The following is a 71,773-nucleotide window of genomic DNA, read 5'->3' as shown; positions in this document are numbered from 1 at the left end:
ACTGGACCAGATGACTGTGAGGACTGGCAGCAACAACCAACCTCCAATCCGAGCGCTGTGGCCCATCACTTGCTCAGGGGTCCATCCCTCAAGGCTGGACTTACTTCAGTGTGACTCTGGTTACCACTGAGGCTGCTTCTTCAGTTTGTTTCTTGTGGATGTTGTTGGGTGTTACTTTGACATGAAATGATCCTCATGCCAGATGTCCTAGCTATGTGATCTTTACCTGTCCTGCCACTTCTGCCCTGCCAGGTGACTTGCTATAACATACAAAAAGGCCTTCAGGTAGATGCCACTTTAGATTGTCTTAGAGGTGCCCAGGAGAAGTCAAGCTGTGAAAAATGGCTGCTGGTGATGGCATCAGGCCAAAGGCCACATAGCAGGTGTTACAGAATATGCAAAAGTCACATGGCATATTTGATAGATATTAGGAAAGTCTGAAGCAGGATCCGATACAGGTCAGATATGTGGAAAAGCTACTGGAAAGAGATTGGGTGGGCCTGTGGTTTTGGTGGGGCAAATGTCAGGGAATCAGCAGAGCAGAGCTAAGAGCTGTAGCCAGGTGGTAGGGGACTCAGGTGTGGTGGCTATCCTACTGAGTCTTGTGGAGGTGGTGGGTGATCTTGAGGAAAAGAAACAATTACCTGTCACAGCACATCTGTCTGAGAAAGTATCCCCTCCAGCTCCCACCATCATGCCAGACCATTCATTTCCTCTCTGCATCTCCAATTGCTGCCACAATGCCGAAGCTGAGAATGACTGAGTCCATCTAAATCTGTTCTCAGGCCCTTTAATGGGAACACATGGGACTCCCAGTACCTGCTGTGTACCTGCACCAAACCCTCGCTTGTTTCTACAGCCAGAGTTTATGGGTACTTATCTTCCACCAGTGCATGTGGGGCAGGAGGTTCTGGTGTCACGCTGGGATCCCTCACACTTTATCGGGAACTTCTGCAGCCAAGTTACGTCTCCCAGTTTTTAACCACCACACAAAATTGGGCATGTGGGACCAACACTTTTCCTATCCTTCCACCCATTTCTATGTGCCTTTTTGTATGCTTATTTGTTTGCAATATAGGCATACACTTTATTATTTTCAATATATCTTAGGTTTCCTGTTTTAATGAATAAAATTTAACCATGACTTATAATGCTGCATGGATAATGTTCACTCTACCAAGACAGTTTCTATTACATTTTTATTAATTTTTATTGATTGATTGGTTTTTATAGAAGAGGAAGGGACAGAGATAGAAAGATACAATGCTTTGGCATTTCAATTATTATTTTGGGGGTAGTTTCAGGTTTTATTCTTTTTTAAAAAATTTTCTTATTCAATTACAGTTGTACACCTCAATATTTCATTATTGTTCTATTACACTTTTCCCGTGTTTCACACATTTCTATACTCCATTGTTCCCCGTCCGAACTCCACAGTCAATCCCCACCTTATTCCATGTCCTTGGGTCTCTCATACATGATCCTTCACCAGTTATTTCCCCTTATTTTCACCCTTAATGCCCTCCCCTTCTCCATTGGTTGCTCTCAGTCTTTTCCTTCTTCCCATGCCTCTGGCTCTGTTTTCCTCTTTTGTCTGTTTTCTTCCTTAGGTTCCTCTTATAGGTGAGTTCATATGGTATTTGTGCTTCACTACCTGGCTTATTTCACTTAGAATAACAGAAATAATAAAACACTTGTTCTGAGCTTGGAGAACTCAAGAAAATTACTTTGGCGACCAATACACAATGGGAGCGTATTTTTCTGTTTAGTAAAGTAGAAATTTCATACATTCCCACCTAAAACTTTTTAGTATTAATTTCCACTTGTAGTCACCATAGTGGAAGAAATGGTAAAACATCCAGTGCTTGGTGTGCGCACTGAAACTGAGGAGCCCATACACTAGAGGGTTAAGATACTACCTTTAAAAAATGAGGCCACTGTGGAAAATAGTATGGAATTTCCTCAGAAAACTGAAAATGGAACTGCCCTTTGACCCAGCAATTCCTCTGCTGGGATTATACCCTAAGAACCCTGAAACACCAATCCAAAAGAACCTATGCACCCCAATGTTCCTAAATTTTAAAAAAACCTTTAAGGGAGAACAGGCTGCACATCCATTGATAGTCAAATACATGGCTTCTGAGAATAGAGTATGATGAGAGTTTAGAGGTGTAAAGATTTGTCCAGGGTGGGCCTGGGGTGCTGTGACCTGCTGAAGGTATGACGCTTCAGCTGGTGTCAGACTATGAAACCCAGGAACTGCATTTCCAGTTTCTCTCCATGGTCAGAAGAGGTTGTAGATGTAGCAGGACTTTAAAGGTACGAACGGTCAGGCGTTCACAAATGGACTCAGAGGTTTTCCTAAGACTCTGATGAATGTTTACTCTTGAAACTGCTGGTTTCTTGGATAGAAAGACCCTGATTTTCATCCTTCAGATACTTCATTTCAGTATCTTTTTTGTGGGGGATGCCCATATGGGTTCCACTGTAGGACATAGTTGTTGAAAATGTTAGTAAAATATGTGTATAAATTGCATAGTGTAATTTTCCACCACTCGAAGGAAAAATAATGCTCTGTCATGTTTCTTAGGCTAGAAACATAAGGCACAATTTTACTCAATGAGAAAATTGCCAAGGAAGGAAAGATGTTGATTTCAAGCTTAGATAGGCCCTGGCTGGTGTACTTCAGGAGATTGAGTACTGGCCCGCAAACCAGAGGGTCACAACTTTCACTCTGAGTCAGGGCACATGTGTGGGCTGCAGGCCCAATCCCCTGCCGGGGAGGCTGGAGACACAACTAGACATTGAAGTTTCAATCCCTGTCTTTCTTCCATGAATTCCCCTCTAATGATAAATAAAATCTTTTCAAAAAATATATTAAAGATAATTTGGATAGGAAGCAATATGTGTCATGGTTCATGTAGAACTATTAAAATATTTTTTATTTAATGCATTTTTATAGCATTTTGTCCTTGGAACTGGAAAGGTACATACAACAAAGAGACAAAGTAAGTGCTCTATAGATAAGAAGAAAAAGAGTTGCTGTAGGACCGGGTTTACTGAAAGAAGTGGAATGACACAGGTTCTCAAAGGAAGACTATTTGTGTGTCACTTGAGTATGCTCAGGTGCTACAGAATCAAGTATGTGGGGATCAAGCAGCACACAGTAAAGTAAAAGTAAATAGAGTGATGAAGAAAACCTAACTATGATATGTTTACACAATGGAATTCTATGCAGCAGAAAGAAGGAGCTTATACCGTTTGCAACAGCATGGATGGAACTGGAGAGCATTATGTTAAGTGAAATAAGCCAGACGGTGAGGGACAAATACCATATGATCTCACCTTTAACTGGAACATAAGCAATAGAAGAAAAAAGCAAACAAAATATAACCAGAGACATTAATGTTAAGAACAATCTAACAATGGGCAGGAGGGAGTGGGGAGGGCACACTGAGGAGAGGGGATTACAGGAAATACTATAAAGGACACATGGACCAAATCAAGGGAGAGGGTGGAAGTGGGGGAGGGAGGGGGGTTCGGCTGGGGTGGGGTGGAAGGATGGGGTGAAAAGGCACACAACTGTAATTGAATAACAATAAAAAATTAAATTATAAAAAACATATCTCAGGATTTCGGGTGTGTTTCTAAAGAAGGAGACAATCTCCACTGCAAAATGTCGGTGGCTATTGGGCCATTTCTTCCTGACTGGTATGCATATTCAGAGCCAGCATATTTACCAGAAAAAGTGAGGTTTGCAGGGCTGTTACCATGGCTACTGACACCTGATGTCCTCCACCTATAATTTGTTCCCATCAGCTCCCCAAAATCGTTTTGTCTTATAGGTGATTTTAACTTTTCCATTGCATTGAACACCATATTTCAATAGTCCTCACTTCAAAAATGAAGGAACTGATTTGCAGGCAGGACTTCAAGAGTGGAACTGTGACTCATCCCTGAGTCCTAAACTGAACATTAAGGAATAATTTGAGAGTCCACCTGAAGTTAAAACAGAAATCCCTGGCACACTCTAAATGAAGGACATGGCCCTCAGGCCCTTTGAAATAAGAGTCCATTTAATCTCAATGCCTCCAGTGAAATTCCATATTATAAATACAATGTACTAGTGATGGAAAACTATACTTGTTCTTCCAGGGAGAACTGAGAGGCAATACGACCCTGGAATAAACCTAAAAATCCATTCAGGAATTGCTAAAAATGGTGAGTGTAGGTAAAAGAAAAAAAGGGAGCACTCTTGTTCCACACAAAGTGCTGTTTTGTAACATATATACTGTGTGTTGTTTACAGTTGCACAAAGTTGTATCAGAACATTCACTATAACCTCAAAAACTTACAATACCCATTGAAAGTATAAATATTTATTAGTAGAAAGGAGCTGGACAAAGCTGCTTACTTCAGGACGAAGGCATAGTTTGTCGTACTAGTAATTAGGTTCAATCAGAAACAAGGAAACAGAAGGGCTATTTATTCTCAGCACAACTGAAGTCAAAAAAAGGATCATTCCTTCCTCTGGCCCCCAGAAATAGGTCCCGGAACTACATTCTGCCCAGAAAAACTGCACATTTGTTGTAGACCAGAGTACTACGGGTACCAACTTTTTCTACTGAGTGGGAACAATATTGAGGTATTATTGTTGTGTTTGCGCACAACGTGTTATGTGAGGAGGATCCTACAAAGGGTTTTGAACCAGAGTAATCTCACTGAAGGTTTCTATACATTTGTGAGAGTAGTCATACATAGGAAGAACTTTCAAAAAAAACTTTTGTATCATTGGATTCATGTAAAATTTATCAAGAATTGCTGGGGTCGCAGACAGTGTTTGGTCTTGCTATAGCACTATGTGCATATTTAGAGGATGTGTATTTTTCTTTTGATAAGCAGAGTGTTCTCTGGAGAAAAAACGCAGTTTTCCTCTGCTGTTGTGGAGAAGCGTTCCTAGTGTGTTTTTTCTCCTCTATGATCCATTTAGACAGACAAATATTATCCCAGCCACCATCACAGTAAAATCTGACACTCTTGGGTCACCAAATTGTGGGATATCCCACCACACCCATCAATTCCCTCTGACACCAGCTGGGAATCAATGTATACGGTAACATATTGAACTAAGACTCATAAAGTACTAAACTACAGTGAATATAAATGTAAAAGAAAAGTTACAAATATAACGTGTCAAACAAGCACTTGAAATTTTACTATAGAAGTATCATAATAATTTTTGACAGAAATTCATAAAGTTTCTAATTATGTTAAAGCCGTACAAAATGGTTCCTAAGTCAAATGGGGTGATCAAGTGAAGAATATCACCAAGGAGAAATATGCAGAAAGGAGACCTGGCCTCAACCCGAAGACCTCTTCACGGCTCAGCTCGGCACCTCTTCCCCACCACCTGGCGTGAGTTCAGACCCCGCCCATCGCCGGAAGTGCTCTGCTCAGACTCCGACCCCTGCCTGCTTGGAGAAAGTGCGCATGTGCACTTCGTGAGACTCCCGGAAGTAGTGGTAGAGCCATGATCTGCGTGCAAATCTTCCTCATTTGGGTGTTTCCGGTTTGCTACTAATTATCTGAGTTCCATTCCTGTGAAGTATAAACCGCACCGTCGCTACTATAGTTGAAATAGTCGTGAGTCCAGAGTACAGGTGAGACGCCCCCACACCCTGATCATTTCGCTGGTGCGCGGAGGGGCATGTTCGCGGAAACTCTGAGGCCCTTCCACCCGAGGTTTGTCCACCTTTCTTTTGTGGATTTTCTCCCAAGAGACGTGACCTGGGCAGCCGGGCCAGCCTTCACCATTTCAAGTCATAAGTCAGGTAGAGCAAACAATCCGTGTGCCTGATTGTTCGTGGCCCACGTTTGGAAGCCCCCTTTGATATCCTCCCTGTTGAATAAGATGCACTTCAGACAGAGAGAGTGCTTGTGAGGAGAGCAGTTGTGGCAGTGAGTGCAGGGGCAGCAAGCAGATTACAGATGTAAGTAGGGCTTTCAACCCAACGGATTCTGCATGGTTTTTAGGGCTAAACTATACCCCTTCGGGATGTTATTAGATCAGGTGAGGAGATCGAAGAAGTGGCATCACCTGTGTGCTCCCCCACAGAGTTAGTCAACTTCTCCAGTGGGGCATCATTGTTGAATGAGGTACCCGGGTGATACTCAGGTGGACCCACTGATTAGTAGGAGGGCTCTAGAATGCATGTGTGAGAGTGGGGAGCAAGCTTTGTTCAGGGGACATAAAGGAATACTCTGTTGGATGTGGGGTTCAGGAGAGCAGCCCACGTTCTTATTGCTGTAGCAGTTTGTGATCATCTGTGGTAGGAGAGAGCACATGAAGACAGAAAACAATCTCAGTGACGTGTCCATGTAGCAGCTTTTTGTGCCGCCTAGGGACTAAGGAGAGGAAAGGGTGGGGTATTCACTGTTTCCAGCTCGGTCTGCCAGTGATTGTGGTGGGAGTAGAGAAAAGCGCTGTGCCTTTGAAGACACATTCTCAGAGTGCAAACTTGACTCCTCAGCATATGGTCGCCTGAGAAAAGAATCCAGAGGAGGAGCAGGACCAGGACCAGGAGGACATGGCAGCTTCTCAGGTAAAAGATGTGTCCTGGGTCAGAAGCTGTGCTTGCTTATCCTCCTGATATGATTGGCTTAAGAACCAGCAACCTTTATTCTTCTCTCTGATGTTCTTGGATAGTGAGGTTGTTTTAATCTGCTTATTTCCTTTTGTGTTTATGATTGTCAAAGGCAGAAGTTTATGTACAGTACTTCTCTCCTTTTTCCCAGGGCCTTCTCTGCATTATCTTTATCTTGGCTGCCCGAGGTCTGGAACTACTGCCTTTACGTATTAACCTTCAAACACTGTATATAACCTCTGTGACAGATCAAGCTTGGAAGGCACCCATGTGCAACATATTTGTTGGGATGGGGTCAGAGGCTCGACTATTTGTGGAGAAGGCAAATATATGTTTAAGTTGATGTGGCTGCAGCATCACCTCTGTATATCAGAGTTAAGGAAATGCAGATTTTTCAGTGAGAATCGCTCTGAATGTTCTGAAAAAGAAGAGTCAGTAGAATAGACTTTGTCCCTCAATTGGTAAGAAAGTCTTGCTATTTAAATACATGATTACTGTACTGAATATGAGAGGTACCTGTGGGGTGACATTGAAAAAAATAAATGTTTACTAATGATTATTTTCACATAATGACTTTCTTGTTTATGTATTTCAACAGTAGTGTCACACTGATAAGGACTTGTGTTCTGTGTGCATCAGTCAGCATATAGCCATTGTTCCAATCCACCTGATAGTCACTTGGCTGAGGTGCTTTTTTCAGTGTAGAGTAAATAGTTTTCCTTTATCACTAACAAGAGTATAGCAGGGAATTATTGAGGGATGTGAAAAAACTATCACATTGCATCTGGACACTTTTGTTGTCTTTTTAAGTTCTGTTTGCTTAGGAAAATGAAGGCCGTACATTTATTTCATAGATAACATTGGCTTTTGAAATGAAGGATTTCATCAGTGAGGCCTTGTTCCTGTGCAATTTTGTTATACTGCACACTCATGTCACAGACATACTCTACATGATCATTTTGCATATTTTCAGGCAATTTTACAAGAATCATAAATGCAGGTTTAATTCAGTTCAGTTGGTAAGATCTAGCTCTCTAATGATATAGAAACATTTTCAAAGAAATAAAACACTTGAGAAACAATAGGTGTAATTGCTTCTCTATCATTATGTGTGTATTTCTCTTTGTTGTGTTTATAAAACACAAAGGGCATGTTTCACAGAGAGATTCACCAGATTTACGGAATCACAAAATAACATTGATTACATTGCTGTAGACATTCTATGCTCGCTTATTTTTCATTTGCACCTACTTTTCATATGTACGAGTATGTCTGACTGTGTGCTTATAATGTTAACAATTGAGTTAGTTTGTCTTTTCACTCTTAAGATGTTTTCATTCTTGTCAGTTACAAACAGAGCAGTGAACATCCATGAGGTCTCTACGTGTATATTTGTCTGTGTTTTATTGAAACTTGTAGCTCAAGTTTGGAGTGAACCTCAAGGTCTACCTTCTACTGTATGTTTCAGAAAATATGCTGATATCAAGAATAATCCTGTTCTGAAAGTAACTGCTAAATTTTAAAATAAAATCGTGGCTGCTATTTTCTTACAGCTTTAGAATTGTGAATGTTATAAAATACATTTAACTCAAACTTCCATTGAGTTATTTTCTGTGTATTCCTTTTTGTGCTACTCAGGAGTATGCTAAGTGGTCCAGAGACCATGGCTTCATTAGTAAAAAGTGAGCTTCTCAGTGCCAGCCAAGATGGAGGCATAGGTAGACATGCTTTGCTTCCTACCTATGGAAATAGATTTCAGTTGTTTCACAGAACATGTGTAGGGACAGGAATAGAAAAAAGGGGAGACAAAGAAAAGTGCAGAGGGGCAGGGAAGAGACAAACAGATCCATACACAGAAATACATGGTAACAGGGAAGAAGAGGAACCCTGATATAGAGAAGTGGTGAGCTGATGGGATGTGGATTTAAGTTGTGAGATACCGACTTGTGGCTTTATATATTTAATTTAACACTTGCCGAATTGTTTCCCTTAAATAGATTTGAAATGAGAATTACGAATCTTCAGTTTATAAGGCTTGTGAATTATATAATAATTTGTTTTCAATTGAAAACCCTTATTCACTCAGAGGGCAGAGACTTCTCTGTCCGTCATGGGTCCCTTCTTATTTCCTGGGATGGCAAGAGGGACCTGACCTGGGACATGAAGTGACTAAGTCTGTTACCAAATGACGCTTTTTCAAGGAATATTAAAAATATCGGGTCTTATTTTTTTCCTGCCTTATGGATTTACATGTACATCTCACACTGAATTTATTTTTTAAAAAAATTTGAGATAAATCTTACTCTGTTGAATACCTACATTTCTGTAACTAGTCATTAACTTTCGAAATAAGCATTGGGAATGTTTCTTAACCAACACTTAACATTCTTTTCTAACTATGAGATAATTTTAACTTTTTTAAAACTATGACCATAGAAGTCATTATATTAAAAAAAAAAAAATCCCACCGAGAACCAAGATGGCGGCGTAGGTAGACACACTGCGCCTCCTCGCACAACCAAAACTGACAGAAAATCGAACGACAAGGAAGTCCGACACCAAGGAAATAAAAAATAAACATTCATCCAGACTGGTAGGAGGGGCGGAGACAGGCAGCCGGGGCGGAGAGGACTCGCGTGGCCGAGGTGGGACCAAGACTGGCGGAGTGTGGGATGAACGGGGCAGGCAGTCTGACCACTAGCAGACCCTGCGGCCCCACATTTGCACAGATAAACCCAGAGGGCCGGACTCAGAGTGGCGGAGAACAGGGCAGGCACAGCGGCGGGTAGCACCCCGCAGGCCCGCAGTCGCCCACAGTTAAACCGGATAAACAGCGGGGAGCGAAGCAGACCGTGCAACCCAGGGCTCCAGAGCGGGGAAATAAAGCCTCAAACCTCTGATTGAAAACACCCGTGGGGGTTGGGGCGGCAGCAGGAGAGACTCCCAGACTCACGGGAGAGGTCGTTGGAGAGACCTACAGGGGCCTAGAGTGTGCACAAGCCCACCCACTCGGGAACCAGCATCAGAGGGGCCCAGTTTGAATGTGGGTAGCGGAATGAAATGTTGAAATCTGGTGGAGAGTGGAGCGGGCGCCATTGCTCCCTCTCAGCCCCTCCCCCACATACAGCATCACAGCACAGCGACCAGCATCACCCCGCCCCACCCCAGGGAACACCTAAGGCTCCACCCCTTTAAGTAACAGACTCGCCAAGACAAAAAAAAAAAAAAATGGCCCAAATGACAGAACATTTCAAAGCTCCAGAAAAAATACAACTAAGCGAGGAAGAGATAGCCAACCTATCAGATGCACAGTTCAAAACACTGGTTATCAAGATGCTCACAGAATTGGTTGAATCTGTTCAAAAACCAGATGAAAAAATGAAGCTTATGCTAAGAGAAACAAAGGAAAATGTACAGGGAACCAATAGTGATGCGAAGGAAACTGGGACTCAAATCAACGGTGTGGACCAGAAGGAAGAAAGAAACATCCAACCAGAAAAGAATGAAGAAACAAGAACTCAGAAAAATGAGGAGAGGCTTAGGAACCTCCAGGACATCTTGAAACGTTCCAACATCTGAATTATAGGGGTGCCAGAAGGAGAAGAAGAAGAACAAAAAATTGAAAACTTATTTGAACAAATAATGAAGGAGAACTTCCCCAGTCTGGCAAAGGAAATAGACTTCCGGGAAGTCCAGGAAGCTCAGAGAGTCCCAAAGAAGCTGGACCCAAGGAGGAACACACCAAGGCACATCATAATTACATTAGCCAAGATGAAATAGAAGGAGAGAATCTTAGAAGCAGCAAGAGAAAAGGACACAGTTACTTACAAAGGACTTCCCATAAGACTGTCAGCTGATTTCTCCAAAGAGACCTTACAGTCAAGAAGGGGCTGGCAAGAAGTATTCCAAGTCATGAAAGGTAAGGACCTACATCCAGGATTACTGTATCCAGCAAAGCTATCATTTAGAATGGAAGGGAAGATAAAGTGCTTCTCAGATAAGGTCAAGTTAAAGAAGTTCATCATCACCAAGCCCTTATTATATGAAATGTTAAAGGGACTTACCTAAGAAAGGGAAGATAAAAAATAGAAACAGTAAAAATGACAGCAAACTCAGTTATTAACGACCACACCCAAAACAAAAACAAGAGCAAACTAGGCAAACAACTAGAACAGGAACAGAACCATAGAGATGGAGATCACATGGAGGGTTGTCAATAGGGGAGTGGGAGGGGGAGAGGGGGGGAAAGGTAGAGAGAATAAGTAGCATAGGTGATAGATGGAAAAGAGACAGGGGGAGGGTAAGAATAATGTAGGAAATGTAGAAGCCAAAGAACTTATAAGTATGACCCATGGACATGGACTATAGGGGGGGAATGTGGGAGGTAGGGGGTGGGCATGATGGAGTGGAGTGAGGGGGTGGGAATGGGACAACTGTAATAGCATAATCAATAAATATATATTTTTTAAAAAAGGTCATACAATAACTGGAGATAAAGTCCCACCTATAACCTTTAATTTCGGAGGTTTAGGTAGTAAAGGAAAAAAAAGGGGTGGGAAGAGCATTTAAAGAAAAAAAAACATGAAAAACAATGTACGAAATTAAAGTCTGTTAAAGAAAAACCAGTCAACTCTCTGAAAGCTTTGCTGTTGTAACACAAATTCCTAAATTTTCTTTGGCTTACCACAACAAACAACCCTTTATTTCCTCCTCATTTTATGTCTATGTATCTAGTAACTTATACCTAAGGCCATCTTCATATCAATGGGAAGAGATATATAATCTACAGGATGGTGGCAATCAGAAATAATAGCACAATATATAATGGTTCTGCTTCCATTCCAACTTATTTGTCCCTCCTTTGTTCACACAAAATACAATTACTTCTGTCCCAAAAGAAATTTTAAAAATTCCTACCTACACATGACATCAATCACAGGTGATTATTGATTTTAGAAAGAGAGGAAGGGGGAGAAAGAGAAACATTTATTTGTTGTTCTACTCATTTATCCATTCATTGGTTGATTCTTCTATGTGCCCTGATCTGGGATAAAACCTGCAACCCTGGCATGTCGGGATGCTACTCTAACAGACTGAGCTACTCAGCCAGGACTTTATTGTAATATAGTGTCATATGCAGCTGAAATCAACATGGCATAAAAGTAGTATCTTTTGCTATCCTGATGTCTACATCAATGTATGTGATATCCAGGAGTGATCACCCACTTCCTAGGAAACATTTGCAAATATCAGGAGACTTTTTAAATTGTCACAACTGGGGTGGTACTAGTAGCGTCTAGAGAGTACAGTCCAGTGATAATGTGCACATCCAACGTTGCATGGGGCAGCTTCACACAACAGAGAATGAATGATCCGACGCCCAACACCAATAGGATAGAATTTTTCTTTTTAGATGAGACCTGCCTCCTTACCTAGACTAATCTATTTTTGATTTAAATAGGCGGATTTGGGCCTCTTAATGAATGTGTGTGTGTAGGGGCGGTGGCTGGAGGTCTCCAGATCCCCAGGCTGGGGTGAAATCTGGCTGCAGGGGCCGAGAGTGGCAAGGCAGGTAAGAGGCGCAAAGGGTTTGACTCCAACTCCTGAGACTTTAAACAAAGCAGGGTAGGAGGGCTGCCTCACAAAGGGCTTTAAAAAAACAACAACAACACGTGGCAGGTGGTATCCGAGGGGCAGAAGGCGAAGTGACCATGGGCAGGACACCCTTAAGAGTTTCCCTAAACGAACGGAGATCCTCCACCCGGCCGGCCGCAGAGCGGTCAGAGCAGCCACGCGGTCACGGTTGGGGAATCTCCTGGGGACGCCAGGCTCACCGCTGTAGGAAACGAAAGTGCGGGGATTTCAATGCCTTCATGGACCTTCAGGCTTCACACCTGTAGCAACACGGTCCGATCCCCTCAGTTTTACACTAGAAAGACCGAAACCAGGAAGGCCAGTGTATCCTTCCATGCACCGTAACTGCTTCCGGGTCTGTAAGAAGCTGCGCAAGCGCAAGTGCAGCCTGAAAGGCGGAGTCAGAGCAGCGGCAGTGGGCGGATGGGGCGGGCAATGCAGGGGCGGGGTGACGCAAGGACAAGGCCTGAGATCTTCTCAGACTTAGGCCTAGGGTGTCTGTATTTTCAGAATTTTGAAATCTATTGTACTTCGTTCCTGTCCTATAGAGCAGCGTGCCTTCCTGCCTATTTTAAGTTTATGTGTCAAACAGTTGAAGGTACATGCTTAGCGTTGTGTGTGCCACATATGTCAAAAGCAGAGATGTCTTCGTTTTAACTCATGAATTCTATTTGCAAAAGTGAAGAGTGTATTTGCATGGGTGGAACAAAGGTTGGATTCAGTAATGAAGCTCACCTGTAATTAGAATTTAATTCATTGCAGCGTTATTTATCAATACAATAATAACAAAGATCTGGAAGAAGCCTAAGTATACATCAGTGAATCAGTGGATAAAAAAGTTGTGATACATTTACACTATGGAATACTATTTTGCCACAAAAAAGAAAGAAATCTTACTCTTTGCAACAGCACTCTGGACAGCATTATGCTAAGTGAAATAAGCCAGTCAGAGAAAGACAGAACCAAATGAACAAAAGAAACTAACAGACAAAAGAGAAACAGACTCATCCATATAATAGCCTGACAGCTGTCAGAAGGGAGGGGGTCTAAGAGGGCTGAGTGAAAAAGGGGAAGGAATCAAGCAAAAAAAAAAATCTCACAGACAACAGTCTGGTGATTACCAGAGGGAAAGTGGGGTGGAGTAAGGTAGGAGAGAGTAAGGGGGGTGGGTAATTCATGACTGAATGAGACTTGATTTGGGGTAGTAAACACTATACAATATACAGATGATGTATTATAGAATTGTACACCTGAATGTATATAATTTATTAAGCAATGTGACCCCCATTAAGCAAGAGTATAATTTCTGTGCAGGGAATGCAAACTTGACTGTGAAAATCAAATTGGCCTCAGGCATGAGATAATTTAGGTCGCCAACCATTATTAAAAAAGAAAGAAAGAAAGAAAAAAAGAAAGAAAGAAAGAAAGAAAGAGAAAGAAGAAAGAAAAGAAAGAAAGAAAGAAAGAAAGAAAGAAAGAAAGAAAGAGAAAGAAAGAAAGAAAGAAAGAAAGAAAGAAAGAAAGAAAGAAAGAAAGAAAGAAAGAAAGAAAGAAAAGAAAGAAAAAAGAAAAGAAAAGAAAAGAAAAGAAAGCGCTTTTGCTAGTGTGGCTCTGTGGGTTGAGCACCAGCCTGTGAACAGAGAGGTCACTGGTTTGATTCCCAGTCAGGGCACATGCCTGGATTGCAAACTAGATCCCCAGTTGGGGGCGTGTGAGAGGGAGCCAACTGATGTCTCTCTCGCTCTCTTTCTCCCCCCCTTCCCCTTTATCTGAAAATAAATAAATAAAATCTCTAAAAAAAAAACCCTGATAATTACTATGATTAGTAAACTACTTAACCATGAATAAAAGCCATATTTCCAAATGTACCATCATACTCAACAGTGACTTTCAGAAACCTTCAGCTTCTTGATAAGGAAAAAGGCAAGGATAAATACATTGGCACAAGTATTCAACAAAATACTGGCAGTCCTAGCTAGTGCAAATTAGACAAGAGAAAGAAAAGTCATCCAAATTGAAAATAAGTAAATTTCTTTCTTTGCCAATTGAAAAACCTTACATGTGGAAAATCATAAAGATTTCACAAAGAAAATAATATTACAACTGCAGAACTATTATAGGAAAGTTGCCACGAAGAGTCCAAAAAAAAAAAAAAAAACTTATCAAAACAATCCTAATTACCAAGTTGAAAGGCCATACACTGAAAAAGACCAAACAATGCTGAAGAAAGGAGATTGAGAAAGAAAGAAAGAAAGAAAGAAAGAAAGAAAGAAAGAAAGAAAGAAATCTCCTAACATGTCCAATCTATTCAAAGTATTCTACAGATTAAACGGATTGACTATCAAAATTCCAAAGGCAAATTGGCAGAGAAAAAGAAAAACAGCCACAAAGAATTCATATGAAAACAAGCAAAAGGGATTCAGAAGAGCCAACACTCTTCAAATAGAAAAAAGTTGGAGGCTAAACTTTTTTATGCTGAAATCTTATTTCAAAACAAGAGTAATCATGGCAGTATGATATTGGATTAACATAGATACTTAAACCAATGGAACAGGAGAGAATGCCCTGTTCCACTGAGACAGGGCATAAACCCTGAAATAAACCCTGATGAAACCTTACCTGCATTAAACATAAAGACTTCTCTATGTCAAAGGATATAATCTACAGGGGGAAAATGCAGCAATGGGGACCTCCACTGAACTGACACTCCCCTTGGGGTCACAGGTCAGCCCTTATCAAACCCCAAACAGGGCAGTGACTATGAAAGGGATGCCTGAGAAGCTGAGAGACTACACTAGAGAAGGATGCAAGGATTGGGATGAGGAGGGAGTCTTTCAGGACATGGGTGGGGTCGCCAAAATCCCAGGACAGAAAAAAGGACCTGCCTCCCCACCTCTCCCAGAGCCAGGTGGGGATGCTTCCAAACTGCAAGTTGGGGTCCTGCTACCTGCTGCCACCCTCTAAACAAAATTCCAGAGGCAAAGGTTTGGTGATAAATGAAGAGTCTTTGTTCAAAACCTTCACAGCTTTCCACAAGAATAAGTCAGTTAGGCCTATCTATTAAACCTAAACTCTAACTTTTGAGTGGCAATTTTAATCACTTAAGCCTATCAGTTAAGGATAAACTTAACACCTGAGTTCTCCTATCATTACCGCCCCCCCCCCCCCCCGTTCGTTTTAATTCTTATTTCTATAGGATTAGTTTGCAAACTAAAACAACATAAGATACAAAAGCTACACCATTTTGGAAGAATAGCAGGCTCTGCCACAGAGCCTGTTCCCTCCTTAGAACACCCCCCCCCCCAAAAATAACCCGCCACCCTCCGCCAGGCCAGCCAGATCCTAGGCTATGCCCAGAGTTCCTTCCCATTCAAAATACCGTCTGTTGGGAAATGTAGGCAGCCGCAGCACAATCACCCAAGTATCCTTGAGGAACAGCTGGAGAGCCACAGAGCCCCTGAGCCAGAGAGCCAGTCCTCTTTTTATGTCCATGCACACTGGAGGCCTTCAGTTTCTCAGCCAATCCCGTTCTAGACTGTTTATCATTGCCTGGCAACCTCGAACTGGCCCCTCCTACTTCTCCCAGTGATCTGATGACATGTTTGTGTCGGGGACGCTGCCCCCAGAGGCCTGGAGAGGGAGGATGTGGGGCGCGAATCCACCTCCTGGGGGACTTTAATGGTGCCTGAAGGCCAAAGATGTCAGTAAAGGGTAAGAAGGGAAATGACTTGAAAGCAGAGAAGTAGAAAGCAGTGAGGAGCTTGGCAGCCGTTTTAAAGCTTAAGGGAAGCACCGTGCCTCTCACCACACCACCTGAGTTTACAAGGGTGGCAGGACCGGTTACGGAGACTAGAGACCATGAAGACCACCACACCCTGAATGAAAATGGCCTTGTGAAAGGCACGTATAAACTAGAAAGGCAGAAACGCTCCCCGGTGTGACTTCTCTTGTCTCTCACCTCTCAGGTTCAGACAAAGGGGCGTCGGGAGGGAAAAGGGGACGTTCTGTGGGCGGAGTCTGGGCCGAGCGCCTGAGCGGGGGTTGTGGCTGCTGGGAGGCTGGGCTCGCGCTCCTTCAGCGTGGAGGTGACACGGAAGTTGGTGAAGTAACAGAAGTTGGTGAAGGAAACTGGCCTTTGAGGCGTTTAGCGAGAGAATGGGGCCTAATTAGAAGCCAGGCATGTGCAGTAACTGGGGGAATACTGGAGAAAGCGGCGTAGAGCAAGAACTTGGAGATAATAGCCAGGCTTGGATTTGTCGTGCGGGAACCAAAAGAAAAACCTATAGGGATACGGCCGACTGTGGTTTTACTGGAGTTTGCGAGGCCAGGGATGCATAGTGACCGCAAGCAACCCGAACTGAACCTGTGTGAGACCCAGGCTGGGGGGGGACGGGCCCTGAGCTTCTCTGCACTTGGCTCCCAAAGTGCCTTTTTTGTTTTAAAGAATTAAAAAAAATTTTAGTCCCCATCCGAGGATATGTTTTTTAAAATTGATTTTTGAGAGGAGACAGATACATTGAATTTTGTTTAATTTTTGTTTATTAATTTTACAGAGGGAGATCCAATTACTTACATCTATTGATTCTTGTATGTGCCCTCACCAGGAATCAAACCCCCAGGCCTTGGCATAACAGGACAATGCTACCTGGCCAGGGCTAAAACAGTGATTTGTTCCACTTGTTTATGCATTCAGTGGTTGATTCTTGTATGTGCCCTGACCAAGAATTAGTCCTGCAAACCTTGGCTATATCAGGAAATATTACGGGAACACTTTATAAAGTGTATGATTGTCTAACCACTACTGACTGCACACCTCAAACTAATACAATATTGAATGTAAACAGTAATTGAAAAATACAATTAAACGAAATGCTGTGTCTTTTGTGTCTGTGCAGCTTTCTAATTGCTATATTTTGCCATGTATAATGCGCACTTTTTTGCCCAAATTTTTGAGGGGAAAATAAGGATGCGCATTATACATGGGTGGTACTAATTCCATATCTATATAAGTGTTTTAAATTTTTACTTATGCTTATGAGTTAAAAGTGTAACTCTAGAAAGCAATAACGATATCTGTATGCAAAATAATATCCTGGAATATGATAATCGGTTTTGTTTCTAAATATAAATAATTGAATTAAAAAATTCAAATTTTTTTTCCTGAAAGTTTGGGCCAAAAACATGGGTGTGTGTTATACATGGGAGCGCATTATACATGGCTAAATACAGTATTTTAAGTTACACTATCCATCAGTTTTAAGGAAAAAGCTTAGAATTATGTGAGCCACTTGCGTTGGAAACTAAGTTGTTTTCCTCTTTATAGCTAAAGAGGTTTAGATTGAAAGCTCATGAGGCGGAACCAACTCTGCCAGAACTGGGATTTCTTTGAGGGACTGGAGGTAGGGAGGAGGTTGGATCCAGGAACATTTCTGCAATTAGAATTAATTTAAGCAGTTTTATTTAACAAGACTGCCATTGTCTCTGTATGGATTAAGAATTAGAATGTGAAATTCCCAGCTCTCTCTGGATTCAGTTTCATACTGACACCCCGCAGCATGTCCTTTCTAGACCCCGTTAACCAGGGAAGCCAAGAGTCAAGCAACAATCCTCCAGAATCTTTCAGAGGGACACGACTTGGGATATGAGATGTGGACAGCTAAGGCATGTGATCATTTAGGACAATAAGCATTGCTCTAAAAAGAAAAATAACTTTTAAAATGTTATAAATTGTATTAGAATAAGTGGCTCTTTGTACCACACATCAAATAAATTATTTTGAAATACCTTTGAGATAAACTTCACATTATAATATAGTTATGTCAATTATATCTGAATAAAATGTAACTTCAAATTCATTAGATGTTCCTTCAGGGAGTAGCTACTTTTTAAAAAAATGTTTATTGGTTTTAGAGAAAGAGAAAATCAATGTGAGAGAGACACTTTGATTGGTTGTCTGCCATAGGCACCCTGATCAGGGATCAAACTTGCAATCCAGTCAAGTGCCCTATCCAGAGTCAAACCCCTAAGCATTTGGTGTATGGAGCCACACCAGCCAAGGCTACAAAGCTTATTTTTTATTTCATTTTATTTAAGATTATATTTATTTATTTTCAGGGAAAGGGAAGGGAGGCCAAAAGAGAGGAAGAGAAACATCAATGTGACAAAGAAACGTCAATTGGTTTCTTCTCCCATGTGCCCTGACAGACCAGGGACTGCCTGCAACTGAGGCATGTTCCCTGACCAGGAGTTGAACTGGTGACCATTAGCTTTTCCAGAAAATGCCCAACCAACAGAGCCACACTGGACAGGGCAACACAGTTCGGGTTTTTTTTTTTTTTTTTAAACTAACACTGGATTTCTAAATTTTAAAAAGAGAAAGTAAAGCAGTCATCTATTAAGTGGTTCAGATAAAAGCAAAGCATCTTTTTTTTTTTTTTTTTTTTTTTTTTTTTTTTTTTTAAATTTATTTATTGTTATTTAATTACAGTTGTATGCCTTTTCCCCCATCCCTTCACCCCACCCCAGGTGAACCCACTTCCCTCCCCCCTCTCCACCCTCCCCCTTGGATTTGTTCATGTGTCCTTTATAGTAGTTCCTGTAATCCCCTCTACCCACTGTCCCCGCCCCCACCCCCCACCCCCGCCCTTGCTATTGTTACATTGTTCTTAACTTCAATGTCTCTGGTTATATTTTGTTTGCTTTTTCCTTCTATTAAAGCAAAGCATCTTTACCTGAATTACCCATCAGGCCTGCTCTGACCTGCCTGAGCACCTGCCAAAAGGAGTTTCTGGGTATCTAAAAACTGTTTACACATTGACTCCATTAAAAGTCACCTCTACCATATGGGACAGCTAGCTATGAGCATGATTATTCTTATTTTTTTTTAAATTTTTATTGTTATTCAATTACAGTTATATGCCTTTTCTCCCCATCCCTCCACCCCACCCCAGCCGAACCCACCTCCCTCCCCCACCTCCACCCTGGTTTTGTCCATGTGTCCTTTATAGTAGTTCCTGTAATCCCCTCTTCCCACTGTCCCCGCCCCCCCCCCCCCCCCCCGCCCTGGCTATTGTTAGATTGTTCTTAACTTCAATGTCTCTGGTTATATTTTGTTTGCTTTTTTCTTCTATTGATTATGTTCCAGTTAAAGGTGAGATCATATGGTATTTGTCCCTCACCGCCTGGCTTATTTCACTTAGCATAATGCTCTCCAGTTTCATCCATGCTGTTGCAAAGGGTATAAGCTCCTTCTTTATATCTGTTATATGTGCACTGTCCGTGATTGAGATTGCTCACTAGAGCAAAGTTTTCTACAGAGTAGGTTCTTTGGAGCCCAAAGGTAGAGGTGAACTAATTGTTACCATGTCATTATTTTCACTCTGATCTGAGGAGGGTCTCTTCTAGATGGCACATCTATAGGTCTTGTTCTATCCCTTCAGCTACGCTCTGTCTTTTGATTGGATCTTACTATATAGGGATCTGATAGCTGTGCTTTTGTGGTTTTCAGAATGGAGGCTAATTATTTAGTAAACATGGAAATACAATAATTTTATGCTCCTAGAAGTCAGTCAATATTCTCTCTCTCCCCTCCTTTCTTCTCTCTATAAAATCAATAAACTTATCCTTGGGTGAGTAGTTAAAAAAAGAAATGAGCTGTCTATACTTTCAGATATCCCTGATCACTTTTTTATTTCAACCACATCATGTCTATCTATGGCTACAATGAAGATACATCAGGGTTTTAATAAACTGCCACCATATTTTCCTTAAAGAGTTATTGGAAAAAGAACTTAAAATTCATAATGCTCCAATGCAAAAAAAGATGCCCTTCATGGTGACATACAACATTCTAAGTCAACCACAAACAACATCTCCATTTAGATTTTTTTCAGACATTGTGCATTATGTGTTCAATCTTCCATGGAAAAGTAGATATGAGTGAAACTCACCTAATATACAAGAGTTCACAGATTTTTAAAAAAGCAACATTCAAACTCATCACACACACTAGGAATAAAAACATAGTAACATTAATTATTATCACAGTGGAATCACATAAATATTTTCTTCTCAAAATATCTTATACTGTCAATACAAAATAGAATACACTGTAATTACACATATAGAAATATCCATCCCCTTGATACTCTGAAGCAAATAAAAGTCCTTATCTGAGTTTTTAAAAATTAGATTATTCTGTATAAGTATTGATTTATAGTAATACCTAAAAACTGTTGTTGACCTTCCTTCTGTGGATTCAGTGATATTTTAAAATATTTTAATTGAATATGTTCAATTCATATTCAATTAAAAACTTTTGCAAATTATTTACATCTTTAAAGTCACTCTAAGGCCTAAGTTGTTTGGGCTTTTGTGAAGTGTATAATGTGGACAAGTCTTTCATCCTTAATTATGAATATAGAATTCTTCCCCAATGTGCAATCCCTGATATTGAGTGAGGTTGTAGGTCCATCCATAAGGTGTTGCACATTCTTTACTTTTAAGGTTTCTCTCTAGTGTGAATTTTCATGTGTTGAATAAGCTATGAATGCTGAATAAAGTCTTTTTACCTTCTTCACAATTGTATTGTTTTTCTTTAGTGTGAATTCTGATGTTTAGTAAGGTTTACATCCTGGGTAAAGCTTTGGCCACATCATTTTTATTTGTTAGTCTTCTATGAAGTATTAATGGTCAAATATTGAGAAAACTATGATTGAGGATAAAAACTTGGGAACATGTGTTATACTTATAAAGCTTATTTTTCTGATGAGTGAGGCTTGAACAAAGGCTAAATATCTTGCCAAATTATTTACATTATTATTATTACTCTCCAGCACAAATTCTGCAATGTTGAACAAGTTTTGGGAACAGGTTAAAGGCTTTGCCACATTCTCTACATTTGTAAGGTTTCTCTCCAGTGTGAATTCACTCCTGCTGGGTAAGATACCACTGCTGATTAAAGGCTCTGGCACATACAGTGTATAAATTTTCTGATGTTTGTGTAAGAGGCCAGTGGTAATTAAAGGCTTTGCCACATTCTTTATATTTGTAAGGCTTCTGTTGAGAATGAATTACCTAATTTGTAGTAAGATTCACTCTCAAGCAAAAGTTTTACCACACTCCTTACAACTGTAAGGTTTCTCTCCAGAATGAACTCTCTGATGTACAATAAGTTTTGAACGCTGGGTAAAGGCTTTGTCACATTTTCTACATTTATAAGGCTTCTCTCCAGTATGAATTCTATGATGTTCTGTAAGGGTTGAGGAAGCTCTAAAGGCTTTGCCACATTCTGTACATTTGTAAGGTTTCTCTCCAGTATGAATTCTTTCATGTCGAGTAAGACACCACCGCTGATTAAAGGCTTTGTCACACTTCCTACACTTAAAAGGCTTCTCTCCAGTATGAATTCTCTGATGTTCAGAAAGGGTTGAGGATGCACTAAAGCCTTTGCCACATTCTATACATTTGTAAGGTTTCTCTCCAGTATGAATTTTCTCATGTCGAATAAGACACCATTGCTGATTAAAGGCTTTGGCACATACACTACATATATAAGGCTTCTCTCCAATGTGAATTTTTTGATGGTGAGTAAGTTCTGAGTGATAGATAAAGGATCTACCACATTCTCTACATTTGTAACGTTTCTCCCCAGTATGAACTCTTCTCTCGTGTTCAGTAAGATATGAATGCCTTTTGAAGTCTTTCCCACATTCTCTACATTTGTAAGGCTTCTCTCGAGAATGCGTTATTTGATGTTTAGTAAGGTACGAATACCACAAAAAGGCTTTTCCACACTCCTTACATCTGTAAGGTTTCTCTCCACTATGAATAATCTGATGATGAATAAGTTTTGAGGAGCATTTAAAGGCTTTGCCACATTGTCCATATTTGTAAGGCTTTTGTCCAGTATGGTTTCTCTGATGGGCAGTAAGGGTTGAGGACTGGCTGAAGCCTTTGCCATGTTCTCTGCATTCATAAGGCTTCTCTCCAGTACGAATTCTCTTATGTTGAGTAAGTGCTGAACACTGGCTAAAAGTTTTGCCACATTCTCTATATTTATAAAACTTCTCTCCAGTATGAATTCTCTGATGTTCAGTAAAGTCTGGGGACTGGATAGAGGCTTTGCTACATTCTCCACATCTGTATGGTTTCTCTCCTGTGTGAATTCTCTGATGTTTAGTAGGCTCTGAGTGGCAGATAAAGGCTTTGCCACATTCTAAACATTTATAAGACTTTGCTCCAGTATGAATTCTCTGATATTTAGTAAGTTTGGAAGATGGGCAAAAGCCTTTGCCACATTCCCTGCATTTGTAAGGCTTCTCCCCAGTATGAATTATCTGATGTATAGTAAGACCCGAAGGCCAATTAAATGTTTTACCACATTCTTTACACTTGTAAAGTTTACCACTAGTATGCCTTTTCTTATGTTTATTTAGATTGAATATTTGACTGAAGACTCTCCCGTACTGATTACATTTGTAAGCTTCCTCCCCAGAATGAATATTGTCTTGTTCAGTATGATTTGAAGATTGCTTCAAAGATTTGACATATTTACTTTGTTTGTCTTTTCTACTACAATAGAAATAATCTGATGAGTATTGTGCTTTGACTTTTGGTGAAAGACTTTACAGTGGTTCTCTGGAAGCTGAGTTCTCTTATGTTTATTAGGATTGGACTCTTGGTTAAAGTGTTTCCAACATTCATTGAACTGATAACTTCTGTCTCCATTATATGTACTCTGGTAACATTGAAGATAGAAAGGGCTTTAGTGACAGCTATAATTCGATTAAACATGTACACTTATTTCCAAATAACTATTCTTTGATACCTATTAAACCATGGTGGTTGTATTAAAAAACACTCCATGTTTATAAAAATTACAGATATTGGAATACAAAAACATTTAATGATGGAAAAATAATGATTTACTGATAAAGGCATTGCCAATTTCATCACATTTTAATTTTATATGTGCACTATAAATCTCTAAATTTTAGGCATGACTGACAAAGTTTAATCCTATCCTACATTTTAAACAATACAAATGGTCTCATACCATGGATTATATGAGTTTCAAGATTTCCCATATTTTCCTTTCCAAGAATATACATCTTTAGAATATTTTTTTTCAGTCTTCACACAGAAACTTACTGATCTGCAAATGTAACTGACTTAATGTGAGGTTTTCCAAATATGTAATATCTTTGACTTCTTTAGGTAGCAATAATTTTATTATGAATAACTGTCCCAGTTTAGTTCTGTTCATATTAACATCCTTTCTTCTTGTCACACTATTCCTGAAATTCAAAGGCCTGCATTAAGTGTACATTATCAAAGCCACACCTTCCATATCTTACCAGTATTACTTTAGAGAATAAATCTTCTATTCTTGGCTCTTGTAACAAGGCCTGGTTGTCTTCAGATGACATAGCTGAAAGAAAGGAAATCAGTTTTCATAGTATGACATTCAGGTGATTGCACTTAGAACTTACCAGCAATTATACACAAAATTACATTTCTAAGTATTCCAAAAGCAAGTGAAGAGTTCAAAGCAAGCCCACAAAAGGTACAATGAAAAAAAATCACACCAACGTGAGACAAAAACTTGGTTATAATTGCCAACAATACTGCTCAACCCCCATGGCACACACTGGCAATATTGTAAGGAAACTCCCAATTCCCAATTTCTTCTCTGGAGAAAGATAATGGTACATTGTGTTCAGTGTTCTCACTGTTTTGCAGCTTCTTGAAGAATGTGTATCTGTTTTGCACCACACAAAGAGCTAAAAGAATGGCAGTACATGGTGAACACATTGTAGTAGCAACTAAAAATAATGAGTAATTGTTCAAACACCATATCTCTATAAGACTGAAGACAGATATCAAGAAGAGAAAGACACCATGGGATGGATCTGAGGAAGAAACAGAAAACATTTTAAACTTGGAACTTGCACAAAAGAACAAAGAACATGCATCCCCACCACAGGTGATTGTTATTTGTTTATTCCCATAGAACACAAGTTCATAAAGCCTGGTTATTTACAATTTGAACCTCAACAAAGATATCAAGACAAAGAAAAACAGAAAGATAGTGTCCAATCAGAAAAACAATATAAATCTACAGAAATTCATACTGCATTAATAAAAAATATATTAATTACCCCCCAAAAGAATTGAAAATAACCATATTAAAAAAGATGCTCAACTATAATGACAACTAAAATGACAACTATATAATATCAAAAAAACTGTGCATAACCAAAATGAAAGTGCAAAGAGAGAAAATGTAAAATTAAACCAAACAGAAATGGAAAGCTGAAAAACAGTATCAAAATTTTAAAATACAGTAGACTCATCACGAAAGATGTGACCAATTTGAAGATTCAAACAGCTTGTATAGACTTCATTAAAAATTTCAATACAAGGAAGCCAACAAAAATATGGAAAAGTGAAGAGAGCCTAAGGGACTTATGGGAAACCAACAAATTGACCACTTTGCACATTAAGTGGACCCCATAAAGACAGAACAATGAAATGGAGTACATAACTTATATGCAAAATTAATAGCTTAAGATTCTGACATTTGTAGAAAGAGACATACAAATTCAAACAGCTCACTGAATGCTAAATAGAATAAATGTAAAAATGTCAATAGGAAGACATAAGGAAATATTACAAATCCCAGACAACTCTCCTAAAAGCTTAAAAAAAACATTTGACATGGGAAAGACAGCTCCTCTAAGATTATCAGTGGCTTTCTCAGCAGAAACCTTATGAAAAAGAAGAGCATGAAATAAAATACGAAACCAATAAAAGAACAAAAACTATCAAGCAAGACTACTGTATCTCACAAAACAACAATGGAGAAAGAAAAACTTTTCCAGCTCAAAAACACTGAAAACTCACCACTGAATCTTCCCAATGAAAACTGAGTAAGAAAATACTTCCAGATGTAATTAAAAATTTCTAAACAACACTAAAACATATGAACATATAAAGATTTGTTGTACATATAAATGTATACACCAGTACAAAAATGCATAGTGGTGTAATCATGAAACACAAATCACTTTGACTTCTCCTATAGAACTTTAAAAATAAAAGCAATAAGATCTTAAATCTATGTTATAAATACACAGCATAAAAATATAATGTGATATCAATAACGTGAGTGAGTATAGGGGTGGAGATGACAAATAATAGGGTTTTTTTTTAAGACTTTATTTTTAGAGAGAGGGGAAAGGAAGGAGAAAGAGAGGGAGAGAAACATCAATGTGTCATTGCATCTCGCATGCCCCACTACTGGGGACCTGGACTGCAACCCAGGGATGAGCCCTGAGTGGGAATCAAACCAGCTACCCTTTGGTTCGCAGGCCCCCGCTCAATCCACTGAGCTACACAAGCCAGGGCAAGCAATAGAGTTTTTGTATGTAATTGAACAATCAGTTTAGAGCATGATGTTATAACTTTAAAGTACCTCCATGGTAACAACAAAAATGGAAAAGAAATAAAATGGTCTGTTAATAGGTGACAGAATTGTGTATTAGAAATCTGATGAAAGAATGCATGATAATAAATCAGATGGAATTTTTATTTAAAAAAAATCACAGATTCCGTGTTTCTAAAATGAAAGAACAAATCAAATTTCTCAAAAAAAAGCACATAAAACCATGAAGTTAGTTGTGTTCGTTACTGTAAACAAATATTAATATAAAAACAAATTAAGAATGTAATTACTTGAACAATAACATAATGGACAATAAAATACTTAGGTATTTACTTAATGAAGGAGATGCACAACTTGTATGATAAAAACTATAAAATATTGCTGAGTATAATTAAAGAACTCAATAAATGAACTACCCATGCCATGATCTTATATTGGAATGCTAATAGTATAAGCTGTCAGTAGTACCAAAGGTGATCTAAACATCCAAAGCATTTCTATCAAAATCCCGATAACACTTTTGGCAAAAAAATTGGAAAGTTCATCCTAAAATTAATATGGAATGTCACAGGATACCAGGTAATCAAAACAATCATGGAAAGAAAGTGTAAAGTTATAGGCACTATGCTTTCAGATTTTAAACCATATTCCAAGCTGCTGTTATCAAAAAGTGTAATACAGGCATTAATACAGAGATAAATAATGAAGCATAGTGGACGTGGAGCCTGCATACAACTTCTCCTGGCCAAGGTCAAATGACTTTCAACAAGCCTTGTACCACAATATAAGAAAAGGATATTATCATAAATCAATAGTAATGATTAGAAATAATAAATCAGAAGACATGACACCTATCTCCAGGGTTCCTGGGGTTTCTGCACCAAATTCCAGGATTTCAACCTCTTCCTTCATAAACTCTCTACATGAAACCTAAAGAAAAAAAAAAAACTGAAAAAAAAAAGGTCTAACATACAATTCCTCAGCATTGTGCACAGATATTCCCAGGTCCCCACGCAATGGAAGAGGAACCAGACCATGGCAGCCCCCACAGACGAAGGTGGGGTCTTTGCCCCCACATCTAATGTGATGGTGGAGGTCTCCAGAGCAGAGCAGAATCCTGAGAGGATATAGGAGCAAGGGACATTTTGCAGATGAGCTGTCCCTATTTCTATGACAGCAACAGAAACAAACCTGGGCTTCTCAAAATCTTTGCCACTGAAGCACAGCTTCCCAAATCACACTTTAGGGTCTAGCTTCCTTTGTGGCCTTTGGATCTCTCACCTCTGTCACCAGCTTCCCCACTCCCACCTACCTGGGTGGGCACATGTCTTTTTTCCCATGACATCCCAGCACTCCTTTATTTTCTCCAAAAAGGTGACCAGGACTGGCTTAGAGACAACAAGACCTGTTTATCAGAAATAAGAACATGAGTTTTGATAGAGATTCTCCAATTTCCAATCCAGTTTGTGCTCAGGTGAGAAGACATGGTCTATTAGAATATTCTAGAAAATATTCTAGATATTATTATGATATTAATACATATTAACAGATATTAATATTTAGAATATTTTCCAAAATATTGTTTTTGTTAGCACATTAATTATTCTAGACAACATGTAACGTCTTCAGAAAATAGGATTCTATTTCACATATACACAAAGCTTTTTTTTTTTATTGTTGAGTGACAGTTGTCCCAATTTACCCCCAAGCTTTTCTTTTCTACACCAGAAAATCCCCATTTCTTCCTTGAGAGCAGGGATCTAAAAGTTTACCGTACAAGGAGACGTTCTTCTCATGAAAGAAACAAAACCCTGTGGGTGGAGCAGGAACTCTGAAAGGAAGTCATCCTCACCCAGGGAGACCAGGTTCCTGTAGTTCTCCATCATCACATCCATGTACAATTTCTGCTGAGCTGGGTCCAGGCATTCCCACTCCTCCTGAGAGAAATCTACAGCCACATCCCTGAAGGTCAATGATCTCTGAAAAAAAAAGACATTTACCAAGGGGCCACCAACAGAATTCATAATGTAACCCAACTTGAAAACAGTGTTAGGAGAAGTGGTTTTGACCTAGGAGAGTATCCTGAATCATCCAGTAAGATCACTGTGACCCAGTAATATTCTCTAATGTATTTTCTAACACTGAGAAATGAGAATGACACATGTCCACAAATGCACTGCAGAGACAGTACTTTTCAGGAAAATGGACTTTAAAATGAAGGCATCGCCCTGACCACTGTGGCTCAGTTGGCTGGGTGTCATTCTGCAAAGCAAAAGGTTGCTGGTTCAATTCTTGGTCAGGGCACATGCCTAGGTTGCAGGTTCGGTCTCCAGTTGGGAGGCATGTGAGAGGCAACCCATCAATGCTTATCTCCCTCTATTTCTCCCTCCCCTCTTTTCTCTAAAAGGTAAAAATGAAAAAAATGAAAAAAAAATAGAATGAAGGCATCAACACAGGCACATGGATTTCTAAGAGTTATTAATTCTATCATTCAGAATCAATTGTGTATATTTTTCAGGTGGAGAAAACATGGTAAATTGGAAGTATAAGGAGTTCAAGTTTAACACAGACAACAAAGAACTGTAGTGTTTTTATCAAGATTTTATTTATTTTTAGAGAGAGAGGAAGGGAAGGAGAAAGAGAGGGAGAGAAACATCAATGTGCCATTGCCTCTTGCACACCCCCCTGCTAGGGACCTGGCCCGCAACCCAGGCATGTGCCCTGACTGGGAATCAAACCTGTGACCCTTTGGTTCACAGGCCAGCGCTCAATCCACTGAGCAACACTGGCCAGGGTTTTTTTTTTTCTTTTAAGATTTTATTTATTTTGAGAGAGAGGGGAAGGGAAGAACTGTAGTTTTATAAAAATGCAGATTCTGATTCAGGAGTTCTAAAGATGTGTTTCCACATCTTTAACAAGCTCACTTTTTACTAATGATGCCAATGTCTCTGGTCCACATGCCATACTTCTGAATAGCATGAAAAGGAAAATACAGAAATTCATAGATGACTTTGAGCTGAAAGTTTCATAGCATTTACAGTTCTCATAAAATAGGAAGCATAGCAACCACAATCCTTTTTGATAATGTCTTATATACTAGATATCATTCCAAGAGTTTTATATATATTAACTTTTAATACACATAAGTGATCTGAGAAAAAAGATTGTTTTTTATCTGTTGTAAGAATATTTTGTGAAACTTCCAGTACAGTAGATCTTGAGTTTTAATTCAAACTCTAGAATTTCTCAAAAAGAACACAGGCCAATACGCACAAAGAACTGTCATGAACATTCGCGGCAGTTTCTGTAACTGAGAAAGAAGACTAACAGAAACATCCTAAGCAGGTAAGGAGAAAGGAGAAAGAATAGCTCAAATAATGTTAACACTTTTTGCACATAGGCATACATATGGAAACTATGAGCACGTTAACAGTGACAGGGAATAGAATTTTTGATTCTACAAATCTCATCAATCTTTTTGTGGATGATATCCTGTGTTTTATAAACACAATTGGGAGAGGAACACACAGTAACACAGAATAAGTTACAGCTATTGTTTCTCAGTCTTTCATTTCTTTGAAAATCTTTGTGTACCATTTTTGGTGAGCTATATCTTAGAATTTTTACTGACTTGAACATACATTAATAATATGATTCTTGTAAATTTTCATGAAAATACAAAAAGAGATAAAGTGAAGTATGTCTGTAACATGTCTGTGGAATGTTAAAATTTACAGGAACTTACAATTTTTAACCTGATTGGTTAAAGCCTCCCCATCAACGGCCAATAATCTCTAGGAAATTAAAAGTAGGGTCTTCAGCCCTGATCAGATAGCTCAGTTGGATCTGGGTTCAACCTCCAGTCAGGATACATAGAAGACTCAACCAATGAATGCGTAAGTGGAACAACGAATCAATGTTTCTCTCTCTCTCCCCCTTCCTCTCCCTCTAAAGTTATACATAAATAAGGAAATCATAATCTAAATATGATCACCAAAAAGTCATTAGTTTTTTACAAATCTAAGTACACACATACCTTCTATGTTCTGTAACTCTATAATGCATTTCAATAGTAAGTCCTTCTGACCAATCTGGTGAGCAAGTCCCTTCTAACTATTCTTCTTTGTCAGAACTTTCTAAGCTAACCTGACCAGTAAAATTTGCATTTTCTTACCCCTGCTCTACAGAGCTCATGAGGTAGCCACATGAATATAAAACCCACATGTCCCTTCATTGATACTCGGGCCTCTGGGTCCATCCCAACAGGGATGTGGAACATGGGTACCTTCCCAGGCTAATCTGTCACAGAGGGGATGTGTTCTGTAGTTGAGGGTCATTAATTAAAGGTGGGAATTCTTCATGACCTTGGGAAGGCTGGAAAAGAGAATGTACAGAAGCCACTGGACAAAGAAGAAAAGTGGACAAAATGCTAACCTAGACAATCACAAAAAGAAAAGAATAATTAACTGAAAACATCACTTGGAAAAAACATCACAACTAGAGGATTAAAGGTTGCAGATTCTAAATCCACTGATGTTAAAAGGAAAAGCAGACATAGCCTCTGATCTAGTCGTATCTTTTACCTGAGAAGCAGACATGTTGTCCTGGTCCTGGTCCTGCTCTGGGTTGTTTTCTCAGGGAACAATACGCTGACGAGTCAAGTCTGCATTTTGAGGATGTGCCTTCAAAGGCATCCACACAGTCCCTTCCTCCACTTCCACCACACTCACAGGCAGAAGGACCTGGAAAAGGCCACTCTTTCCTGTCCTTTGTCACAGAAGAGTCAGGAACAATAAGCTTCTACATGGAGACCACACTGGGAGTTTTTTCTTTCTGTTTTCAGGTGCTTTCTCCTTCCACAGACGTCCACAAACTCCTAAAGCAATGAGAACATGTGCTGCTCTCCTGAACCCTCAACCCCAACAGAGCACCCCATTATCAACTCTAAACAAAGCCTGCCCCACTCTAAAAATGCATTCAGGAGCCCTCCTGCTAATCCCTGGGCTCACCTGAGCATCACCTGGAGCACCTCATTAACAAAGATGCTCTATCCCGAACAGCTGACCAACTCCCTGGGGGAGCACACAGTTGATGTCATTTCTTAAAACTCAAGTGAACTCACAGGAACCTGGAGGGGGGCCATTTAAGTTTAATGAGCAGGAAGATCCCTTGGGGATCAGAGCCCCTCTCTAAGTTATGGTTCTGCAGGTCAGCAGTGAGGACCAGGAAATGGCATCTTTACCTAGCTCCTGTGAGGTGCCTGCATTGCTCCTCCAGAGCTGATTTCAGTAGCACTAGGCAACAGATATCAGACCCAGCACACCTGAGACATCTGGGCACTGGGAGGACTTGAGGCAAAAACTTCTAGAAGGCTAGGATCCCTGGTCAGATTCCCAGGGGCAGAACTTGTCCTGCAATGGGCATGGCCACATCTATGTCCACTGAGCAGGGGAACCAAAAGGAGAAATGGGCACAGATTAACCATTTGTGCTAGGAAGGAACAGCCGCCTTTGAAAATGATGCCATAAATGCAGACTTGATGATACACAGAGGAAATCATAATACGTGTTTAGTAATAAAGCAGCTTATAACTGAATTCAGAGATCAGCATTTTTTCCTTTGTTCTTTGTGTGTGTGTGAGTGCGTGAGTTTTATGAATTGTAAAGACAGAATTGTAGTACCTAGCTATAGGTTTACGATATATATTTTCTTCCATTTTTAAAAAGATTTTATTTTTAGAGAGAGGGGAAGGAAGAAGAGAGGGAAAAAAACATCAATGGGAGAGAGAATCATCAATCAGTTGCCTCTCCCACACCCCCAAATGGGGAACTGGCCCACAACTCAGGCCTCTGCCCTGACCAGGAATCGAACTGTGATCTTCAGGTTTGCAGGCAAGTGCTCAATCCACTGAGCCACACTGGCCAGAGCTTCTCCCATTTTTAAAATGCATTAATTAAGGTACATTTTTTAAAAGCCTAGTTTTCCAATATGCTTTCAGAGCTTTCAATCATTAAAATGTTCTCAAGTGTTTCATGCTCCTCATACCACTGTAGTTTAATTTTTAAACTTATTTTTTAGAGCAGTTTTAGGTTCAAAGGAAAATAGAGAGTAAAATCTTTGCCAAAGTAAATGTTTCTAATATAAAATATGGAGCCCTGGCCAGATACTCATTTGGCTGGAGTGTCATCCCAATGCCCAAGTTGGGAGTTCAATTCCCAGTCAGGGCATATACAAAAATCAAACAATGAATGTATAAAAAAGTGCAACAACAAATCTCTCTCACTCCCTCCTTGACCCTTCCTCTCTCTCTCCTTCCTCCTCCTCTCTCTCTGTTGCCCTCTCTAAAAATAAACACACAAATAACTGAACAAACACATGAATAAATAAAATATGGCAGAATCTTTTACAATAGAAATTTTATATATCCTAGTTTACTAAATTTAAGCTACAATTGCTCATACTTCTCACACTTCATTTATCCATCTTTCAAAGTCCACTGACAAAAATAAACCACCCTGGGTATTTTACTCAGAGAGAATGTTGAGGTAACACATGAGCCCAGCTGGAAGCTCCTTCTACCCCCAAGACTGGATGGTCAGTGGGAACGAGGTGGCACTACTGGAGCCCAGCAGACAAGACCATCATCTGAGCCATGATGTAGATGCCACCCAAGGCAAAGTAGGAAAGGGACAAGTCCCTGATCTCTTCTACCCTCCCCAGTCTCTGCCAGGACCTCCCTGGGCCTGTATCTGCCCAAATGAGAGTAGGCTGAGGGATGGCCCTCTGTCTACAGCAGAGCAGGTAACAGGTGGACAATGAGTCAGATAAATTACAACCAGGTGAGGGGCACAGATTCTGAGACAGAAAAACCACTGCCAAGTATATCATCCAGATGGAACACACAAAATATGAGACCAGGCATAAACATTCTCTCCAACACGGTCCCCATCTCTGTCCTACAGCAAAGTATCACGTATTCTCTGTCCTGGTAAATCCCAGGGCTATGTTACTTTCCACTACTCTGAAGTCAGGGTCTGCCTCAGGTGGCCTCTTGCCTCATAGTCTTCTCAAGAAACATAATCCCTCCATATGCCCAGGGTCTGCTTCTTTCTCCACTGTAGAATCACAAGTGAGGGCTTCCCAAAGACTGGACCACAGGATTTACATTGACAAGTCATAGTAAAATAAAGTACACTCTTTAAAAATAGCTTCCTTCATAAATGAAATTGCTGTCCTGAGAGAGTTCTGCACCGCCACATTCACTGCAGCATCAGTCACAAAAGCCAAGACAAGGATACAACCTAAGTGTCTACCAGCAGACAAAGAATGGGGCATATAGGTAATTAAGTATCTTTACCTATAAATATAAGTGCCAGATTTTACATTTCCATATACATACAGAGTGGGACAAAAATAGGCTTGCAGTTGTTTGTATAAAGAAATATGCAGGTTGTGATTATTGACATAGCTTATTTAACTCTGTTTTGCTTACTCCCAACTGTAAACCTACATTTGCCCCACCCTGAATGGAATTATACACACATACACAATTTCATGTATATGTATATGGAATAGTATATATATGGGATAGTATATATATAAATATCTCCATATACGAAATACTATATATATGGAATACTGTATACATAGTATAGAATAGAATATAGTATATATAGTATACTACTGAGTACTATGTGTAAATATATACAATATTATTGAGCAATAAAAAGAAGGAAATCCTGCTGTTTGCAGCACCTGAAAGGACCTTGGGGGCACTATGCTAAGTGAAGTCAGGCAGGTAAAGACACATGCTACGTGACCTCACTTGTGCATAAAATCTAAAAAAAACAATCTCAGAAAGAGTGATAGGATTGCAGGTTGCCTGACTGGGATGAGGGGGAAGGTGAGGGTGGTGACAGTGGCCAAAAGGCACAAATAAATGTCCACTTGTAAGATAAGGAGCTCCCAACATTACTATACTGTACTGAACCGTACCCCCCCTTATCCTTGGTTTCACTGTCCCTGGCTTCAGTTATACGCTGCCAACTGAGGTCTGAAATGTTAAATGGAAAATTTCAGAAATTAACAGTTCAAAAGATATTTTGAGAGAGAGGCAATATTCAGAGTACTATAGTTACAGTATATTGTTATACTAATTATTATTAGTTATTAGTTATTACTTTATTATTAGTCATTATTGTTAATTTTCCACTGTGCCTAATTTACAAAGAAACCTTAAACTTATTTAATGTTATATATGTCACTTATATCGCAATTAAAATGAGAAAAATATTTTTAAATCTTAGTAAAACTTAAAAATAAAAAGCTGAAAAATAAAAACTAATTAGTAAAAAAATAATGATCACTCCCTTCAGATACTTCCATCATAAAGTCAAAAACAAAGATAAAAATTAAGTGTACACTTTATTTTCTCCATATATGAGAACCGTTAACCAAGGGGTACTCCACCCTTGACAAGAGAGGAAACTGTCTGGGATTTGGAACAGATAGATTTTATTGAAGCACAATTTACAAGCGTGTTTACCTATGAAAATAGGAGCCAGATTTTAAATTTTAATCAAAATGTAACCAACAGTGAAGTAAATTATATTATAATAAACATATTTCATGAATAGTGCATGAATGTCTTAGTTTTATTAAATGCTTTAAAATGTAACTTTTTACATTTACAAATTTAAATAAAATGCATTTCTAAGTACCCTTAAAAATCTTCCAAATTTGTCAACCTTTTCCCACTTTTATATCATCCATTTCATATCCCTCCATTGGGTAGGGCAGGGGCACAGCAAAACACTTTGATGCATATTCTAGAAGCTTGTCCAGATTTAGGTGTTCATATATCATATATAACTGGTATGTCTTAAATTTTTACATCTCATAAATAATTAATCCTACATTTAAAAGTCACACAAAACTAGATTGTTGCACAAAATTCTTTTTCAATACTTAGTCACCTATGACTCCATTCTTTTTTATGTTTTCCAAATGACCCACAAATGTTTTATTGTTGTTCTTGTTACTGTTTTACTGATACAAAATCTTTTACTAAAAATTTATTCTTTATTTTTAGAGGAGAAGGGAGGGAGAAAGAAGAGAAACATCACTGTGTGGCTGCTTTTTTTTTTTTTTTTTTGATAACTCCATTGTTAATGAAAACACTTTATTTTGTTTTTTTGGTTTTTTGAATATATTTATTAATTATGCTATTACAGTTGTCCCATTCCCTCCCCACTCCACTCCATCCTGCCCACCCCCTCCCTCCCACATTCCCCCCTATAGTTCATGTCCATGGGTCATACTTATAAGTTCTTTGGCTTCTACATTTCCTACACTATTCTTACCCTCCCCCTGTCTATTTTCCACCTATCATCTATGCTACTTGTTCTCTGTACCTTTCCCCCCCTCTCCTCCTCCCACTCCCCTATTGACAACCCTCCATGTGATCTCCTTCTCTATGGTTCTGTTCCTGTTCTAGTTGTTTGCCTAGTTTGCTCTTGTTTTTGTTTTAGGTGTGGTCGTTAATAACTGTGAGTTTGCTGTCATTTTTACTGTTCATATTTTTTATCTTCTTTTTCTTAGGTAAGTCCCTTTAACATTTCATATAATAAGGGCTTGGTGATGATGAACTTCTTTAACTTGACCTTATCTGAGAAGCACTTTATCTTCCCTTCCATTCTAAATGATAGCTTTGTTGGATACAGTAATCTTGGATGTAGGTCCTTGCATTTAATCTTGGGTAATGTAATGATGATGTGCCTTGTTGTGTTCCTCCTTGGGTCCAGCTTCTTTGGGGCTCTCTGAGCTTCCTGGACTTCCTGGAAGTCTATTTCCTTTGCCAGATTAGGGAAGTTCTCCTTCATTATTTGTTCAAATAAGTTTTCAATTTTTTGTTCTTCCTCTTCTCCTTCTGGCACCCCTATAATTCGGATGTTGGAACGTTTCGAGATGTCCTGGAGGTTCCTAAGCCTCTCCTCATTTTTCTGAGTTCTTGTTTCTTCATTCTTTTCTGGTTGGATGTTTCTTTCTTCCTTCTGGTCCACACCATTGATTTGAGTCCCAGTTTCCTTCGCATCACTATTGGTTCCCTGTACATTTTCCTTTGTTTCTCTTAGCATAGCCTTCATTTTTTCATCTGGTTTTCGAATAGATTCAACCAATTCTGTGAGCATCTTGATAACCAGTGTTTTGAACTGTGCATCTGATAGGTTGGCTATCTCTTCCTCGCTTAGTTGTATTTTTTCAGGAGCTTTGAAGTGTTCTGTCATTTGGGCCTTTTTTTTTTTTTTTCTTGGCGTGTCTGTTACTTTAAGGGGAGGAGCCTTAGGTGTTCCCCAGGGCGGAGTAACGCTGGTCGCTGGGCTGTGATGGTGTATGTGGGGGAGGGGCCGAGAGGGAGCAATGGCCCCTGCCTCACTCTCCTCCGGATTTCAATCTTTCACTCTGCTACCCACAATCAAACTGGGCCCCTCTGGTGCTGGTTCCCGAGTGGGTGGGCCTGTGCACACTCTAGGCCCCTGTGGGTCTCTCCAACCACCTCTCCCGTGAGGCTGGGAGTCTCTCCTGCTGCTGCCCCAACCCCCACGGGCGTTTTCAATCAGAGGTTTGAGGCTTTATTTCCCCGAGCTGTAGCCCTGGGTTGCATGGTCTGCTTCGCTCCCAGCGTTCGCCCGGTTTATCTATACACGAATGTGGGGCCTCGGGGTGCTACCCACTGCTCAGCCTGCCCCGCTCTCCGCCACTGAGTCCGGCCTCTCGGTTCATCTGTGCGCCAATGTGGGGCCTCAGGGTCCGCTAGTGGTCAGACTGCCTGCACCAATCGTCCCACACTCCGCCAGTCTCAGTCCTGCCACAGCCACTCGAGTCCTCTCCACCCCGGTGCCCGTCTCCGCCCCTCCTACCGGTCTGGATGAATGTTTATTTTGTATTTCCTTGGTGTCGGACCCCCTTGCCGTTGGATTTTCTGTCAGTTCTGGTTGTGCGAGGAGGCGCAGTGTGTCTACCTACGCCGCCATCTTGGTTCTCAGTGTGGCTGCTTCTTGAGCACCCCCTACGGAGGGGGGGGGGGGGGGACCTGGCTCAGCAACCCAGGCATGTGCCCTGACTGGGAACTGAACCAGTGACCTTTTGATTCACAGGCCGGTGCTCAGTCCACTGAGTCACACCAGCCAGGACTGTGATAAGAATTCTTAAAAGATCTACCCTTTCAATGAAATTTTAGGTGCACATTATAATAATGTTAACTATAGGCACACTGTTATACAGCTGATCCCTGGAACTTACTCATCTTCTAACTTAAAATTTGTACCCTCTGCACAGCAACTCCCCTTTTCCCGTCCCCTCAGCCTCTGGCAACAACAATCTAATCTTTGCTCCTGTGAGTTTGACTGTTGGATCGTTGGATTTCTAAACATGGATTTATACATGAAAAATACTTATATGGCCCTGGCCACTGTGGCTCAGTTGGTTGAGTGTCCGCTCACAAAGGGAAAGGTTGCTAGTTCAATTTCCCGTAGGGCACAAGCCTGGGTTGTGCATTCGGCCCCTGGTCAGGAAGCAAACAAGAGATTCTGATTAATGTTTCTCTCTTACATCAATATTTCTCACCCTCTCTTTCTCCCTCCCTTTCCCTCTCTCTAAAATTTAATAAATAAAATATTTAAAAAATACTTTTTATTACCCATAAGTCTAAAAATCTTTAAAAGTAATAGTCATGTTAATTAATTTACAGGGAGGAAATGTGATTAGATTAACATAGATAAGTCCCAAATTTTGATAGCATCCAACATAATCATTATGAAAGTACTGAAAAACCAAGTTACTGGAACACTGCACATTCACTATGATAAACCCTTATGGCTAACATGGATCTTCATGGTGCAATTTATGCTGTTATTGCTTTATCATCCATTTGTTCATTTATTCAATTATTTGATTTATTTAAATTAAATTATTATTTAATGAGCACTAAATAGTAGGTTCAGCCAATATATTAGACAGATGAGAGTCCTGTCTCCCCACCGAGCTCACACAGAGAAATAAACAAATTGATAGACAAGAATGAGAAACATCTAATTATAAAATAAAATGCAACCTTCCTCTGTGCCTGACACTGTTCCAAGCTCTTTCACTCATGTAATTTTTGTGACAACCTTAGGAGGTAGGCATAATGACTGTCCCATTAGAGGAGAGACTGAGGCACAGAGGGCTGGCAGCCCGCCCAAGGTCACACAGCCAGCACCAGGAAGCATTTCTTTCCTTCTCTGGCCAGGCCCCTGTCCTCAGACATTCAGCCTCCTCTCTGACCTCAGATTCCTCCACCCTGCTGTCTTCAAAGGGTCCTGGGGCCCTGGGGGCCACAGCCCTGACAGCTGCTCTAGCCCATTGGCTGCTTCTGCTGCTGCTAGCTGGTGTCTGCACTGGGGAAAAAAGATGAGAGGATGCCCTAACCTAGGGAGCGGGTGAGCCAGCAGGTGCTGGGCAGAGGTACGGGGAAAGGCTGAGGAGGGTGGCCAGAGGCCCCATTCACCCAACTGTGGCTAACCCTAGACTTTGCTGGGGGGATGCGTGGCATGGGAGCCATGAAGGGTTTGAGCAGAGGAGGGGGAGGGTTAACTCTGGATGCAGGAAGACCCTTCTGGGGAGTAAAGGGATCAGACTGGAAGAGACTGGAGACCTAAGAAGAAGCTGGGTGAGGGTTCAGAGGAAGAGGACAAGGCTCAGCCAGGCTGAGACCATAGGGATGGAGCAGAGGAGAGGGTCAGAGTCAGGAGTCAGGGATCAGAAGGGACAGGGCTGGAGACTGACAGGGGTGGTAAAAAGGGCCTTGTTTGTGGCCCACTGCCTGGGTGGACAGTGGGGAATCTGGAGGAGGAGGGAGATTAGGCAAAGAGAGAACTCAGTGGGAACCTGTGGGCGTGAGGGGCTCCCACTCAGATATTTGGATGCAGAAGTCTGCAAGCCTGGAGACAGTGGTCTCCTAGAGCAAGGGAGGGCATGGCCTGTGCAAAGTCTTCCAGAAGTAAAAAAGCTCAGGGTGTTCCAGTACCTTCTGCTAGCCTAGGGCCAGTTGGGTAGGAGTTTCAAAATTCCACACATGCCACGCAAGGGAGTTGAGACTGCCTGCCCAGAGCAGCAGCAAGAAATGGGGCACGTGTTCTGGAGGAAAGAACCTGGGACCAGGTGTGGAGATAGGAGAGCAGGTAGGCAAGGGAGGAAGAAGGGAGGCTTCACTGGATTCTGGATGAACCCAGAGGGATCTAACAGAAAGATTTTGCAGTAATCACCTCAGTGACACAGGCCTTGTGCCAAGGCTTTTCACAAATTCACTTACTTGAGAAGCAGGTGTCATTATTATCCCCTTTTCACAGGGGCTGAAATCAAGGCACAGAGAGGTAAATAATTTGCCAAAAAGTCACATAGCTCATAATCACAAAATAAAGATCTGACTCTAGGGAGTTCCGATATCTGTGCCTTTCACTTTTGTGCCTCAGTTTCCTTATCTGTACAAAAGTTGCTGATAACAGTCCTCCCATCACAGAGTTGTTTGTTTGTTGCCAGGTTACATGAAGAGGCACAAGCATTTCCTTCCTCTTTTCCAGGAAATCATAACATTTTATTTAAAAATATAAAATGATGAACATGCATTTTGATGCTGAACAATTTGAAAAAAGGTTAACTATGGAGATACACTAATCAAATCACTTCACCATGAATAGATGAGCTCTGTGGGAACCAAGTTCCAGGTTGCTCCAGTCTGTTCTTCAATATTTATAGAAAATGAATAAGAGGGGACAGCTCCTTTGTGGCTCAGTCACTAATTCAACAAATCACATAAAGGGAAGGAAAAGGCTGCAAAACATTAGACAAACTCATGAAACTAGGTTCTGACTATTAAGATCATTGACATCCTTACCACATGCACAGTGCAATAGCCTGATATTATTCACTAAGTACCAATGGATGTTGCAACATATGGTAAACAGCAGAAAGGGTGCAGGGCTCAGAATCTAAATTAGACACAACATATTTAACATGGAAAACGATTTGGGGTTTTTTTTTTATTGATGACTTCTAAAGTTAGAGTTTTTAAAAAGTTGAGACTACCTCGTATTTAAGAAAGAACAGTAAGAACTGTTCTTATATGAGATGTCACAAAGCTTGTTTCAGAAGTCAATGATGATTTACAAAAAAAAAAAAGATTTAACCAACTAAAATCTATTTCAATATGTTTTTATAAGATATACTAAATGTGAGAGACATAAAAATGAATTCATTGGAGAGAAAAAAGAAGACCCAGCATTTTCAGTATTCCTTGAAAGAATCATGGGATGACAGACTCAGTCACTTCTTGTCCCAGGTCACCTGCCTCTTGCCATCCCAGGAAATGAGAAGGGACCCACTACTGACAGACAACTGTCTCCCCTCTGAGTAAGGGTTGTAAAAGGAAGCTATCTGGTGATGCAAATACTTATAAAACGAACAAACCTTGTATACGAAAGTTCTGCAATTCCAATTCAACTCTGTTTACCAGGAACAATTCAGCAAAACCCGGTATCTCAGAGATTAATCATCCACATCCCATCAGCTCACCATTCTTCCACATCCGGTTCCACTTCTTTTCCTGCTACTTATATTTCTGTGTATGGATTTTTGTCTCTTCCCTGTTTCTCTAAACTGTTGTCCTTACAGTGTTTCCCCTTCCACCTCCCCTGCTTTTTCTCCCCTTTTCTCTGTTCCTGTCTCTACACCTGTTCTGAGAACCTCATGGAACCTATTTCACCTTCACTTGCACTTTCTCCCTGATCTTTCTGATTGCTCCCATCTGCATACACCTCTGAGTCTGTCTCCACGCGTCCCATGCCTGTGCCCCCTCTGTGGCCCCTGTTACAGTCTTTCCTGTCACCCCCAGCGGGCTTATTCAGTGCTGTTTCTCCCTCTGATCCGTCACCCCCAAACCCCCTTTCTGTCCCTGTTCTCGCTCCCCCGACTCGACTCTTCTCCTCAGAACCACTCCCTACGCCTGAAGGGCCTCACCCTCTGCTGCCCCCACGTCAGCTCCCCTCGTCTCTCTGGGGCTCCCCCGTCTGCTCCGCATTTCTCCCCCGTCTTCCTCCTCAGGCTCCTTTCCCCCCTTACCTTTTCACTCCTGCGTGGCGACCCCGTCCTTCCCATATCCCCTTTGTTGCTGTCTCTTAGGGCCCCTCACCGACATCTTCACCCCCTCACGCGTCCGTCTCTCTCATTCCGTCTTCAGATCCCCTCACAGGTTCGTTCCGCCGCTTTCCGGCCGCCCCTTGGCCGTCACCGCTTCCTCAAAGCCCCTCCCCGCGTGGGGCAGGTCACTTCTGGGGACACCATGTTCTCCGGTCCTAAGTCCCAGCCCCTGGAAAATGTGCTCTTCCTGGGGCTGGGGTCTCATTAAAGGTGCGGCAGGTGGGGAGGGTCTGCAGATCCCCAGGGCGGGGTGCAGTCCGGGCTCCAGAGGCCATGAGCTGCGAGGAGGGGGGAGGGGCGCAAAAGGTTTGACTGCATCTCCCGATACTTTTAAACAGAGCGGGGTGCAAGGGCTGCCCAGGGGACACCTTTAAGCAGATAAACCACGTGGCAGGCGGAGCCCCAAGGCCCGAAGGCGAGAGACCACGGGCCGGACGGCCTCACAGTTTTCCGGAAAGGAACGCTGACCGTCCGCCCGGCAGCAAAGCGGTCAGGGCACCAACGTGGCCACGGTTAGAGTATCTCGAGGGGACGCCGGACTCACCGCTGTAGGAAGTGCACGTTCGGGGGTTTCAACGCCTGTAGTGACCGTCAGACTTTATGCGTGTAGAAATGTGAACTGAGACGCTCAGGTTTGCACCAGCAATACTGAAGCCAGAAAGGCCAGCGTACCTTGCCATACTCCACAGCCACTTCCGGGTCTGTAAGAATCTGCGGGTGCGCGCTGCCTGAAAGGCCGGATCAGGGGTGTGTCCTGGGCCCACCATTCCAGCCTGGAGGAGGCGTGAATTATGGCCGGGCCAGACTCCAGACGGCGGGAAGGTGGGGCGGAGTGATGTAGGGGCGGGGCCTGGATTTAGCTTTGCACTCAGGGGGTCTCTTATTTTCTCAATTTTGGAACCTGTTCTATTTCTTTCCTGACAAGTGGAGCTGAGCGCCTTTCTGCGTGCTTTAAGTTGATGTTCCAAATAGTTTAAGGTAAAAGCTTAGAGTTGTGTGCGCCATGTTATGTTGAAAGCTGAGATGTCTATTTTTAACAGGTGTAAACTTTTTGCGAAGATGGGACAAAGGTTGGATCCAGAAATGACTATCACGTGCAATTTGAATTTAATCCATTGCAGCGTTATTTACAATAGCCAAGATCTGGAAGCAGCCCGTGTCTATTAGTAAGTGGATTAGTGAATAAAAAGGCTGTGGTTGGCTGAAAAGTCTGTTACAGCTTTTCCATACAATGGCTCCAGTAGTGCTTAGTTGTCTTAACTTCATGTGAAACAATTTTGGTAGATTGTATTGACAGTTGTGATACCAGTGTGCATTTTTTAAAAAGTATCAAAATTGGCGAATTTTTGTGCAGCCATTTTAATAATGAAGATGACAGGAGACACGCAACATTTTCATTCTATTACGGCTTTATTATTTCAAGAAAGGTGAAAACGCAACTGAAATGCAAAAAGACTTGTGCGGTGTATTGAGAAGGTGCTGTGACTGATGGAAGATGTTTTAGCCCCTGTCAGTGTGGTTCAGTGGTTTCAGTGGTTGGAGCATTGTCCCATAACCAAAAGGTTCCAGGTTTGATTCCCAGTCGGACCATGTGCCTAGGTTGCGGGTTCATCCCTCAACCTAGGATGTGATCCCAAGTGACCCTGGTCCAGACATGTACAATTCCTGGTCCTGGCACTGATCCCCAGTGTGGATGCACATGGAGACAACCAATCCATGCTTCTCTCTCATCCATGTTTGTCTCTCTCCCTTCTTCTCTCTCTCTGTCTCAAAAAGCTAAAGAAAAGTCCTTGGGTGAGGATTTTTAAAAAATGTTTTAGCAGCACTCCTCTCTACCCATTAGAAGCCAATAGCGGGAGATAGCCGACATACTCAAAATATCCAAATCAATGAAGTTACTGGTGAAAATGGAAAACATGTGTTTTATTTTACAGAAAAACTAAACAGGCTTTTGGGCCTACCCAATACTACTCCATAATAAAAGAGGGAGAGGAGAGGGAGAGGCCTGAAGAGGAAGAGCAATCAGGGCAGTGTGGCTCATCCTGGCCCCACCCGTCTTGTCGCCTGTGCAAGCTCCAGGACCAAGGGCCTAGGGCAGCCAACTTCAGCTCCCACAGAGGCTCAGGCTTGCAGAGCAAGCACAGCCTGCAGTGGGGGATGATCAGTAACTGCTCCTCACAAAATAGAGCCATGCTTTCATTTGATTCTCCCCACTGCAACTTCATAGAGGTGGAGTCAACCTCTAGGTGGAGAAGCCAGGACTTAATGGGATCACAGGGCCAGTGGGCCTTTCCAGGTGTCCCATGTCTGAAGCACTTCTCAAGTGAGAGCTGATAGGTTAAAAGGGCTATGTGATCTCAGACCACATAAGGAGGGAATTTCTTCAAAAGCAAGACAAGCCATAAAGAAACCTTGAGCTATACTCAGCAGACTAATTATTAGTAATCTGTTAGTTGTTTTGGAACTATTGTTTTCCTAATAGATATAATATGTAATTATATAACATATATTCTATTTATATAAGTATTACATACTTATCCTAAAATATGAATAAAACAATTATGTCGGTTGTTTTTAACCACTAAACACAGATTTCCCACTAAAAACTAAGATTTTCAACATAAAAGATAGAAGTAAAAAATGACACTGAACAGGTCTGGGGTAAGGCATTTTGCATTTCTAACAAGCACCCAGGGGATGCTAAGCTGTTGATCCAAAGACTACATCCGTGTCAAGATTCATGAGTTCATAAGAGATGATGGTTTGTAGACTTCTTTCATTTGGTGTTTTTGTCTGGTCTTAGTGTCAGGGTAATGCGGCCTCAGAATGAGTCAGGAAGTGTATCTTCCCCTTCTGCTTCTCGGAAGAGTTTGTGAAGAATCAGTATTCTTTGGAGTGTCCTTTTGGTGTATCTGCCCCACAATGAAGAGTTGTCTTAGACTACACATTAAATGCATCGTGACACGTAATCACAAAAAAGTCTCGTAATGTTTTAAGTAATTTATGATTTTGTGTTGGGCTGCATTCACAGCCATCCTGGGCTGCATGTGGCCCACGGGCCGCAGGTTGGACACTCCTGCTTTGATAGAATTTAGTGAAGTCATCTGGGCCTGGGATTTTCTGTGGACAGTTTTTTGATTAATTCAATATATTCCTAACACACGAATACTCCTGCTGTGATTTCTATTCCATGTAAGAGAGTAAAACTCTCAACAGCAATCTAAGTCAAGCTTTGTCATTATAGCGGCTCAGGTTGAGTTCAGGTTTTGCCCCCAATGACTCATTAAAAAGCCTACAAGGATTTCCACATTTTGCATCACGGCTAAGAGATCAGGACCTTGTTTCCTACAGTGCTTTCCCTTATTTAGCTTGTAGGGCCAGCTTCCCTCCTTGGCTGGGCCCTAGGAGGATCTTAAGCTTCCAAAGAATTTTTATGTCTGGATTTGTGAAGTTGTGAACTGGTCAGTCTGCAAGACCCCCACACCACACACCCAACACATTGGGTCTGTTCCCCCTTCTGGAAAACACAGCTGCACAGGGGACTACAGGGAGTGCTGGGAGACTTCCTCCAGGTAGGAGGGGCAATAACAGGGCATGTGGTAAGCCTGCAGATGTTTTGATTAGATGGGAGGATTGGAGGGACAGGGCCTTCCTTCCTGACACTCCTTGAGGGTTTGAAAAGGAGTAGTGTTAAGTCCACCACCTCAATCCCTCTGTCCTCTCTCCTTGGCCACAACCCTAGCTGAGGCCCTGACCTCACTCTTCAGGACTGTCACCCCCGCTACCTCCCTGGTCCCCTGGCCTTGCTTGACCCCAGAAGGATCTTCCCAAGTCTCACTGGACCCTATTCCTTGTAGCCAAGTTCAAGATCTTCACCCTGTTATCTGGAGGCTCTTTGGGATCTGGCCCCTACATCCTTCTCCATGCCCACCTGTACCATGCCATTTCTCACTTACTCCATTTCCCGTACTGGATTACTTGTTTCCCTTACGAGTAGAAGGAAGGTGGCTTTGCAGTTTCATGACATAACCAAAAGGTTGGAGATGCGGAGACATGTGGTTTTATAGGAACAAAGGACGTTTTCCAGGTGGGAGTGGTGAGGCTGGGGACACTTGAATCCTGGTTGCCAAGGTGACTGCACTTTTCCTTTTAGTACCCAAAACCAGGTGTCACTGAGTTCCAATCTGTCTCCTTAGGAATCTTTTTACTGTTTCCCTTTTTACCCTCCACCTCCCTCACTCCATGGTACATGCTCCAGCTCAAAATTCCTCTCACTTAAACTAGAATCCTCCCGGGCATGTCTCCCCCGTCGATTCTGATGCTGTCACTCCTTTGCCAAAACACCCTGTGGCTGTTGTCTTCCAGCATAATGTTGAAATCCTCACCTTGCTCCAAAATGTTCTATGTACTCTGAAATCAGCCTCAACTCCTTGTGCTGTTGGTCCCTGCCCATGTGAGTAGCACAGCTAAGATGGAACTTGGTCTGTCACTGCATTGTGTGGGGCACACTGCTCCACTGGCAGGCCTGCTGAGCCACGCCTGCAGGTTTTCACATCTTGGCAGGGACCCTCCGCACTGACTCTGGGCTTGACCACATGGTTGGTTGGTTTTGGCTTGTGGTGCAAAAGCACTTTTCAACTGGGATCTGTTCTCTTGGAAACTGCTTTGGAGACATATGCTATCAGGTAAAGAGGTCCAGCCACCCTAGACAGGTTACATGGGACAGATGCTGTCCCAGCAGGCCTCAGCTCAGGTGCCAGCCATGGGAGTGAGAAAGTCATCTCAAACATCTCAGCCCCAGGAGACACCACAAGGAACACTAGGACCTTCCAACTGAGCAGAGTCTGGACTACAGAATTATAAGGAAGAATACATCTTTATTGTTTGAAGTCACTAAGCTTTGGGGGTGAGTTGTTGTGCAGTAAAATATAACTGAAACACCATGGGCCATTCATTTGAATGTTCCTTCAGTAATTACTGGTAGGCTGCCTGCTAAAGCTGGAACATTCAACATCATGCTGAAAGTGATATAGCCCCTCCAACCCCCACTTCCCGCTCTCATGAATTCTTCAGTCACTCAAGTCCTTCAGGTATTTATATCCTAGGAAAGGTACATCTGTGTTAGGCTAGGCGCATGGCCACATTGAGCTTAAACCACAGGCCTTGCCCTTATGAAACTAACATAAAATAAGCAAATAATGGGGAAAACAGGGTTTCATTCACCCTCATTCCTCCAGGACCCAAACTGGGCCTAAACTAACAAACAGTAGGGACTCACTAACATAGGGACTGAGCTGGTGAAATCACCTTGCCACCCAATATACCAATTTCCCCTCCACCCTGCTGAGCCAAATTTCACTGAAGTATCACATCCTCATGTCCACTGTGAAACCTTACATGCACCGCCATCCACTAAGTCTCTAGCTCCTCTGTCCAGGACTCACTGGCCCCTGCCATCAGTTAGAATTCAGGTGACCTGCAAGTGATGAAACCCCAAATGAACAGTCACTCAAACAGTTTAACTCAGCTAGGTTAACTGATACCGATATGGGTCGTCACAGCGTCAGGACCAATGCTCTTCTGATCCTGTTCTGTTCACACTGATTGGCCAGAATTTACTTACCTGCCACACCAAATTTCAAGAGACCTAGGAAACTGCCTAAATTCAGGCAGTCATCTCTTCTGCTCTGTTACAGCCCTGATTATCCTGAGACCCTCCTGAGGGCTCAGCCCAAAGGAGGTTCTCTGGCAAGTCAGAGCTACCCTGACTGACTGCTTCTCTGTGCCAGGCACCACTACCCACCCGACATGCATGAACTCATTTAGTCTTCACAACTGGCCCTACAGTCTAGATGCTACAGTTACTCCAGCTTTATAAAGTACAAAACCAAGTTCAGAGAGACTGGGTAACCTACTCGTGGTTACACAGCTCTTAATGGAAAGAACTGGGATTTGGACCTAGGCAGTCTGGCTCCAAGGCACCTGCTCTTCACCACCACCAATGTCTGCAAAACTGAACTGAGTACGGGACGCTGCTGGCCAGAGCCACCTCAGGGACCCTCTATTCCGTAGGCTGGCTGCACTCCCCACAGGAATCCCATGCCCAGTAATTGGGGCTTTCCCCAGAAACAGCAGAGACCATGGCCCTGATATGGAGCCCCCTCCTCCATGCTAGTGACAGACCAGAGGACCAGCTACTTCTAGACCTTTATTTCTTTGTGAAAAGGGGAAAAAAGAATAAAATAAAAATGGCACAGTTGACACAAAAAAAACCACTGAGGGGGAGGAAGGGAGGTGAAGTAGATTGGGGAGGGGTCCCCATTACAGCAGCAGGAACCAGTGACCCAGGATGCTCACCGCTCTTCCTCCTCAGGTAGGAGTGGCCACCCCTTCCTCCCAGGGTCACTGCCCTGTTCCACCTTGTACTCCCCCAGCCCCTTGGAAGGTAGACAGTAAGAAGTCAGATTCCCAGGCTGGGGAGAAGAGGAACCGTGCTGGGGTGGGGCCTGGGGTCAGACCATGCACAGGGAGTGACAGCCAAAGGCCCCCTGCTGTCTCCCAAAGGAGGGAACTTGGGGCCTGGGGGTGGACACCAGAGGCCGGCGTTGGCTCCTCTTCCAGCATCAGGCGAGAGACAGAACTGGGGGAACAGGAACAGGCGGGAGTCAGAACCACAGCTAGCCCGCCCACAACTGCTCCTGTATCTCCTCTGCCAGGAGCTGCCGCTCCCAGGCCTTGGCCCTCCTTGCACACCACCCTCCCGCTGGGTCTCCGCTGGGTCTCCGAGTTCTCAAAGCCTTACCAGTCAGGGCCTCCTGAGCAAAGTACTTGACATCCACATCCTGGTCCTGGGTCAGCTTCTCTAGGATGGGCTTGACTTCACTCTGCAGCGTGCTGGAAGGGGAAGGGGAAGGCAAAAGAAAAGGTGAGCTGGGCAGGGCTGGGGGCATGAGGTGCAGACACAGGCTCACACGAGAATTAAGAGGTCTCTGGGCCCAGAACAGGAACAGGAAGGTCAGACAATCTGGGCAACAGGGGCACAGAATCACAGAACCCACAAGTCTCTGAGGTCAGTGGATGGATGTCTTGCATCTATTTAACTTGTTTACTGAGGCCTACTGAGGATGAGATGTGAACAAAGGTAAATCCAACACTCTTCATTCTTGCCCATGAGGAGCTTGGGCTAGGAGTGAGTCAAAGCCAACTGATGGTAAGAAACAGAGGAGAGGCAAGTGCTAAAAGGGAAGTACTTGACCCTCCGAGAGCCCAGGGGAGGCATCTGCTGTCCTGGAAGGACAGCACAGACAGTCCATTGTGTTGGGAAATGAAAGGTGTACTTCAGAGAGGCACTAGAAGTTGTGAGGTGGTGTCCTGGACCAGACGCAGAGAAAAGACATCAGAGAGGCAGGCATCATGGGTCCCCTTCCAGGTGACAGACAGCTCCTCTCCTTCCCCATATATTCATTCTCGCTTCTATCATCTAGATCTGTTCTATTTTTTAACTTGATATAAATGAAATCACAGGATACATTTTTCCTGGGTCTGGCTTCTCATCCAACAAAATGATGAGTCGTGTGAGTCAGCTTCATTGTCGAGTAAAGCAGTTTCTTTTCACTGATGAATAGTCTTCCTTGTATGAATAAATCAGTTTACCCACTGTACTGTTGTTGGGCTCTTGGGTTGTTTCCATGTCAGGGACAATGTGAGTAAAGCTACCACAAACATTCTTCTGTTAGAAATAAACACTCATCTCTCTAGGATATATACCCAGGAGTGGATGTGCTGGCTCACAGGGCATACCTTCACTAGAATTTCACCAGTTTTCAAGAGACTGCTCCCATCCACAGCCCCGCCTGCAGTGTACCAACACCAAACGACTGAGTTTTTTACAGTTTAGCCATTCTGGGGTGTGTTTTCACTTGCATCTTCCTGGTAACTAGTGATGTTGAGCGTCTGATCATATGCACATTGGCTATGTGGGAATCTCTTTTGTAAGCACACCTGCTCAAGTATTTTTTTTTAAGGTGTCCTGTCGGGAGCGTGCACTGCAAATGCCTCCTCCTGGTCAGTGGCTTGCTCCCATAAACTCTCACAGTGCTCTCTCAATGAAGTTCTTCATTTTACTGAGGGACAACTTATTAATTTTTTCCTCTGGTGAGCTTTTTAAAAACCTGTGCCTATTACAAGTATTGAGGATATTTTCTGATGCTTTCTTCTAAGATATTTTTTTCCCCTTGATCTTTCTGATTCTGTTATCTCTAATTTTATGCACTCAGGTGAGTGGTTTTCCTCCCACATGCCTACCAAACTAACCCAGCCACCTATGGAAAACACCCACTTTCTTCCCTGAACTGCAGTGGCACGAGCTGAATACACACAGGTCTGTTTCTGTGCCCTTGATCCTGTCCCATTGGCCACTCGAATGCTGTGCCAACACCTCACTTTTTACTTATAGCAGTGTCAGAGTGAGTCTGGTATCTGGTAGTGCAAGAGTTCCAACTCCGTTCCTCTACAGGATCTCCTTGGCTTTTCAGACCTTGTGTTTCCATGTAAATTCCAGAACCGACCTGTCACTGCTGAGATTACACTGAACCTACTGACGCTGACTGAGATTACAGTGAACCTCTACATGAATTTGGGGAACTACCCCATCCAAAAATATTATGTAGATCTTTTTTAAGTTCTCAAAGCAGTGGTTTTATAGCTTTCACTAGAGGTGTACACATCTTTCATTAACTTGACCCCTAGGCATTTCATGGTTTTGGTGCCCTTATAAATTACACACACACACAGATATTTGTATTTGTTAATTTCATTTTCTAATGATTTGTTGTTAGTATATAGACCTGCCACCCTCTCACCCCTTCCCACTAGGTGAGGTAGGTCATGTGAATTCTCACTCTAGACCTGAGGAAACTGACACCTTGGGAAGAAGAGACCCACCACAATGACACAGAAAGGGAGGAGCAGTGCAGGGTCTCAAACTCTAGGCTCTGTCTTCAGAGGTCAAAAATTAAGATGACCAGACTTGCCCCGCCAGCATTTAAGGGTCAGTACAGGCCTCACCTGTTGTCCAGGATGGGTCCTATCTTCTGCAGGGACTTGGCCACATTGAAGCGCACGTTGGCAACAGGGTCCCCAGCCATACGCAAGACTGTGGGCAGCATGTGCTTTGTGGTGATGTCCTGCCCACAGACCTCAGAAAGCACCTGGGGATGAGTGGCAGAGGGGTGATTATCCAAAGTTCATAGCTAACTCCCACTTCCCTCTTCTTCTGACCAGACCACCCCAGTGATCACCAGGCCTGAGGATAAAGCTAACCAATATAGGGACTCTGAGCCCAGAGTTACCCTCCCAGGGGACAATTTATCTTCCTGAAGTTCCCATCTCCCCTAACACCTTCCTAACACCACTATCTCCCGGCCCAGGTAACTCCCAGCCTAGGTGGTCTGGGACCCATCCCCAGACTTCCCTTCATCCTCTGGGATGGGCTTGATTCCTAAACCCCGGGACCCCTTCCTTAGTTCAGTGGTCTCCAAGGTGAGACATGGGTATAAATTATCTGAACACTTAGTTATAACTATTTTTAAATGTTATTTCCTTTTGCCCTGGCTGATGTGTCTCAGTAGATCGAGTGCTAGCCTGAGAACCAAAAGGTTGCTGGTTTGATTCTCAGTCAGGGCACATGCCTGGGTTGTGGGCCAGGTCCCCAGTTGGGGGTGTGCGAGACGCAACCAACTGAAGTTTCCCTCACACTTCGTTGTTTCTCTCCCTCTTTTTCTCCGTCCCCCCCCTCTCTGAAATTAGTAAATAAAATCTTTTTTAAAAAAAGAACACATTTTTAAAAATGTTATCCTTTTATTTCTAGCCACATGTATGGTTTATTTGTAGTGACCAGGAAGGAGCACTTGCTCTCATTACATAACCATTCTAAGCCCTCTGCATGTACAACCAGGTTATCGTCACAGCCTGATGAATGAAGTGCTGTGATTGCCAGCACAAATCCTTTCCAGATGAGAAACCTCAAGCACTTAGAAGTGAGGTCTGCTTCCCTAGGTCCGTAGCAAATACATGCAAGAGCTAGAATTAGAAAGTAGGTCTGTGCCCTGGCTATTGTGGCTCAGTTGGTTGGCGCATCAACACATAAACTGAAAGGCTGCGGGTTCAATCTCCATTTGGGGCATAAACAAGAGGCAACCAATCAACTTTTCTCTCCTCCTCGCTCTCCCTCCCGTCCCCCCTCTCTAAAATCAATAAGCACGTCCTCAGGTGAAGATAAAAAAAAATAAAAAATAAAAATTAGGTCTAAGCCCTGCCGGGTAGCTCAGTTGGTGAGAGTTTTCTCCCAATACATCAAGGTGGCAGGTTCGATCACCAGTCAAGGCACATGCAAGAATCAACCAATGAATGCATGAGGAAGTGGAACAACAAACTGATGTTTCTCTGTTTCTCCCTCTCACTCACTTCTCTCTCTAAAATCAATAAAAAAAACAGGTCTGACTCTAGAGCCTGCACACTTTCCCATTCTATCATAAACAAATATGCATGACAATGTGTGGGAAAGGAGAGGGTGCTCAGAAAGGTTTGGCTATCACTGCTTCAACAGGTCAAGCACCCCTCCATTGTCCTGGGTTTCCCACCAGGCAGGTCCCATCCCCCTAGAAGCCCTGAGACTCTGACTGGGGGAGCCCCAACCTCTGGCCTACAGTCTCCTAGGGTTACATCCCTGCCAGCCCAGGTACCCACCACTTCCCCACTCCTAAGCCAACTGTCTCCCTTGAGGACCCTCCACCCTCCCTCTCCCAGGCATGCCTAGTTCCTAGGGATAGGCCGGTGGGTAGGTGGGGGTGCTCACATTGATGCAGAAGAGTGTGGTCATGTGGTGCAGGTAGTTGGGATCCCCAGACATGGCCAAGACCTTGGGGATGATAGTGGCATGGGCCCACTCCTTCCCAAACTTCTCCACCAGCTTCTTCAGGTTGCTGGTGGCCGCCTCGTGGATGGCATAGACTGCAGGAGATCAAGTGGGACACAGCAGGGATTCAGAAGGTGAAGGACTGATGTGTGTGGGATCCAAGAGCCAGTCTCTACTGCCTCGTGAGCAGCCCCTAGGTCTCAGGCCCCAGGTGACCCAATAGCTCGTCACAAAAGGGCTCTCTACACACTAAATGTGGGCTTTTCTTTTCATGCAGTATCCTCTCAACAGCCCCAAGACGAAGGTTCCATTACTGGCCTCGTTTTATAGATGGGCCAAAGGGCTTTAAGAAGTGATATGCTCAGGCAAAGAATTTAGTGCTTAGCACTTGGAATGGTGCCTGATACAGACAAATGTCAACTTCTATTTTTTTTACCAGTCTTAGTGAAAAGAGTGAGCAATGCTCACAGTGGCTCTAAAATGCTGGGATGAGAAGTCCCACATTTTATAGAAAGTGTGGTAGGTGACTTGCTTAACAAGCATCAAAAGCCAGGAGGTGCAATTCAAACCCAGGCCTGTCTGCTCAGTGGCCCTCGGACTCTCCACTATACCAGGCGGGCCCTGGGTGATCTGTTATGTCCCCCTTCAACCCTACACCTCTCCAGGATTCTAAAAAGCAAGAGAATTGGCCCATATCTGATGAGCATCTGATGCACAGGAGAGTGACTCCAGCCTGCTCACTCCCTGCACTGGCCCCAGCCAACCTGCCACCCATATTCCTGGAGCCCCATCTCCTCCTCCAGCCCACCGGAGGCACTCACCATGATCCACGAGCCAAGCCATGCACAAGGAGTTGAGTTTCTCATCAAAAAACTCCACCCCCTGCCGGAGAAAATGAGTTAAGGGATGGAGGGAGTCTGGGTGGTTTCCAGCAAGTCCCCACACAGACAGACAGACATACACTTCTCAGCTTCTCCGGAGGGGCTCCTTTCCCTTCTTTTCCTAGTTGAATTCTATGCATATTCCAGGGCCCTATTTCCTGTGTCCCTTCCTCCTACTCCCTTCACAGTCCTCACAGCCTGCAGTGCCAGTCACAGCTCCCTTGTCTCACTGTACCATCACTAGGCCCTGGCAGTTCCTCCCCTGGCAGTGTGCCTGGCACCTGGCCTCCTCACTCACCAGCTGTCCAGCTAATAGGGGCATGTACTCAATGATGGCCAGCCGCACTCGCCACTTGGCGTCCTCAGCCAGTTCCACAATGGCAGGGAGCAGGGACTGGGACAGCTGCCGGATGCCAATCACCTCATTTACACAGTCCAGGTTGGAGATGATGTTCAGCCGCACCTCCGGGCACTGAGGAGAGGACAGGAGGGTTCTGAGAGCATGCACTGCACATGGTGACCCAGGGCAGGGTGAAAAGAGCTCAACAGCACCAACTCTGTGTAACAAACATCTCCTGAGGACCTACTACTGCCCAGGCCCAGATCTCAGCCCTGGGGACACATTAAAGGCACACAAGAAGCAAGCAACATGGATTATCAAGGGAAGCAGCTTTTCAAATCTCGTAAACAGCACAAGAAATGTTCAGCTATTTTGAAGGACTTGCAGGACTCATAGTATAAAAACATGGAACCCTGGAAAATATAAACATGTAATAATCCCACTATGCTGTTTGCTAGCTGGGAGCCCTTCTGGATATCAAACTGTCACAAGGAAACATCCATCCAGCCTCAAAGGGTGCGTAAGGCTATTCAAGTGCCTACCACAGAGTCTGATCCACAAATGGCTTAACACTGTGGGAGCTTATCATGATCATTTCTATTACTTTTATTTTCTCTGCTAGTCCTTGAGCTCCGTAAGGAGCACGTCTCATTCAACCTTCTCTCTCTCTCTAGTACCCAGCATAGTCTGTGGTCCATAGCAGGTGCTCAATCCATTGCTGCTGAAAGAATGAACAATGAAATAAAGTATTTTTAAACTGCCTGTTGACTATCAATATTATGAGCACTGATTTATAATACATATATATAAACCCCATCTACCTTCCATAAAGTATGTGAAGCAACTTACAAGACAAGGCACATGAACACAATTAATTCTTGTTAATTGAAACAGAAGCTCTACCAGATCCTTGTCCTACGTCACATATTCTGGACAGTAGACCCACCAGCTAACAATCCTTTCTGACGCGAATCAAGTAAGAAATGAGTCAATGAAGAAAGTAAGCAAGTACGCAGCGCAATGAAGGGTTACTAAGCAGACTGGCACATTCCAAAGGTTGGTCTCTAAGCTCCTGGACTATTCTGCCTGGTTAGTGTTTGTTTACCTGGGCTCCTGGGGCCAAGCCAGATAGACTGTGCTAATAACCCAATTTATGCTGGGGACCTGGGGCCATGAACTCTGAGGGAGTGCAGACACAGTAACTAACTAAGGTCAGCCAGGCTGGTGGCTCCATCCCAGGCTGAGGTGAACTTCCCTAGCAGCAGCACTTCGTGACGCCACACATCATTAGTGGGAGATGTGAGTGCTGTCCATGTGACTCCAGGGGTGGAGGACCACCGGAAGCTGGTGGCCCTGTACCTCCCTGGCTGCGGGACTTCACTCTTTCCTCAACAATAGCCTTGGGATTCCTTCCTAACACCCGCATCTATTCCAGCTCCTCCATTCACCAGATTTAAGTCCACACTCCTTCTCTGGCTGGGGCCCATGAGACCCTCAGCCATTGCCTAGCACTCTCTCTCCTTTTATACCCCAGGCCAACTAAGCTAGGGATGCTCACATGACTGGCTCTGGTTAATAGGGTACAGGGGTGTGAGTAGGCTGATGGGTGCCCTCTTTTGGGCACTGCTCTTACAGGTCTAGGCCTGCTGCTGTCCAGTGCCTTCTCCCTTCATGCTGGCTGGGAGGGGCCAAAAATCAGAGCAGCTGCCTCAGACCCGGAGGGCGCTGAGGAAGGCAGAGCTAAATGCCCATGTAGGCCCACCCACCTCTGGACTATTGTGAGAGAAACAATTCTCCGTCTTATTTAGGCCACTGTATTTTGGGGGCTTAGCGTGTACCGCAATAAACATAAACCTGTACTGTCATGGAATCACCCACATATCTCTCTCCACTGCCAATCTCTGAGGATCAGAACCTTCCTGTCTTATTCTGGTACTTCCAATGCCCAGGAAAAGGACTAGCACAGAGTAAGGGCATGCAAGACAACTGCCCAATAAACGAACGAGTGACTGCAAGTCCATCGAGCCCACATTCACTCATCAGAGATCTGGGCGTCTGGGGATTCTAGGAGACAACTGGCCAATCTGAGAAAACAGCTGACCCACCACCAGTTGCCTCTGCAAACCTGAGTTCGGAGCCTGCCCAGTGCCCTTACCTCATCCTTCAGCTGAGCCAGGAAGAGGGGCAGGAGGTGCTCAATGGTGTTGTCTTTGCCCAGGATGGGAGAGAGGCCCATGATGACAGAGGCCAGGGCCGATTTGACATGTTGGTTGGCATCGGACACCAGCTCCTGGGAGGGAGAAGGGGCAGCCATGGGATTAGTGGCCAAATATACTCCAGTGCCTACGAAGCTTGAGTCGTGGTCTGCTTTTGCCCTTGTCACTCTTGGTGCAGAGTCAGCTTAGGTTACAAGGGGAATTATGATTTCCTTCATGTCCCACCTGCTTTGAGTTCAATGACCCCTGTTCTGGCAGTCCCCATCTGATCCCAAAGCACTGTGGATATGGGGACTCAGTGGCCTTTGAGGGGGAAGCACTCCCATGTTGAAGCTCAGCTCCCAGTCTCAGATTTTGCCTCCCCTCAGGGTTCCCAACTACCCAAGGTGGCCTAGTCCTAGAAGGCTGGGAACTCAGTTTGCATCTGGTTGTCCCTAAAACCCGATCTCCACCCTTCTGTTTGGCAGGCTCCGGTCTGCTCTATTTCTCCCCCTAAATCCCCTTTACCTTGATACAGGGCAAGATCTGGGTCATGATCACATTCTCCCGACAGTCAGCTGAGAGATTTTCACAGAATTCTGTGGACAGGGGAAGGGAGGAGGGAGCAGTGAGACCTGATGTCCTGGTTCTACCCCCACCCACTTGCACCTCCTGGCCCCCACCCACTTGCAGTGTTCTGGTTGCCAGCACCAACCTTTGACCTTGTGGGAGGCTGTGGCCCTCACCTCAGCCTCACAGTCTTTCATCAGGTTCTGGAAGGCAGGGACCAGGTCTGTCTTGGTGATCTCAGGCCCCATGGCTTTCTGGAGCTGCAGAAAGGGCAGGAGGTGAGGGAAAGTGAGAAGGTTTGGCAAGCACTCTGGGCAAATGAGACCAAAGTCAAAATTAAAGGTACCAGAGTTAGGGGCAAAAGTATGACCCTAAGCATTGCCAAGACCTAATCCTGGCCCAGGGGGTGACTCCAGGCAAGTCTCTGGGACTATGAGCTGAGGTTTCCTCACTGTGTGGGGAAGCTGAGCAGGAGAGTTATGAGTATGGCTCTACAGTCCAATTGCCTGGCTCAAATTTACTTATCAAGTTCAACTGTGTGAACCTGAATGGGTCAGTTGACATCTCCAATCCTGCTTCTTCCGAAGCAAAATGCAGACCACAAGGGTACCTACTGCATGGTGGTGGTGTGTCTACATGAAAAATAGTAAGAGACCTCCATACGGCTCAGGCTATTTGGGCTGGGTTTTCCGTTACCTGATCCAAAAACATTCTGATATAGTGGCTCTCGCTGTTTGATTTACGCACTTTTTTTTTTTTCTTTTTTAAAGATTGGTTACCAGAAGCACTTAGGTAATTAAGGGGCAAGAAGGCATGCTGGGCCCTGCCTGTCCTGACACAAGGGTTCTCCTGCAAAGCTGGGTCTTGAAGACCTGGTAGGCAACAGGGTGGTTTGAGGCTTAGAAGGAAATAAACAAGTAAAGATCTTGGAGGGCCTAATGCTACCCTGGGCAAACGTCACCTTGTATTCATATAACAGATGCACTGTTTAACCACCTAAGATCCCTGCCCTCACAGAGCTGAGCTCTTATCTAACCCCAGTGTGAACCAGGTCACGCTGTCCAGGGGCCAAGGACAGGAAGGAGCTTCTTTCACTGTGATGCTGAGGCTCCCAGCAGAACTGCGGCAGCACAGCCACGTTGTACTAACATTTTCGTAGAGGAAAACGGATGATCCTGGGAAATGTCATCCTCAGGCTCCAAGTCCTTCCAGCAAACACCAGGGGAAATATTCATACAGAGACAGGGAGACAAAGGGTAGACTGGCTCTGAGGCCTCTCTGCTTGGGCCCTGCCTATCTCTCCACTCCAGCTTCCTCTCTGAAGGGCCTCCAGGGGCCAGCCCTGAATGTGCCTGCCTGTGCTTGCTCTCCCCTCCACAGGTCCTTTGCACATGCTGCTCTTTTTCTTCATCAGTTCCTGCTCCAGCTCTTACCCGCTCATGTTCTAGAACCAGATGTCACACCACCTCCTCTCCTTAGCATGTCCACGCCCACATATGTGTCAGCCCCAGCACCCGGGACACTTGACTATGACATTTATCTCCCTGGACATTCCCCTTTAGGCCCTCTGCTCCATGACAGATGGGAATGTGCTGAATTCACAGCATTCCAGTGCCCACCAAAGAACTGGCGCTTGACACACATGCTAGTGGAGTCAAAGCACATCTGAGTGCCATGGAAAGAGCACTGTCCCGGGAGTCAGAGATATGGGATTTGTCCCTGTTCTATCTGCCTGTGGTGTCACTGACTCGTCAAGCATTTGGGCAGTGAGATGGGGCTGGCCTGTGCTCCCCCCACCAAGATTCATATGCTGAAGTCTCAACCCCCCAACATGTCAGAAGTTGACTGTATTTGAAGACAGGGTCTCTAAAGCGTTAAAGTGCACTGAGGTCATGAGGGTGGCCCTGAAGCAAAACGACCGCAGTCATTATAAGGGGAGATTAGGACAAACACATGCACAGAGGGATGACCACGTGAGGATACACGGAGAAGACAGCCATCTGCAAGCCAAGGAAAGAAATCTCAGCAAAACTACCCAGCTGACACCTTAACTTCAGACTTGTAGCCTCCAGAACTGTAAGGAAATGGAATATACCCAGTGTGTGATGTTTTGCAACAGCAGCCCCAGCAAACTCATACAGACTATGTCGTCCCTTTTGTCCAAGGACAGAACATTTGATCAGGTCAGGAAGGCACGCACGCTACCCTTCTCTGCTCCTGGGTGCCCTCTCCCATAGAACCTGGTCCTCAGAGCCCTTCTAACACGGCGCTTTAAGGTGCCACTATCAAGCAACCAGGTTGGCGTGTGAAGTGAGGTCCGACGGAATGATCAGAGATCGCACTGCTCACGCACCTGACGATGTCACCACGATGACTAAAACCCAGCTGCTACATGTGCCACCCCTTTGCATCTGAGGGCCTCACTTTGCCTATATGTGAAGATACTGTCAACAGTCCCTCACCTACCTCTGTGAACTTGTCGGCCACCATGTATCGGACACGCCAGGACTTGTCCTCAGCAGCCTGGCGCAGGGTGGGCATCACCAGGGCCTCCAGATCCTCCTGGGGCAGGAGCTGGGCGATATTCACACATGCCTCCACTGCCAGCAGCCGCACCGAGTCCTGGGGGGAGGATGGGGGCAAAGAGAGGGCAGCAGAGGCCCCATTAGCACTGGGATTCCCTTTCGGATGCAGGGCCCACTAGAGGGAGGGGTTGGGGAGGGCCAGAGAGCAGAACCCACCTGCTCATCAGAGGCCAGGTTGGAGAACATGGGGATGATCTCACTCTTGACGTTGTCCAGCTCCAGCACCTTGGCAAACTCCCCCAGCTTGGAGGCTGCGGCCCGCCGCACCATGGGGGTATCATCTGAGCACAGGTTCCGGAAGTACCTGGGGGTCAGGATGGGGCTTAGGAGGAGGAATCCTGGGACCTCAAGGCAGCGGGCAACATGGCAGAGAGGAGCAAGCAGACTGTAGTCACAAAGGTCCTGACTTTGCTCTCTGCATCTTCCCTGCCCTATATAATAAGCTGATAGGGACAGTACCTATCCCACAGGGTCATCGTGAGGCTTAAATGAATTCACATGTATAAGTCACTGCACATGAGTCTGTGGAGAACCGTAGGTGCCAATTACATTACAATGACTACATAAAACTGTATAGCTGACATGCTGGTCTGGGGCAACTCAAAAGTTTTACTTTTCAGCAGTGACCTCTCCTGTTGGAGACGCAGTAGGCTGCAAGCAGATCTCTAAGCACACGTGGGCAGCTGTCCGCCTGTACTCTGCGTGAGTAAGGGCTCAGGGCCTAGGCTTGCTGCGCAAAAGTCTGTGGGCTTGGTGGGTGCAGAGAAGTCCAGAAGGAGGAGAAAAAACACATTAATGGAAATTTCCATCCAATTAAAACCATTTTCATTCATTCTTCAGGAAGGAGAGTCTTGCAAGCAAGGAATTCCCTGAGGTATCAGGCCCAGGGGGAGGAGAGTGGAGGAGGCTGAACCAAAAGACAGTGCATCTACCATGGGTTCTGCACCTGGGGCAGGCCTAAGACAGTGCCACACATCATCTGTTACATGCTTTTATGTGCCACATTCTGTTCTAAGCACTTCATATGCAGTCATTCTTTCAAATCCTCATAAGAACCAATGGGAGAAGGAACTGTCATTTCCATTTCATAAATGAGCAAGAGGCAGTATCTGGATTGGAGATCAGGCCTTTGGTGACAGCTTCTCCCAAGAGTGGGGAGTTGGGGGCTGAGAGAGCTCAGGGGTGTTTGGGACCTGGGGAGGCCTAAATAGGCTGGGGCTTGAGAGAAGCAGACCAGGCTAAGGGGGAGGCTGAGCTTCTCAGGGGCCAAGGCCGGGACTCACTGTCGAAGTTCTGCCTTCACAGCACTGGATACACGGGGGTAGCAGACAGAGAAGAGGCCACAGGCCGAGGTGCGGGAGGTGAACCAGTCGCCGCCCGCCAGCCGCTTCACCAGTGGCACGAAGTGGGCCTCCAGGTCAGAGGGTGAGTGCTCGTGTGAGATGGCCCGCAAGGACTCCACTGCCTTGTCCCGCACCACTGTCTCCTCCACTGTGGCCAGCGACTCCAGGGGTGGCTACGGCACAGAGCATGAGGTCACAGGATGGCTACCTCCCCACCACCCCTGGCCCTGAAGCCCCGACCCTCCATGGGTTCATTTTCTCCAGAAACCTTCTGCGATCACCCCACCCCAGCCTTCAACCAGCATGTCTTCTCTTAAGAACCACAACAAGCATCATTTAGAAGTCCTTAAGGGAGCTTCAGTGGGGTGGGTCTAGGAATCTCAAAATGGTACATGTCACTTTCTTTTCCTTTAAAAAAATATCTTTGGAATATCAAGGTAACTCTCCCCTTCTTTTTTAGATTTTATTTATTTATTTTTAGAGAGAGGGGAAAGGCAGGTTAAAGAGAGGGAAAGAAACATCAATGTGCAAGAGATACAATGATGGGTTAACTCTTGCATAACCCCAACAAGGCACCTGGTCCACAACGTAGGCACATGCCCCAACCAGGAATTGAACCAGTGACCTTTCAGTTCACAGGTCAGCACTCAATCCACTGAGCCTCACCAGCCAGGGCAATACATGTCAGTTTCTGAGAAGAGGGCCACAACTGTCACTAGCTTCACACTCCAGGCTCTAAACTAGGCCACCTAACCCCAGGGCCTCTAAGGGCTAAAATGCACAGCTGTGGTTTCTGACAGGCAACTGCATCGAGAGCTCACATTAGCATGGGACCCCAGGGCTCAGAACTGCTCAATGGTTTGTTAGTGTGAGGCCCGGAGGGACACTTGACTAGCTCACCTCTGTGTCCCCAGAGTCCAGCAGAGCTCCTAGCACAGAGCAGGAACTCAGTAAGCACTGACCTAAGGAAGGGGGACTCACTCTATGCTGTTCAAATAAAGGTGTGGAGGTCTGAAGTCCTGTGTGGCCTGACAGATACAAGAAAAGGAGGCAGGAAGAAATCACAAAGGAAAATGCTGCCAGGGCCCAGGTAGTTAACAGAATGAAGCACTGAGCAAAGGTGACAGGTGGGGACAACAGAGAGAGGCAGAGAGCATGGCATGCAGCCTGGAAAGGAAAGCTGCTTCCCAGATCATCAACCATCACTGAAGGGGTGGGGGGACGACACAGCTGGTAAAAGCCAATCTGGTTTTCCAAGAGTGGCCAAGGGCCAGATTTTAAATGTAAAAAAAATCTCATTTAACCTGTGCTACATTATGGATGGACCTTGAAGACATTATGCTAAATGAAATCAGCCAGTCAGGATTCCCGTAGATGCAGAAGGTAGAACGGTGGTTTCTGAGGGCAGGGGGCGTTACGTTACTAGTCAATGAATATAGTTTTCCTTTGGGAAGGTAAGATGCGAGATGGATGGTGGGGATGGCTGCTCCACCATGTGAATATACACAGCACTGTACACTTAAAAATGGTTGAAACGGTGAAAATATATGTATATTTTACCACAATAAAACATTTTAAAACAAATCAAATAAAGACATTTTTCAAAATCTCATTTACAAAAGATTGGCAAGGATTCGAGAGGAAAGTGTAACGCTGCGCCAGCCCAGGGACCCCCCCAGGGTGAGGCCTTTGTCATAGGTCCTACTAACTCCCAGGGTTTTGGGTTCAGGGACGGCTCACAGGGGTGCGGTGGGAGGGTGATGTCACTGGGCTACTGCAGGGACTGGCACTCAGTCAGCGTTTACTGAGTGACTGAACTGGAACTTACAGTAACCTTGTTATTGTCAGAGGCCTGGGGACCAAGGCTGGGCAGTAGTTAGTTATGGGCCTGTGCCCCAGTAGGTTACTGCAGAGACAGGTTCTTGCAGTATGGTGCCAGGATGGCCCACACCAGGGTCACCCAGGAGGGCCCCCCAGCACACACCTGAAGAATCAGAGTCTAGGGTGGGGCCCAGGAAGGTGCACAGTCAGGAAACACCAAGTGAAGACCCATTGTGATGGGGCCTGTGTGACAGCAATAGAGGACAAGGTTCTCAAACTGAGACCAAGCAGGGAGGGAGAGGGAGAGGCTCTCAAAAAGACAAGGTCCAGACTCTCAAAGGGATCCGCCATTCCAAAAAGGTTAGAACTAATTCCATTTTACTACCACCAAGACGGAGGGCTGGGTTGGGTCAGGCGCCCTTCTGGGTTCCCACAGCTCACAGTCCTTGCTCATGTATGTGGGATAAACAAACTGCACAACAGCTGTTTTCCATATCTCATAACCTGTCAAAATCCAGGTTAACAGCTTCCTCCTACAGGAGGTCTTCCATGACATCCCCCCCCCATCTCATCTAAACTGGGTTAGGTACCTCCTCTGGGCTCTAAGTAAAGGCCCCGGCTTCCTTCTTTCCCAGCTCTGAGCAGCCTTTGAAGCATCCCGGAGCCCTCTGAGGATGGTACAGAGAAGAGGTAGTGATTAAGAGGTAGCAACCTGGGTTCAAATCCTGACTGCCTCTTTCCAGCGCAGGTAATTCACTCAAACCAGCAGTGCCTCAGCTGCTCATCTGTAAACTGGGGCATTTCTCACAGGGTCACTGTGGGACGTGATGGGTTACTGTGCCTCGGATGCTTGGCACATACACCACTGAGCACTGAGTGAGTGTTAGCCACTCTGACCTGACTCCCGTCTAGGTTCCCAGCACTGTTGGGCCCAGAGGACCTCAGGATGTCTGCGCTGGCCAGTACCAGAGGTCACATGTGACTGCTCCCCAGAAAGAAGTGTGGGAAGATTGGGGTTCACCTCACTGAGAATGCTCTGGGGGAAGACTCTGCCCTGACTGGGGAAGGACCCCTGGGTGCCAGTGCTGGCTCCCAGTGAGCCTCAGGCCTACCCCACCTGTGAGCCCTGGAGTTCTTAGCAGTGTTTTCTGCTCAAGTCCTCTGAGAAGCTGCTGAAAGCTATGAATTCTCTCAGAAGAGATGACAAAGGCCAGCAGCTGCAGAGGGTTCCATGGAGTTCAAGGGCCCCTTTCAGGCCAGTCCCCAGACCTCCCATTCCTCTTGTTACATAGCCCTGTTCTATGAAAAATGTAAACAAACTCATTCACATATAATTCCCTATGTACGTACACATATTATACATGTACACACAGGTGAACGCTCAGATACCACCAATGAATGGCAATTATCAAATTCCCTTAGACTTAATGCTGTTTGGGACAAAAGAAATCACCACCACATTTGCTGAAATCCAAGATGTTTTATATACCACTAAAAGCAACAGTGGTTGCTAATGGTAACTGCAGGACACCATCAAGTGCAGAGGCCAAAGTCTGAAATGTGTCTTTAGAAACCATGAAATACAGAATGACTTGGGGGGAACGTGAACGCTCAGGGGTCTGAGGAAGAGAGAACCACGGCCTGGGCCAGCTCTAAGACGCTTTCTTCCCAGATCACAGGACTGGAGTCCCCCCTTCTCCTCTCCCAGACAGCAGTTACTGTTACCATCTGACCCACGTCTGTGTCCCTGGCCATCAAAAGTGCAGGGCCAGACAGGCAGGCAGTGGGTGGGGGCCTGAGGGAGAGTCAAACAGACACACCCAGAATCCCAGCCCTGCCCCTTACTCGCAGTGCGACCCTGGACAAAAAGCTCACTCAACCTCTCGGTGTTCTGGTGGTTCATCCATAAAAAGGGACCTTCCCTACCCCAAGGGTGGACATGACCCCGTAACACATGCATCCATGACAATAGCAGCTAACACCTGTGCCTAACAGCTTCTTCTTCCTTTTTTTTAAAAAAAGATTTTATTTATTAAGGGCTTCTTAAGTCAACTATAAAGACGGGTATTAATGAGTTTCATTTAGAGATGAGCAAAGGACAGATCAGAGGGGTTAAGTAATTTTTGCAAGTCACACAGTAAACCAGTGGGAGAAGCCAGCCTGACTCTGATGCAAAGCCCTGACTTGTTGGATTAAAGTGAATGTCCAAGGCCCATCTGTTCTGAGGGGATGACCCCCCAGTGCCTCCGACATCGTCCCCTCCTTGACTTCCGAGGGGAGGGCAAGAGTACTTCCCCACATTGCAGACTCACCAGCAGGCAGTGCACATACTCAGGGCCTCCCACCAGGGTAGTGAAGGTTCCCAGCTGCTCCGCCAGGGCCAAGAGGACCTCATCCTCATCGTAGATGGTGTCTGTGGGACCAAGACAGACTCTGTTCCAGTCGCCCCCGAAGTCTAACCCCAGCCCCTCGGTGACCTAAGCAGGAACAAGCAGCCTCACTCTGCTTCCTCAAACTGTGGGCACCCACAACCCCCACACCGCCCAGGGCTACAACAGAGATCAAGGCACAGGCCTGGGTCAGATGACAGAGCACGCAAGTACCGCTTCTGCCCCGGACGAGGTATGGGACACAGGGTGAGTGAGATCACCTCTGAGTCTGTTCTGCACCTGTAAAATGGTGCTCCTCACCTCCACCTCTTGGCGAGGGTTAGGGAGGAGCAAATGGTCCACATGAGTGAGAGCAGAGCCAGTGAACGGGAGCTTTTGGGCTCAGTCCAGCTTTCATTCTCGGCACAGTCTCTCTGCCAGGAACCTTTCCCTTTGGCCTCAGAATTTCTTCTCCATCCTTTGAGACTTGGTTCGGCTACAGCTTTTTGCCAAGAGTTCCTGACCAGATCAGACAGGTCCCTTCTCTGGGCTCCCCCAACTCATGCCACCTTTATCAGAGTCCCTTGTCACAGGAGTCCAGGCTGGCTCCTCTCTGTGTCCCAGTTCCTGCCAGAGACCAGTGGGAGCCCAATCGGGTTTGCTGAAATAACTACATGACTGTGTGAGGAAAGAATGCTCTGTCCTGATGCTGAACCCTGATGCTGAAGACCTTTCCCTCCAGCTCCATCCAGTCTTCCCTGAGGTGGTAGAACTGCTGACCTCCACGGCAGTAAATGCTAACATCCCCTAGCATCTATGCTAGCATCGAAACTTCCTGAGTTTAAGTCAGACCTATGGCAATCCAGCCAGACTACATTTCCCAGACTCCCCTACAGCTAGAATGGCCACATGACTATGCTCTCGCCAATGGGTGGGAGTGGAAGTTGCAGGTTTGAGCTCCGGGTCACCTCTTTACCACAACCCTCTCATGATGTCATCACCATTGCCCCCATCTTGTGGGGCTACTCTTCTTTTCTGATGTTGAAATGTCAGGGCCTAAAGGCAGATATCAAGCTACTTCCCTTTGTCTCAGGGAACCTGCACTCAAAGGTCTTTGCCACAAAACCACAAGGTATGTTCAGGGCAAACCTGGGATTTCTGAGCATACTTTTCATTAATGTCTACCTGAGTACAAGTCTTTAAATGGCAGGTTACAGTGCAGCCTGAAACAGACACACAGGTGACTTGACTCACGCTAGAGCTCACCAATGTCTCACAAATTATGGCCAAAAATTACCACAGCACTGGTCTCTTTAACACAGTGGGGACATTATGTGGTAATTTCCCCTCATAATGCCGATTCTGAACCTTCTGTAGGTGGAAGCTCAGAGAAGGCTCTTAGCTAGTTCTGTTTGAAACACTATCAGCTTTTCTGAAAGACAGAGTGTATCTGCCATTTAGTATTTTGAACACTTTGTGATTTCTTGAAGCCCAAAGTAAAGAAAATCTGATGTCACCTGGGATTACAGTGGCCCAAAGAAAACTTCCTCTTAAATGAGTGGCTCTTCCTCAAGCTTACGGTTCTCATACTACTCTGTCCCCCACAGTCCCTTCACTTGGATTATTAGTATTATATGGGATTCTACAATATAATAAAGATACACATACATTACACTCCCTGAATCTTCACAATGGCCCTAACTGGTATTACATGAGTATTCCCCCTTTACAGGTGAGGCAATGAAGCCGTTGAGGCTGACAGAACCCAGCAGTCTAGCCCTGAGGTCTCTGCTCTTAGCTGCTGTCTCCCAAGGTGACGTCCTGCCTCTGACCTCCTTTCACCCATCCCACCCTCAATACAATTCTGCCTTACCCATAGGTTTATTTGTCTACATCTCATGCTCCCACCCTCTACCATGTATCTACAATGGCTGCCCTGCCTTCATCTGCTGGATTAAATCCAAACTGCTACCTGGTAACCCAAGGCCTGCAAAATCCAACCCACCATCAACTCCCCTGCTCCTGCGCCTCTCCCTGGTGAATTGCCAGGTTCCAGCCTGCCTCCATTTGCGGCTTCTTCCTGACAGTTTTCCTGTCCAGGCTGCCTCCCCACCACCTCACTACAGAATTGCCACCAGCATGCACTGAGCGTTTTCCCCAGACCAGGCTCCGTGTGAAGCACTTTATCCTCCCACCAACCCTGTGAGTTAGGTCTGACTCTTACAGATGAGGGAACTGAGGCAGACAGGCAGAGTGGCGAACCCAGGTTCGCCAAGCAGGTTGGAGGCTGGTTGGCACCACTGGGTCTCAACCCCAGGTTCCTCCAACAACTTCTTTTTCTGTAACTTTTTAACTGTTTTTTTTACACTTTGCATCACACCCCTTGTCCCTCACTGCCTCAGAAGTTATCCCTGTCTTAGCATTTGAAAGCTTTCAAGTCTCTCTAACAGTTCAGCAGTAGAAGCCACCTGTTTTGGGGCGACCTGCTCAATGTCACGTGTGCAGATGCCAACTCCTCACATGGCATTCACAGGCAGATACACCTCTGCTCCTGAGTCATAGCTGTGTCACTGTGGGCAAGTCCCTGTACCTCTTCAGGCCTCACTTTCTCATGTGTCAAATGAGAAAGGGGCAACAAGCTCCATCCCCTTCTTCCCTAGGACTGTCACTAGGTCCAAGAGAGAAGATCGGATGCAAGAAAGCTCATTAGTGACAGAGCTCTGTGTGACTGAGGCTTTCGTTGCAATTTTAATTCATATAAAGTTGTAATGAGAATAAAGGGAGAAGAGAATTCACTAGTAATTGGTGTCAGACATTGCCCTAAGCGCTGCGCCTCAATCTTCAGACAGGAGTGCTTAGAACAGGCTACTCGTTAATAGTTAAGCAGCACTTACCACACGCTGGCCACCGTTACAGCACTGTACATGTTATCTCAGTCTTCCTGTCAAGTTATACAATTATGCCCACTTCACACATGAAGAACTGGAAGCAGGCAGATATGAAATATATTGTCTGAAGTCACATAGCTAGGAAGTAGTAGAGCTTAGATTTGAACCCAGGTAGTAGGGACCCGAAGGCATAAACCAAAGCTGTGAGTTTGGAGCCAGAATGACTAGATAATATCTTCTCTGAGTCACTTCCTGACTGTATGACTTGAGGAAATGAATTACTTCATGTTTTCATGCCTCAGTTTCCTCATCCAAAAAATGGGGGCAGTCTTACCTACCTTAGGAATTGCTGTGGGATTAACTTGGATAATGATGGTGACTGACTCACTGAGCACAGGCACCAGTCTGGGGACTCTAGGTGAATGAACTCGCTTCTCAAACAAAGGGTTTAGCACAGTGCCTGGCACACAGTAAGTACTGGTGACTATTATAATACGTGTTCATCCCTATTTTACACATAAAACTATACAGAGTGTTAAGTAAGTGGTCTAAGTCACCAGCTTCTAATGGATGGAGTGCAATTCACACCTGCCTCCACCTGCTTCCAGGCTCCTGTCCCCAGTCCCTGCTCCTGACTTCCCAGATCATTTCCGCAGAGGACTGCACTTCTCTCCAGAGTCCCTGCCCACCCACGATGCCCAGCACAGGACAGACACTTACAAACGATCTGTTAAATCCATGCTGAGGCCCCTTATCCAGCAGGTACCACTCTGATAGTCCCCACTCCACCCGGGCCCCAGGACTGCATCTCATTACCTGTAAGGAAGGGCAGAAGCTCACTGCGGGTCCTTTCCACACCGAGGGCCAAGGCGATGGTGGACAGCTTCTTGATGCTGTTGAGGCGAAGCTAATGAGAACAAGAAAAGGAGGGGAAAATGAGAGCAAGCCCAGACTCAAGGGACTCTGACAGCACCCACAACTAAGTATGTGTGAAGATACCAAATAACTTGGTGACTGTCACTCGAGGTCACAAGTGACTGTGACCTTGAGTCATTAAGTTACCATGGGGGCAACAGCCTCAGCAAAGCATCTTTTGGGTCTTACTGGGCCAACACCCATGCAGTGGTGCTCTCTAAGATCATTCTGTGGAAAACCACAGCCCCCTCTCCCTACCCACACTCTCGCTCCCTCTTGCACTGTGGGACACACTACACATCAAACAGTGGCAGCCACGTCACAGAGCACTTCCTCTGTGCCAGCCCCAGTACTAGTCCTTCAATGTTCTGTATGTTTTAAGTCTTCTACAATAAAACTTCAGGGGAAGCAGTGACTTAGCTGCCTATCTCTTCTTTCCTCTTTGTCACCTTCAAGCTGCGTCTCTGGGTTCTTCTGACAGGTGGACTGTGGGGAAATGTACACCTGGGCCAGAGCCATAACAGGCCAGCAGCAGCTCTAAGGACAGTGAGATGTGGCAGAGAATATCATCGTGATGGTGCCAGGAACAACAGCAGCTAACGTTTAGAGGATGCTTACCATGTGCTTGGCAACATTCAAGGGCTCAACATGGATAATGAACATATTTAATCCTTAAACTCTGCTCTGAGGTAGATACTGTTACTAGAATCCTCCCTTTACAGGCAAGGATGCTGAGGCACAGAGAAGCTGTCACATGCTGGAAAGCAGCAGAGCCAGGATCAGAAGTCAGGTGCCATGACCCTTAATGTGAACGTCATGCTATCACTTAGGGAAGACGCCCAAGGGGTGGGCCCATGAGAATCAGGTCATCTCTGCCTGGGTGGAGAGCCTCTATCCTTCCACTGGCACCCTTGGAGATTCTGGGTTGGGTATTGTTAAGAGTATCTGTTGGGACCCGGCTGGTGTGGCTCAGTGGACTGAGTGTGGGTCTGCGAACCAAAGGTAGCCGGTTCCATTCCCAGTCAGGGCACATGCCTGGGTTGTAGGCCAGGTCCCCAGTAGGGGGTGTGCAAAAGGCAAACACACGTTGATGTTTCCCTCCCTCTGTTTCTCCTTCCCCTCCCCTCTGTCTAAAAATAAATAAATAAAATCTTTAAGAAAAAGAAAAAAGAGTATCTGCTGGTTTCTTCAGTAGACAGCACTATAAAGGCTTATAAAAAGGCCACACAGGGTGGTGCTTTGGAGCCGCACTGCCTGTGTTCAAGGCTAAGAAGCTGCTTTACATATTAGCTATGGGATCTGGGGCCACACTTTGCACCTTTCTGAGCCTCAATTTTCTCATCTGTGAAATGGGATTATAATATCTACCCTCAGGAGGTTACTGTGAGTACCAAGTGGCATAATACTGGGAACACCCTAGCATCAGAGGTAGATCAGTAATGGCAATACAACCACCTCACCCTGTTGACCAGGTCCTGGTGGTGTTTGGGTACCAAAAAGGGCACAAGCAGCAGTTGGTTAGCTGTCCACCAAGGTCTCTTTCCCTCCTCCTCCAGTGAAAGAATAAAGAGAGCAAATATGTCCATGGTACTATGTGCCAGGCACTGTTCTTGGTATGTTTATGTTTTAACTTATTTGGTCCTTATACCAATCTCATAAGGTAAATATAGGATCACCTCACAGCAGAGAAAGCAAAGGCTAAAGGAGGTGAAGAAACCTCCTGCACTTGTAGGTGGCAGAAGCGGGATCTGAACCCCAGCCAGCTAGCTCTTATCCTGTAACCACCGACAACCTGTGTTTGTTTTTTTACTGGGGGGTGGGGGGAAGGGGGGCCGTGGACCTCTTTATCAGGTCTAATGGCAACCACAATTTTGAAACCCAGATGAGCATAAACAACACCAGAAGTATCTGCAAAGGCTGAAATGAGAAAGGCACACCGTCATGATTTCCATTGCTGACAGAGTCACGGGTTTTGCTAAGGCTACTGGCCACTTACAATATGCTCTTGAAGGGGAAGTTAAATTTGACTTAAATGTTAGAGAAAATAAAGATGTTACTCTTCTCACCCGAATTCATGGACCTGCCCTAAAAACATAGATGGACCTCAGGTTAAGAGCTGCACTGGCTATACTGTTGCTCCTTAACCCTTGGTTTTCAGCTGTGCACATGATCCCCACCCCACCAAGAAAAGACATTTCCTAAGTACCTCTGGATTTTACCATGAGTCTAATGCGTGGTCAATGAAATCCAAGTGAGAATGCTGTGTGTGACCTCTAGGGAGTATCCTTATGTGAGAGCGGGTTGGGTCATAGCTTTTTCCTCTCCTGTCTGGAATGGGACTATGATGGCTGGGGCTTTAGCAACCATAATGGGACCTTGAGGTAACCTGGGGGATAAGGAGGACGATGGACAACAGGCAAGCCTGGGACCCTAACACCACAGAGTGTTACACCAGCTTGTACTGCCACCAGATTTTCTGATCGTGAGTCAGAAATAAACTTCAAGCTCATTTATTTAGAGTTGTCCTATTACTTACAGCTAAACCTAATCCCAACTAACAGCACATGATCTAGTTCTAGACAGAGACACAAGAGCAAGTCAACTGAAGAGCTCCTAGGAAAAATTTTCCTCCTCGACAAAAGGACAAGAAAAACCTCTGTCCTAGAACAGCCCCTGCTTTTAGCAACGACTTAATAAGAGCCGATGCGGCAGCACACTTGTGACCGTAGGAAGCAGGTGAAAAGGGCGCACTCTGACCCAAATTCTGTAATATTCTTGTTAGTAATAAAGGGAAAAATGAGCCCTTTACTTGTTTAAACAACTACTTGTTGGGTTCTCTGTAACATTTTTAATATCAATAAAAAATCATCCCACTTAAAGAGTGCTTATTTTGTATAAAGCTCAGGACTTTACTTATGTTCTCATGATTCTTTTTTTTTTTAAAGGTTTTATTTATTTATTTTTAGAGAGAAGGGAAGGGAAAGAGGGAGAGATCATTGATATGTGAAAGATACATCAATTAGTTGCCTCTCACACACCCCCAACTGAGAACGTGGCCCGCAACCCAGGCATGTACCCTGACTGGGAATCAAACTGGTGACCCTTCGGTTCGCAGGCCAGCACTCAACCCACTAAGCCACACCAGCCAGGGCTCTTGCAATTCTTGTAACAAACCCATGAGGCAGATACCACCTTTGTGTTTATTTTACAGACAAGGAAACTAAGGCACTGAGAAGAAATGCAGGTCACCCAGTGAATTCGTGACAGGGTCTGGAACTTGAACCCATGTTCCTCACCACCATTCAATCAACTTCTTTTTTGGTTTATACTCTCAGATGGCAACCTTATTTCTAAGTTCTGCTTCACCAAATCCCCAGGCACTGTATAAAAAAGGGTCAGAGCCTGTCACATCCTATTTCTAAGATGTGGACACAGGCACGCTGCCACAAGGTCTTAGACAGTACCCTGGCTGAGTGTGTCTTTTACCTTTTCTTCCACCTCACAAGAAAATCAAAGCCCAGAAGGGCTGAGTAACTTGTAGCATGGACAAACCCTGGTCTGCCTTCTCCCATGCCTCCTGTGCATCACCTCCAGGCCCAGAATTCCCTTTGGGGGATGGAGCAAGGGGCCACAAGCCAGGAAATACAGGCAGCCTCTGGAAGGTGGAAAAGGCAAGGAGACAGATTCTCTCCTGGAGACTCCACGAGGGAAGCAGTCCTGCCAACACCTAGATTTTAGCCCAGTGAGATCCCTGGCAGACTTGTGACTCTCAATCTCATCACTGTGGACATTTTGGGCTGAGTCCCGCTATGAAGGCTGCTGGAGACCCGCGGCCCTCGCCAGGAGGCTCAGTCCCACAGGGCAGGCTGGTGGAGCCCCGCGCTCGGAGACTCAACCGGCCGTGCTGGCTGGTGGAGCACCGCGCCCTGAGGCCGAGTCCCGCTGGAATGGCTGGTAGACCCCTGTGGCCTGAGCCAGGAGGCTCGGTCCTG

The 71,773-nt window shown here is 44.3% G+C and overlaps 2 protein-coding genes across 3 annotated transcripts; both read right to left on the bottom strand.

The window, feature by feature from the left end:
• Positions 1 to 20,286: 20,286 nt before the first annotated feature.
• On the bottom strand, positions 20,287 to 41,814 carry LOC112304922 (zinc finger protein 93). The gene is given in 8 exon segments (XM_053917947.2): positions 20,287 to 21,382; positions 21,385 to 22,833; positions 22,836 to 23,016; positions 23,636 to 23,709; positions 27,038 to 27,130; positions 27,578 to 27,704; positions 30,309 to 30,601; positions 40,882 to 41,814. Coding segments are annotated over 7 exon segments (2,118 nt in total). The 5' UTR covers positions 30,324 to 30,601; positions 40,882 to 41,814; the 3' UTR covers positions 20,287 to 21,203.
• Positions 41,815 to 45,982: 4,168 nt separating this feature from the next.
• On the bottom strand, positions 45,983 to 67,769 carry LOC112303160 (serine/threonine-protein phosphatase 2A 65 kDa regulatory subunit A alpha isoform). 2 transcript variants are annotated; one of them, XM_053917948.1, is made up of 14 exons: positions 67,683 to 67,769; positions 63,922 to 64,022; positions 59,729 to 59,961; positions 58,602 to 58,749; positions 58,327 to 58,482; positions 56,006 to 56,120; positions 55,819 to 55,889; positions 55,251 to 55,385; positions 53,054 to 53,227; positions 52,696 to 52,756; positions 51,815 to 51,969; positions 50,026 to 50,168; positions 47,762 to 47,853; positions 47,155 to 47,599 (listed from the first exon to the last, which is right to left on the bottom strand). In XM_053917948.1, the coding sequence occupies exons 4-14, from the start codon at positions 58,713 to 58,715 to the stop codon at positions 47,583 to 47,585; spliced, it is 1,233 nt and encodes a 410-aa protein (XP_053773923.1). In that variant the 5' UTR covers positions 58,716 to 58,749; positions 59,729 to 59,961; positions 63,922 to 64,022; positions 67,683 to 67,769; the 3' UTR covers positions 47,155 to 47,582. The 2 variants fall into 2 exon arrangements, with proteins under 2 accessions (XP_071076595.1, XP_053773923.1); XM_071220494.1 differs by lacking the exons at positions 47,155 to 47,599; positions 63,922 to 64,022; positions 67,683 to 67,769 and adding an exon at positions 45,983 to 46,435 and having other exon boundaries at positions 59,729 to 59,829.
• Positions 67,770 to 71,773: the final 4,004 nt, after the last annotated feature.

The sequence above is a fragment of the Desmodus rotundus genome, unplaced genomic scaffold, assembly GCF_022682495.2.
Source record: "Desmodus rotundus isolate HL8 unplaced genomic scaffold, HLdesRot8A.1 manual_scaffold_54, whole genome shotgun sequence".
Classification (NCBI taxonomy): domain Eukaryota; kingdom Metazoa; phylum Chordata; class Mammalia; order Chiroptera; family Phyllostomidae; genus Desmodus; species Desmodus rotundus.
Note: the sequence above shows the minus strand (reverse complement) of the source record. Positions and strands in the feature narration are given on the sequence as shown.

Coding starts and splice junctions, on each gene's coding strand:
- LOC112303160 (XM_071220494.1), bottom strand. CDS start 58,715: ATGGTGCGGCGGGCCGCAGCCTCCAAGCTGGGGGAGTTTGCCAAGGTG. Junction 58,483..58,601: donor ACCTGGCCTCTGATGAGCAG/GTGGGTTCTGCT, acceptor TCCTCCCCCCAG/GACTCGGTGCGGCTGCTGGC. Junction 51,970..52,695: donor GGCTTGGCTCGTGGATCATG/GTGAGTGCCTCC, acceptor GATCTCCTGCAG/TCTATGCCATCCACGAGGCG.